Source organism: Coptis chinensis, chromosome 5, assembly GCF_015680905.1.
Source record: "Coptis chinensis isolate HL-2020 chromosome 5, ASM1568090v1, whole genome shotgun sequence".
Taxonomy (NCBI): Eukaryota; Viridiplantae; Streptophyta; class Magnoliopsida; order Ranunculales; family Ranunculaceae; genus Coptis; species Coptis chinensis.
The window spans coordinates 46,957,373-47,018,320 of NC_141460.1; the positions used below are offsets into that span (position 1 = coordinate 46,957,373).

Here is a 60,948-nt window from a genome sequence, read left to right on the forward strand (position 1 = left end):
CAAGATTTATGAAGAAAAAACCCTCAAAAAGCCCAAGTCAAAGGAGTTAAGTGAAAGTCAACCTAGAATCGAAAACTACTTAAAAGTTAACAGAACTTCAAAAGGACATATCTTTATACTTAGAGCTCTGATTGAGGCATATTTTATATCAACACGACCGGCTTGGAAATAGATTTCCAATGGTCTAGCCCTCAACCCATTCGAACTGTTGCAGGTCAACAAAAAAGGGCAAAATAGTAAAATGCTACAAATTTAGCTTAAGTTATGTATTAGACTCTAATGTGATTTTGAAGCCCATGAGCCTATAGAGAAATAGAATTTGAACCACAACATGTAAAACCCTACTTGTTCTCTATAAAAATAAAGGTTGACTTCAAGTCGAAGTATCCATTAATTAGTTTAGATTTTAGGGTTAGAATTAGAGTTTGTAGCCTCCATTAGATTAAAACACATTCAAGTTATTATTCAATTCAATTTATTCTTTATATTATATCTTCTTCTTATTCTTTTATTCATGATAGTCCCATGAATAAAAGTTGAACCTCCATTATAGGGGGTTTGAATAAAACTTTGATGAGGATTTGATTTGTTAGTATAGAGTAGTTGTTTAGAGTTTCAAGTCTAGCTTTTTCTCTACTTAGAAATAAAGAGAGTTAACCTATACTAGAGAATAGGGAGTTTGCCAAGAGAATGGGAGCAAACTTTATCTCATGCTAATTAGTTATGACTAGAAATAACATAAGTGATTAGGGACCATTAAAGGCATAACCTTTATGTTTGAACTTTGATTGAAAACGTAAAGATTAGGGTTTTGCAACAACTCTATACTAGCATGTTAGAAAATGATTAAGATAGATTCGAACTCTCTTTAACTTTCTCTATTTGATTCACATATTTTATTTCTTACATAAATTAGTTTAAGTTTCAATCAGTAGCATAATCATAGTATAATTCATCTCTCAACATATTATTACTATCTCACCTTGTTTCTTTGTAATTTAAACAATGAATTCTATTTAGTCTTGGTAGTTTAAGAGTGGATTCGAACCTTTACTAGATCTATATTACTTGATAGTATAAAGAGAGAGTAAAGTATTGATTTAATAATTGCCCAAAATTGTAGTTTAAACCCCTTAATAGTATTCTATTTAGGCAAATTATGTTATTAATAACGTGAGTTTATCATTATTTACTTGTTTTTATGTATTTCAGGTTTTGGAGTTGAATAAGTATTGAAATGATGTCAATTGTGCATGAAACGAAGCTAAATTGATTGCTGAGTGAGAATCATAGAGAAAGACCAAAATTTATGAAGAAAATGCCCTAAAAAAGCCCAAGTCAAATGACTCAAGTGAAAGTCAACCAGGAATAGAAAACTGTTGTAAAGTTAACAGAACTTCGAATGGACATATCTTTGGACTCAGAGCTCTGATTGAGGCCCAATTTTTATCAACATGACCAACGCAAAAATAGCTTTCTAATGGTCCAGGACACAATCCCTTCGGATTATTACAAGTCAACAAAAAGGGCGCAATAGTACAATGCTACAGATTTAGCTTAAGTTAAATTCTATGTATTGGACATTAGTGTGATTTTGAAGCCTACGAGCCTATAGAGAAATAGAATTTAGACCATAACATGTAAAATTGTACTTGTTCTCTATAAAAGTAGAGGTTAACTTCCAATCTAAGTATCCATTAATTATTTTAGTTTTTAGGGTTAGAATTAGGATTTGTAACCTCCATTAAAATACCTTTAAGTTACTATTAAATTCAATTTCTTGTTTATATTATGTCTTCTTCTTATTTTTTTATTCATGATAGTTCCATGAATCAAAGTTAAACCTCCATTAGAGGGGGTTTGAATGAAATTTTGATGAGGATTTGATTTGTTAGTATAAAGTAGTTGTTTAAAGCTTCAAGTCCAGGTTTTTCTCTACTTAGAAATAACGAGAGTTAACCTAGACTAGAGAATAGTGAGTTTGCCATGAGAATGGGAGCAAGCTTTCTCTCATGCTAATTCATTATGACTAGAAATACCATAAGTGATTAGGGACCATTAAAGGTCTAGTCTTTATGTTACCTTGTGTGAAAATATAAATACTAGGGTTTTCTCAACAAATCTATGCTAGCATATTAATGAATCGAAAAGTTGATTTTAAACCCTCTCTAACTTTCTCTATATCTTTTTATTCCTCATATCATATTTTAATTGCTTAATTAAATTAGATTAAGAATATAAGAATTAGGATAATCGTACAATAGAAATCTCTCAACATATTATTATTCTCTCACCTTGTTCCTCTTGATTTAAATAGTTGAATTATATTTAGTCTTGGTAGTTTAAGAGTGGATACAAGCCTTTACTTGATTTATATTACTTGATAGTATAGAGAGAGAGAGTAGAGTATTGATCATAAACACGTGTTTATTTGATTAGTTGTTTATGTTTATGCATAGATAATTAATTATGTAAATTCGTAGTATCAAATGGCATCGCTGCCATCTTAAATATATCAAGACAAGGATTTTATTGTTTGAATCAAAGGGACAATCCCCCATTCTCAACCCACCCACCCTTTTAATTTTTCTTTCTTGTTTCTCGTGTTTTCGTTACGTTTTTAACTTGTTATTCTTATTGTTGATTTTTTTTAGACGGTCGGTTGGGGAAAATGACAAAAGAAAAGTTGTCTAGACATTTGTGAAAGTCATCCGTGAAAGTTTCATTTTGATTAGTAAACCTAATGGGGCAAACAACCTCCAACAAGGGGCCACCCGCCCTCCCTTCACATTGCGGAGTAACATTGAAGAACACTACGGTAAACATATTTGTAAATTTCAAAAATTCTGAAATTTTGCATGCACATTCTGTAAGGTGTTATTGATTTACTGGAATGTTTTCATATTTTTCCTAGTTGTGTTACATAGTGAAATAATACCATCTTTAAAGTGTTGCATTTTAGCTTTCAATCCGTAAGTTTCTGGAAAATATAGATGAGTAGGGTTACTTAGGCAGTTCCAAAAATTCTAAATTTTTTACAGAGGTTTCTTTGAAAAGTTAGTAGGTTACTGTACAAATTGGAATGCATTTTGACCTATTTTGACTACCTAACCAATTTATTGTTTCCAATGTGTTTTTGTAGTGTTTTGCTCTAATTTTTTTACAAAAACAACCAATTTTTTACAGTAACCAAAAACTATTTCACGAACTTTGCAGGGGAGTAGAAGGACTTTCCTAACTCCCGATTGTTCTGAAAGTTTACAGGATACTTGCTGGACATCTTAGCAAACTACTATAAAAATTTCAAATATTTTAGAGGGTGCACACCCCATGTTTGCACTCATATAGATGGCGCCCCTAGACCAATTTTCAGTCTGTCATAGTTTAGACTAAGGGTAAAACCCAATACTCATGTAAGCCCAATCACATTTAGGAATCCTAGTATACCAAGCCCATAAACATTTGAGTAAGCCCAGTTTCGCACAAAAGCCCATATCCAACACACGACCAAAGGCCCAGTCCACAGGGGCAACCAGAAGTCCACTAAAGAGAACATGTCTCTCCACTCCATAGTTAAGGGGTGCATGCCCCCGATTCGCACTTGATCTAGCGGCGCATGCCCTCAGCATATTTCTGATTGCTTTGCATCTTTACAAGTCATACACAGTCCACTTCTAGGATCCAGAACTGTGTTGGCATGGTGCTCTAGTCATCTATAAGAAGTTGTAATTCATACTTGAAGGCATTAGTAAGTGTAGCGGGAAGACAATACAGGTTACATATTTCTTAACAATCCTTGAAACCCCTGCCAGAGGAGTATTTGGGTGTTGTTTTCTCCTAAATTTTATAGTTAGAGTTTTTATATACTAATTAATTAACATATAATCTATCTTTAAAACCAATATGGCCTATCAATATGTAAACCAACAATCAGATGATTATTATGTAAACCCTTCACCATGTTCATGTTGTGGTTGTCCTTACTATTAGGTTTCTTATTGCCCATTATATCAAAAGTTTGAGATTACTATAGGAAATAATTATAATTATGAGCCTCAATTTTTAAACTTTCATAGTCACACATATAATCAAGAGTTTTCTAGTCATCCAAATTATTCATTGAGTTCCACCCCAAATTATCAACAAACCATTCAGCCTCAACCTAGTCTATCATAATACAAGATCATCTAGAGTCACTCATAAGCCCAATCCCAAGTTCTGGCCACAGAGGGATTCATATCGAGTCCATTTGCCAATAACAATGACTATCAATTGCCATACCAATGAGAACCACTATCACACAGTATGCCTGCTTAGTGGCAAGAACCATACGACCAACCATCCACTTCGCCACCCTTCCCAGACCAATTTTCTAAACAAATAGCCAACTCAACAAATGCATTTATGGAACAAATGGCCAAAAATACAAAAATACTTCATAACATAACACAGACGATTTTGATGCTCTCCTCACCTAATACAGAGCTTTCAACCTTACTAGAGATCAACCAACAAATGGAAAACAATGTCACAGTAACCAAACCAATTGACCAAGTTGAGACCTACCCTAAATTTCATGAACTAATACCTTCTCATGGCCCTCTTATTAACCATTGTGTTGACTCCACACCCCACTTGGATGAAGAAATTCTTGAAGACGACTCTTTAGGACTTGTTTTGGATGACCACTCAAATTTGAACGATGCCTCTAAGGAACTTCCCATTTATCCATCTGATGATGAATATAATGATGACACATTAGAAGCTATTTATAAAGATGTGATAGAGGAAGAATTTGATAACTACTGGAATTCTCTTAATGTGGACCCTCATGTTGAGCATGTCCAGGCCTTTGTGAATCCTAACTGCACTTGGCTGGAAAATTCTTCGACACATTCGAATGATGCCATTAAGGAACCTTATACTAGTTTAGAGGATGAGAGTAAGGAAATAGATATCACCAATTCTAATCTAAGGCATGAATAAGTTAATATGCAAGAAAATGATGATGTAGCATCTTCGGAGTGTTGTGCTTCTCACTTTAGTTTGGCAGCTAAAAACATAATGATGGAAGACATAGATGACTTTTTTAAAGATGAAGCCAATGCCCACAACCTTGTGGATTCAGCCAAGCTAGATGTAGAGTTCTTAACAGCGTGTGAGGATCCACCACTAACCGACCACTATCCATCTGAGTTACAACCTCCTATAATCCAACCATCTACAGCCACCAATGCTCCACTCCATCGTTTATTTCAAAGGAACCACAAATTTACACTTAAGCATTCTGCCTCAGAGATCCTCTATAATTTTTTGAACCCTCACGGTGAGGAGTTTTTGCGTAGTTGAGAGCCAAGCTTTGACTGAGTGTTGTGCGAAATCTAGTTTTTCCTATTTTTCATCATCTGAGCCTACTGACGGACATAGACAACCACACTTCATTCCTTTCTCACCTAAAGTATCACTAGTTTATCTTTTGGGACACTCTAACTCTTTACAATAGCTACAACATGATTGTTTGCATATGTTTTTTGATGGGCTGCATAAGTTTTCATTCATTCTTCTACATGCTTACTTCAAATTATACCATTTCATTCTGTTTGGGGGTGCATTTAGTATCATGTTTTTATAGCTACATCCCCAACTCTTTCGACTATTAGTTTATAGTTGACCAAGCATCATCTGTCTAGTGCCACCCCAGTTTCTTGCTTGCTTTAGGGTGTGCACAGTCTTGGGGAATCTGACTTAAAACAACCCTACATTAAGTCTAGGGAATCTGACTTTAAAAAACCCAAGTTTTTGTATGATACCACCTGATAAGTATGAATTTATGTAAACTAACTATCTATGCCTAAACACAAATAATCAATCAACTAAACAAGTGTTTGATCAATTTCATATACTCTCAAAAAAATTCAATGTAATATATGAGTACGGATTCGTTCCACTCCTAAACTACCAAGACATATGTAGTGGGTGAAGAATGGAAAGTGGGCTGGGTCAGCGGTGAATTATTTGGAATATAACGTAATAAGGAAACTCGAGGAGTATAGGATCATTGCCGCGGAAACCTAAACCGCGGACGTGGCATGTATACGAAAAGAAGGGGGACTGAGGGATGGGAAGACAAATGGACGTCCAAGATGAAGGTTGGAAGGGGTATAAAGAGAAAGAGATAGGAAGAAATAAAGGGGACCGCATTTGAGAGATTGGGGGAGAGAGAGAACTGTATTTGACTGTGATACTACATTTGGCGCCGTCTGTGGGGAGAGATCTAAGCAACTCAAAGATGGCAACAGGAGCGAAGAGAGGGGGTGGGTAGACCAAAAAAGGCAGTAGTGCAGGAGCCGGCGCCGAAAGTGGTGAGTGATGAAGAGGGAGATCTAGCAGAGAAGTCAGCAGTAGAAAAGACATGACTTATACAAGAAGATATTATGAGTTTGAGAGAGGAGAATGATGCACTGAGAAGAGAAAAAAAAATGGCAGAGGAAGAAGCAGGGGAGAAAGTAAGTGAGGAGTCTGACAATAAAGAAGGTGTGCCAGATCTTGTCGAAAACCCGGTGACCGGCTTGACGATGGAGCAAGTTCAGGAGATGATAAACAGTAATTGGGAGGTGAATCTTCAGCATGCAAAAAGTCGCGTAGGAATAGCTAGCCAGGTGGTAGATGGTCTGAACCGTAATCCGTTAGCGGACTCCATCTGGGCTTCAGAGGTTCCGAAGTGTTTCAACCAGCCCCGGTTTGAGAGATATGATGGCAAAGGAGACCCTGCGGATCACATTCACCATTTTCGACAGCAGATCCCTCTTTGGCAAGAGGCTAGGTACGATGGGCTGCGGTGTATGATGTTCCCAGATAGGCTTAAAGGAAGGACATTAGACTGCTATTATAGATTGCAGACTAGAAGCATAAATAATTTCCAGGAGTTCGAACGGGCATTCATAAACCATTTCATACATCAGAAAAGGCGAGTGGTGGATATCACGACTTTATTCAATGTTAGGCAAAGATCCTCAGAGTTAGTTAGGGATTATCTATGCAGATTCAAAGCTGAGACCTTGAAGGTGGAAAACTTGGATGAGTGAACCACGGTAATAGCCTTTGAAAGAGGTCTATGACCTGTAACAGGAGTATATCAGTCCGTGGCTAAGAATGAGATCGCGACCTTGCACGAGATGTATCCTCGAGTGGAGAAATATATAAGATATGAGGAAACCATGCATAAAGATTCCAAGAGGTTAGGGAAGGTAGTGTTATCTTTAGAGAAAGGCGGGGAGCACCGGAGATCAGAGACGTCCGAGAAAGGGAGTGGTGGGTATCGCGGATACTCCTCACTACCTGAAAGAAGTTGGGAGGGGATCAGGAGGGAGAATAGGGAATGAAAGTCATACCGCGAGATGGATCAGACACTGTTGAATAGGCCGCTGAGTAAGATCTTGCCTTTGATTAAGAACCTTCAGAGATATGAAGGATTGCGGAGCACACCGATAGAGATACCAAACAAGCCATACTGCGCATATCACCAGGTACAAAATCATGAGAGTAATGACTGTTACGCATTGAAATGGTTGGTTCTGAGGCTGGTAGAGAAAGGGATGATGAGAGAGTTTGAAAGGGGCGCACAAGATGAGGAACAAGTGCCGCCCTAGGGACAGGATATTGGGAACTATTAATGTGATTTTTAGCAAGGAGGTTCTGAGTCACAATGCTCATAGAGAAAAGATAAGGAGAACCCCTAGTATCCAGCAGATCAATGAGGCAACAGACAATCCGTGACCAAATTCATGGTCAGCAGAGGGAGGAGATATGATTGTATTAAGAAGTGCAGATCTCATAGCTGTTGATTCCCCCACAAAGATGCATTGTTCATTACGGTAGCGATGGGAAATTACATGGTTAAGAGGGTGTTAATTGATTATGGTAGTGTCGTGGACTTATTGTTTAAAGGAGCTTTGGAGGAAATGAGAATTGATCTGAGGCAGCTGAGACCTCCACGAAGCAACCTATATGGATTCAATGGGAGTATGACGGAGCCATTGGGGGAACTCATATTACCCGTTACAACGGGTCCAATGACGGTCTTTGCCCGATTTATGGTAGTCGATTCAAATTCATAATAGAATGTGATTCTAGGGAGGCACTAGATCCACGAGATGAAGGAGGTACTATCAACATACTACCAGGTGATACTATTTCCCACCACAATTAGGATGTATGAAGTCTGCGGAGATCAGGTGACGGCCAAGAATAGTTATTAGGGTACAATGAAGAGATTGGTCCGCAGGATAGACGTCAAACCCTAGGAAGAGGAAAGCATAGCAATTATAGTGTGCCTCCGTAGAGGGGGAGGCGGAGTCATCAGTGGGTCCGAAAACCCTCGATGAGATCGAAATAGTGAATTTAGGGGACGGAGAGAAAGAGAAATTCACATCAGTAGGGTTCAGTTTGCCTGAAGAGTGGAAGAGTAAGTTGGTACAATTCTTGTTTGAAAATAAGGATGTCTTTGCCTGGGTAATTAAGGATGTCACTGGACCAAATCAGGAGAAGATGGCCTTTGTGGTGGAAGACGGTACATATTGTTATACAAGGATGCCCTTTGGGTTGAAGAATGCTGGGGCTACCTTCTAGCGGTTTGGAGAGAAATGTTTGAAAGCAAGATCCGAAAAGGAATTGAAATATGCATAGATGACATGGTGGAAAAGAGTATGTCGGAGGAAAAACATTTAGAGGGTTTAAGAGAGACATTCAGAATACTGCGGATGCACAATTTGAAGCTAAATCTAGAGAAGTGCACGTTCGGGGTGACCATGGGGAAGTTTCTGGGTTACATTGTTACTCACCGGGGAAAAAAGGCTAACCCCAAGCAGATAAGAGCCTTGGTGAAGATGCCATCACCGTAGAACGTTAAGGAAGTACAACAGCTAGCGGGAAGGGTCGCGGCCTTAAATAGATTCATTTCAAAATCCTCAGACAAGTGCAGGCCGCTGTATCGATTATTAAGAAGTACACCAGATTTCTTGTGGACGATAGAGTGCAAGGAGGTGTTTCAAGAGTTAAAAAAATATTTGGGCAAGGCTCCTTTGTTTTCGTGGTTGGAACAGGGAGAGAAATTGTATTTGTACCTGGGGGCCACAGAGTACGCAGTTAGCTCAGTCCTTGTCAAGGTCATTGACAAGGTGGAGAAGCCGGTATATTTCCAAAGCAAAACATTATTGGATGCCAAGAAGCAATATAGTAGAAATGAGAAGTATGCTTTGACGTTGATATTCTCGGCCCTAAAATTGAAACCCTACTTTGAATCACACTCGGTGGTGGCGGTGACGAACCTACCCCTAAAACAAGAATTAAGGGCAGTAAAGTCCAAAAGAATGTTAAAATGGGTAGTGATGTTGAGTTCTTATGAGATAAAATATCAAATAAATTGCAGAGATGGCACAGGTGATGGCAGAGTTTATGGCATAATTCCCAGCAGAGGACCCCACTTGGGGGGAAGAGATGGTCGTGGAGCCTGAAAAGGATATGGAGGATATGGGATAAGTGAAATAGGTGGAGGGTGTTCGCAGATGGATCTGCCATGGATGCATGTAGCAACATAGGGGTTGTATTGGTTATGCCTGATACCAATAGAATAAAGCAAACCATAAAGCTGGGGTTCGCGGCCTCTAGTAATGAATTAGAGTATAAGACGGTGATAGCAGGTTTGAGAATGGCCGAGGATTTCGGGGTAAAGGGGCTGACGGTCTATTCCTACTCAAACTTAGTGGTGTGTGTCAAGCAAATGGAGGGTTCGATGCATGGTGGCCACAAATGGAGAGGTATTTAGAGGTGTTGCACAAAAGGTTAGCTAAGTTTATGAAGATCAGGTTTGTGCACTTGGGTCGCAGTGAAAATAGACATGTGGACTCCCTTGCTTACGTAGCCGCAATAATACCTGGATTCGAGAAAAGAACGATAAAAGTAGGGAGGTTGGAGAAACAGAGCACAGAGGAGGCGATAGAGGCATGTCAGACCACGGAAGAAAATGGGGGTTGGATGGATCCAATCAAGTGTTTTTTGTCTGGGAAGGAGGTGGCTAATAAGAAAGAGAGAAGAAGGTTGGAACAGAATTCTTAGAGATACATTCTACTAGAAGGGAAGTTGTATCGAAAGAACTTCAATGGGCCGCTGTTAAAATGTCTCGGGCCAAGGTTGGCACTAGAGGTGCTAGCTTAACTACATGAGGGAGATTGCGGGAGCCATTAAGCGGGAAAAACTACAGCACACCGACTGTTAACACAGGGTTACTTTTGGCCCCATATGAAAAGAGGCGCGGTGGAGTTTGCTAAGAAGTGTCGCAAGTGTCAGAGATTCTCCTAATCGATCTTCGCTCCCGCTGAACTAATGCATAAGATATCTAGTCCATGGTCATTCTCCATGTAGGCGATGGATATAGTAGGTCCGCTGCCCATGGCCAACGGGAAGAGGAGATTTATGCTAGCAGCTACCGATTATTTTACCAAGTGGATAGAGGTCATACCCTTGCAGCAGGTGAAGGAAGTGTAGGTGATTCAGTTTTTATGGGAAAATATCAAATGTAGGTTTGGGCTGCCATATGTTATCATCGCGGATAATGGGACTCAATTCATAGGAGCAAAGGTGTAGGAGTTCTTGCAAGCGTACAAGGTGAAATAGGGGTCCTCGACCCCAAACAATCTTGAGGGTAATGGACAGGCTAAGTCTTCTAATAAAACCATAATGAACAACCTCAAGAGGAAGTTGGAAGATAAGAAAGAGGCGTGGGCTGATGAGTTGAATCAGGTTCTCTGGGCTTATCAAACCACACCTCGGACGACCACCAGGGAGACCCCGTTCTCCCTAGCTTACAGCGTTGAGGCCGTGATTCCATAGGAGATGGTGGCATCTACAACACGAATAAAGGCTGTGGAGGAAGGTTTGAACTGGAGCATACTAGCAGGGGATTTGAATTGGGTAATGACATTATATGTAAGGTGTGCTGTTGATTATAGAAGGAATTTGCGACCCGCAGGAAGTCGTGTTGATGATGTCCCCTTGAGGAGCTCAAAAAGATTGTCATGTAAACCCTGCAAGTGGATTTATTCCGACATGATAATGAAGTTGCGTGGTACTACTCAAGGACATAAGAAGTTGATTAAAGTAGTTGTTAGTAACTTGACTCAATCAATGGACATTCGATATCTTAAACACGGGAGATCAACGAGCATATAATATGGAGCCCATAAACGCTGACACGTAATTTGGGATTAGGGTGGTAATATAACAATGGCCTTTAGTGGAATAAGCCATTTGTTGACGGACTTGGGCTGTGTGTTCTGGGCGAACATGGGAAGCCCAATCCCGTCAGGAGGCCCAACCCTAATTTCTCCTCATGGTCCCTGTTGTAGCCTATAAATAGAATCTCTTTCTCTTGGCTGAAATTAACTATTTGATAAACATAAAAAGATAAAGTTTACCTACGAAATGAATGATGAAACTCAAAACGTAAGTAAACTAAAACTTAATTACGTGGCTAAGTTTATCAAGTTTTCTACTCTCAATTCTATCGAAATAGAGTGGAGTAACAAATTCGTTCCACTCCTAGTTCTTTAGCATGCGATGGTTTCGTGTCAACTAATCAATCATAAGTCTAGTGAGAGATTTACGAGGGGAATTCTATACTACGGGGTGGATTCAATTGACAAGTTACGAATAACGGAATGCTACGGAATACTGAAATGTGAATCTAGATAAAGAATTAGAGGGGAAGTGAATCCACCTCGAATCCAACTTAATCACCTAGCATAGACTGTTGTAATCCAATTCTTACGTTCTTACGGTAAGAATTGCTCGTTCTAATCCCTAATTAGCATGGCATTTCTGCCAATTATAACTAGCATGTGAGGTCGTCCACCCATTCTCATGGCGAAACACGACATTCTAAAATGGAATAGACTCTACAACGACTCTACACTATACAACTAAGTTTTCATCAAGGCTTCATCAACCCCTCTAATGGAGGTTTTAGCCTTGATTCATCAAACCATTATTTCTCATTGAATTATAACTAAACATCATACCAAAATTCTAACTTGGCTAATTTAACTAACAATACTTCAATCTAATTTAACCACTCAGAAATGATACTCAACAAAAATTAAAATTAGATCTATAAATCCCACGGTTTCCATGTTAATTAAGGATAAATCCCATGGTCTCCATTACTGGTTTGTTGTATAAATCAAGTTCTAATTTAACCACGGGAATTTGTTTCGTATAAATCCCACGGTCTCCATTACTGGTTTGTTGTATAAATCAAGTTCTAATTTAACCACGGGAATTTGTTTCGTATAAATCCCACGGTCTCCATTACTGGTTTGTTGTATAAATCAAGTTCTAATTTAACCACGGGAATTTGTTTCGTATAAATCCCACGGTCTCCATTACTGGTTTGTTGGTAATGTAATTATACTTGTGCGTCGGTTTTAGTGCCTTCCTCCATACCGGATGAGTCTAATTACGGATTACCATAACAAACTTCTAAATGACAACTATATGAAGTTATTTATGTATGGATTCACTTCTCCATCTGAAGGGATTCATTACAAATAATGGACTAAGAAGTTGAGTAATGGTATACATTTAGATACAAGTAATGGTATTCTCCCCATCGGAGTCACTGCTATTATTTGTAGGACCAAAGGAGGTCAACATTTTAGTTTTACTTGTCTAGATTACATGTGTCCACTTTAAAGAGTGGTGTGCTGTTAAGTTGATGAGAAGTAGAACTAATAGGAAAAACCTCTCTACACGAATGTAGATATGGTAAATGTCCACACTATCATGGCTTACTATATCTCGGTATGTAGGGTGCTGACGGGTTAATTAATTAATTTTTTAAGTTAACTCCAAAAGTATTTCCACGAATGTAGAATGGTAAACGTCCACACTATCGTGGCTTACTACTTCTCGGTGTGGAGGGTACAAGTGATGGGTTGATTAATTAATTAAATTTTGTTATTAACTCAAGAAGTTTTTGCCCTACATAATAGTTATTTTATGTGATTCTCAGGTTTTCAAAATGGTTACTTTCAATCCACTAGCAACTATTCTTAAGGAAAACAAACTTCTTGGCCCTAATTACATAGACTGGAAACGCAACTTGAATATCGTGTTGACTGCTGAAGAGTACAAATATGTACTCAATGAGGAATGCCCACCTAAGTCTGACGATATTGTTGGAGAAGAGGAGAAAGGAACATATAAGAAGTGGATCAAGGCAGATGAGATGTCGCGGTGTTACATTCTAGCATCTATGTCAGGGTGCTGCAACATCAGCATCAGGGCATGGCCATGACTTATGATATGATGGCCAATCTCACGGAACTCTTCGGACACCAGAATAGGGCTGCTAGGCAAACTTCCATGAAAAACTTGATGACCACAACTATGACTGAAGGGACTCCTGTAAGGGATCATATACTCAGGATGATAGCTTATCTGAATGAGTTGGACATCCTTGGAGCTGATATCAATGCGGAAACGCAGGTCGATATCATTCTCATGACGCCGTAAGAGGTTTGAACTATTACGCCTTAACTACAACATGAACAAAAGGTTGTATTCTTTGGCGGAGCTTATGACTGAACTTCAGTCCGCTGAGACTCTCTTTAAGCATAGTTATGTTCAGGTTTATGCTACTAAAAAGGTTTCTACTTTTACTCCAAATGGCGGTAAGAAGAAGAATAATGTTCAGAAGCAGAGGAACATGGAAAAGAAGGGCATGGGACCTCAAGGAGCTGTGAAAAAGCATAAGGGTAAATGCTACAAGTTCAAGCAGTCAGGACACTAGAAGCCAGATTGTCCTCTTCTTAACAAAGAGAATAATGGAGGTATGTCTCATGTACTAGTCATTTAACATGTTTAGCGGTTTTATCTACCAGTACCTGGTATGTAGATACGGAAGCCACTAACCATGTTTGCATTTCATTGTAGAGGTTCCAGGAAACCAGAAAACTTAGTGCTGGAGAGATTGCCTTATCTTTGAGGATGCTACCATAGTAGTAGCTATTGCAGCGGGAGATGTTCGTTTATCTTTTGGTAGAAATAAGACTATGGTGTTAAAGAATTGTCTTTATGTGCCTAATTTTAGAAAGAACTTGATTTCAATTTCTATGTTAATTAGGGATGGATATTCTGTTTCTTTTAAATGACAAGATCGTAATTAAGAAAAATAAACCTTTTATCTATTCTGCTGCATTAGAAGGCAATTTATACATCATTAATCTTATTCCACCCACAGTGCATTAAATTTTACCCCATGTAGTATTATTCTATAAGTACTGAGAGGAGAGACATTAAACTACTTCAGTATCAATTGTACAAGAATAGGAACCACAACGTGTCACCAATGACGTCAAGAACAAGAGGTGCTTCGTCGTAGTGGGAGGGTTGCTAAACAACCTGACAGGTGGATTGGTTTGGGAATATCTACAAACATAACCACTGATAACCAAGATCCTGATCCCTGGACCTACAATGAAACACTCCAAGATAGCGATGTAATATCTTGGCAAAAGGCAATGAATTCTGAGATGGAATCTATGAATTCTAATCAGATCTAGGAACTTGTAGAGCCACCCAATGGTATAAAAATGATTGGATGCAAGTGGGTCTATAAAATGGATGTCAAGATAGCTTTCCTTAATGGAAGTCTTGAGGAAACCATCTATATGGAGCAACCAGAAGGATTCATTGAAAAAGGTCAAGAGCATCTTGTTTTGTACAAGAAATTTGATGGAAACGTAGTGGTATTTCTTGTGCTTTATGTAGATGACATCTTACTCATTGGAAATAATGTGAAAGTGTTGTCAGACATAAGGGTATGGTTATCAAAGCAATTTGATATGAAGGACATGGGAGAAGTGGGTCACATCCTTGGGATCAAAATTATAAGAGATCGCAAGAAAATGATGTTGTGCTTATCTCAGGCTACCTATATTGATACTGTGTTGACTCGTTCTAACATGCAAAACTACAAGAAAGGTTTCTTGCCTTCCAGGCATGGAGTTACTCTATTAAAGGATATGTGTCCCAAGACACCAAAATAGATAGAGGACATGAAAGCGGTTCCTTATGTTTCGGCTGTAGGAAGCTTAATGTACGCCATGTTATGCACGAGGCTAGACATCTGCTTTACCGTTGGCATGGTTAGCAAATATCAGAAGAACCCAGGACAAGGGCACTGGACTGCGATAAAACATATACTGAAGTACCTAAAAAGGACTAAGGATTATATGTTAGTATACCATGCAGATAGTTTGGTTCCTTTAGGGTATACAGTCTACACTATCGTGAACTCCAAAAGTATTTCCATGAATGTAGAATGGTAAACGTCCACACTGTAGTGGCTTACTATTTCTCGGTGTGGAGGGTGCTGATGGGTCAGATAGGGACAAGAGTAAGTCTACCTTAGGTTATGTGTTTACCTTGTGAGGTGGAGCCATAGTATGGAGGAGTATCAAGTAGAAATGCGTGTCTGACTCCACCATGGAAGCTGAATATATGGCAGCCACTGAGACAGCAAAAGAATCAGTTTTGGGTCCAGAACTTCTTGTAAGCAAGTAAACACATTGAGCGGAAGTACCACCTAGAAAAGAATGATGTTTATGTTACCAAGATAGCATCAGAAGATAACCTAGCTGACCCCTTGACAGGCATGTTGAGGGGATGGGAATCAAATGCTTGGCAGCATAGCTTTAAGTATAAGTGGGAGATTTTTTAGTAGTATACTAAAAAGCAATGCTTTGAGTATAAGTGGGAGATTGATAGGGTTATATACTAAAAGCATTACTTTTGTATTAACTCCAATTCTTTATATTTTGAATGAGAATCATATGGGCAAATGTTATGCATATTATATATGTTATTAGTTATATGCATGTGTCTAATACTTTATGTTGTAGATGATATGGTGTGAACACACAGAAGATCATATCATCAGTACCTTATAAAGTATAAGTAATCGTTCACAACCTAGATGGATTTGGACAAACCATTGGTACGGTTATAGTATAATCTGGTATTAGTCTATCTTGACTATAGGATTACACTAGTATACTTTGTGTGTAATTAACATGACCAAGTGAAGTTGTTTCTCTTTATACTGACTATATAAGAGAACAAACGCCTCTGTTATTATGGATGCTTGTCCTCTTAATCCGGATATAATAACGGGCACTTACGTGCATTGTACATTACTTTAAATCATCAATGAGTGAGATTCATTTATGAATCAACAAACTCGATGGATTGGGTAATGACATTGTATGTAAGGTATGTTATTGATTATAGAAGAAATTTGTGACCCACAGGAAGTCGGGTTGATGATGTCCCCTTGAGGAGCTCAAAAAGATTGTCATGTAAACCCTGCAAGTGGATTTATTCTGACACGACAATGAGGTTGAGTGGTACTACTCAAGGACATAAGAAGTTGATTAAAGTAGTTGTCAGTAACTTGACTTAATCAACGGACATTCGATATCTTAAACACGGGGAGATCAACGAGCATATAATATGGAGCCCATAAACACTGACACGTAATTTGGGATTAGGGCGATAGTACAACAATGGCCTTTAGTGGAATAAGCCATTTGTTGACGGACTTGGGCCGTGTGTTCTGTGCGAACATGGGAAGCCCAAGCCTATCAGGAGGCCCAACCCTAATTTCTCCTACAAATTGGGAAGGGCTGGCACCTACAAGCTACAAATAGTAGGGCAAAAATTTATAGAGAAGTCGTGGAATGTGAGAATGTTGAAAAAAATTTACACTTGAATGTAATGGAGATCCAGAGCAAGAGACTGGAGCTGTTTGTAAATATATAATACAATGACACTTTTCATAAGGGAATATCACCTGTAACGAAAGGTTTCCAAATCAAACTTGAGACAGCCGGGGGTGGGGGGGGGGGGAGGATGAGCCCTTCGCGGATAAGAGGTCAGAATCAAACTTGGGGTAGGATGAGGTACCCCAACAGGCGTCATGGCATAATAGAGCCCGCGAAGTGGGAGGAGCCCTTCGCAGATGGGAGATACAAACTACACATGGGGCAAAGAGAGTTGTCCCCATCAGGCTACACAGCCCATAGAGAGGCAGCGGAGGGGATGAGCCTTTTGCTGACACAAGGTCCAAATTGAACCTGGGGCAAAATGAGTTACCTTAATCGGCTTCATAGACTAATATATCCCGCAGAGTAGAATTATCCCTTCGCGGATGGGAGATACAAACTACACATGGGGCAAAGAGAGTTGTCCCCATCAAGTTGCGTAGCTCATCAAAGAGATAGGTAGCAGAGGGGATGAACCTTTCGCTGACACAATGTCCAAATCAAACTTGGGGCAAAATGAGTTGCCCCAACCGGATTCATGGACTAATAAATCATACGGAATGGGATGACCACTTTGTGGATGGGAGATACAAACTACACGTGGGGCAAAGAGAGTTGTCCCCGACAGGTGGTACAACCAACCAAAAAGAGTGGGGAGGTGTAGGAAGGCTTCAGGAACTTAGGGCCAAAAAAGACATTAAGGCATAAGAAAAATATGATAGAACACCATGTAAGTACAATGAGAACGTGTGTGCTAAGTTGTTAATCAAGAACGTATCCAAACTTACATGATCAGAAGGGATCTAAGAGGATGAATAGTGGCATAGAAATCACTATGCAAAGGCAATTTGTAATTGCAAGGGCTAGAAAAGATCAAAGGATAAAAGAACAAACACAATAAGCGAAGTAAATTTAAGCACAATTAAAAGCAAAGCATCCGTTGGATAAAGTTCGAAATAGACAATGGATCATGAGTTTTCACAAAAGTACAATAGCAACAGAGAACAACTGGAAAGAGCCACAAAAAATACAAGGCTCAATGCCGAGAGAAGGGTTCCTAGACTATCTTAGGTGCAGGTTCAACAACATCTGTCGCCTCCTTGTCTGCTGACCTCTCTATCATGGTGGGCTCATCTTCCACCTCCTTATCCATTGAATTTTCTATCATGGTGGCTCATCTGTCGCCTCCTTGTCTTACACATCTTCCACAGCGGTATCAGGGTCTTCAGTTGCATGTGTGGCTGGCTACTCGGGAAGAAGGCGCCCTTCTTGGAGGAGTCGTGCATGTTCTTCTTGGATCTTCTTTGCCACCCTCTTATCAGCTAGGAGTTCGAAGCATTCATGAAGCTTGCCCATGTCCACCTAGTGCTGCTATAGAAGATTTGTGAAAGCAACCTGATGCCGCTGAGTGAGGGCATCCTGATTTTCTTGGTGCTGCTGGAGGAGCATATCTTGTTGGCAGCTCAAGTAGTCGTTGACCCCATCCATGTATTGTTGGTGGGAGGACTCCACGGACTTCAGTTCATCCTGAGCATTGAGCTTGTCTAGATTGGTAGCTTCCAGTTCTTGTTGGAGGCGGGCACAGACAGCTCGTAGTCCGATAGGGCCGTTGAGTTCCTTCTCCAAGGACTCTCATAATAGCCCAAAATTGTAGTTTTAACCCCTTAACAATAATAATTTTAGACCAATTATGCGAGTAATAAATAAGAGTTAATGTTAATTACGTGTTTTTATGTATTTCAGGCATTGAAGTCAATTTATGTGCAGAAATATGCCACTTTGTCGAGATAAATGAGCAAGGGTTGGTTGCTAAGAAGTTCTGTGATTAAAGGACAAGATTCAAGGATAAAAAGCCTTTGTAAAGCTTGGTCAAAAGATGAAAAGTCAAAGTCAACGCGGGCAGAAACAGCATACAAAGTCAGCAGAACTTCCAAAGACCATATCTTTGGACTCAGGCCTTGGAATTGGGCGTACCTTATGTCAAAAGGACCGGCTCGGAAAGATATTTCCAATGGTCCAAACGTTAACCTAATCAGAGGAGTAGAAATGGATGAAAAGCTTATTGAAGTCAAACTCAGCTGAAAAAGGGCCCTGTGGACTGAAGAAATTGGGCTTTGGGCTCGATTTTCCTGCCAAAACATGGATCCTCAGCCTATGCACAAAAATATGGATCTTGTCTCCTCCATTTCCACACGCAAGACTTAGCTCTTAAATATCATTTAGCTTTGGATAGAAAGTAGCCATTAGAGAATAATCTAAATCTAGTTTTGAGTTTTTGAAATAGTTAATTAATTAGTTTTTCATACCTTGTTTTAGATTAGTTATTTGAATCATTGTTTATCATTTATTAGATAAATAAAATAGTTAGTTATTGATAATTTCAATTTTGTTATTTAAAATTGCTTAGATTTAATTTCAATTCTTGTTTGTTAATGATTTCTTAGTCGTTAATTTAGATTTCAATTATTGTTTACTTGAATTCAATAAAGTTAGAATCATTATATTATGTCTTATTCAATTTCGATTGAAAATGAGAGCATAATGATTCTAGGCTAAACCTCCATTAGAGGGGGTTAAAGAAGCCTTGATGAAGCTTGATCGTTGTTAACTTAGAAACCGTCGTGATAATCTATTTAATTCTGGAAAGTGGTTAGTTCACCATGAGAATGGGTTTGGTTGCTTCACATGCTAGTTATTAATTGGTAGAGATTGCCATGTATAATTAGGGATTAGAAATACCATTTTGATATGCAAAAGCATGGAAATTTGGATCAGAACGAATCTTTGTTAGTTGATTAAGTTGAGTTAAGGTGGAATCAATCCCCCCTAATTCCTTATCATATAGTATCAATTTAGCATTTTCCGTAGTTGAATTAGCATATCTTGTTTTTTGAATTTGCATCGTAGTATAATCCCACTATTACTCTCACTAACTTTGGATAAATTGATAATTATAGAAAACTTTGAATGCTAAAGAACTAGGAGTGGAACGAATCTTTTATTCTAACTCTATTTCAATAGTATCGAGAGTAGAAATCTTTGATAAACAACTGTCTTCTTATAAGTTTTAGTTTTACTTCCGTTTGATATTCATTATTTATTCAGAATAGAATTATTAATTTTTACGTTTATCAAACTCCACCTTGGCCTTGGCACCGAAAAGACCGTGGATCATGTAAGAGATGTCCAGGCTCACCTAAGATCAAAGGGGAGGTTAGGTCAAGAATGGGATTAGGTAAAAAAAAAGTAGAAAGAAAGAATTGTACCTTCTCCCAATTGGTGTGCAAAGAAGTCCGGTGCTGTTCAAACAACCCCCGTTTTGCATAAGCCAGATCTTTAGGCAGATTGGCGCCATAAAATAAGGAAGAGGCCATAGCTGGGTTTTCCAGAGTTGAGTCCACGGTACTTACCTTGCGATTGCGCACCTTAAATGTGGGGCAGAATTCCTCGGGGATTACAATCGCGGACTCAGGGCCGGCAGGCAAAACCGGATCTTTACCTTCCCAGCATGTGCGGGGGGAAGAGACCGCAGAATGGACTGCCAGAGTAGTAGAGGTTGGTTCCTCGCACACTGAGGTTCACTACCTCTTGGATGGGGGCCCATCAGTAGTAGCCCGCACCTCAGTGGAAGGCACCTCCATCATGTCATCTTCTTCATCAGTATCACTATCAAACAGTTTCACCTTGTTGACATCCATGTTGTCGGTAGGAGAGTGTGGGGAGGTGTATTGGTCTTCCCAGGTGGAGATGGAATGGTAGGAGGGGACGTCTTCTGGTGCTGAGGAAGTAGGAGGGTTGTTGAATTCAAGGGAGGTAGGGGAATGAGATGAGGTCCGAGGATGATTGCAGCGGTAGGATTTAGTGCAGTTCTTTTCTTGGGGGGAAGCAAAGCTCGGGGTTTTCTTTCCTTGGGCGGTGGAGGCCGATAAAAAGGGGCATAATATCCGCCGATAGAATGTAGTGCCATGACTTGCAGTAGTGGAGTACCTTGGGTGGGGAGGATACCCAGGTGATTAGCTTGAGTGGGGCCTAGGTTGTGGAGTCTTTCAAAAATAGGACAAGAGATGCCGGGATAGATTCTGGACTTGGAATCCGACCGCCAACCTGCAAGGGAAAATAGCCACTAGTCAGTTGGTAATGGGGAGAGTATATCAGGAAAGAAGGAAAGGACTAGAAGACTCACCACGGGTTTGGAAGGCAAGATGATTAAGAGTTAAATCGAAAGGAAGGTCCGCGGATAGAAAATTCCCAGATACGTATAACGGATAGTGATGCCACACTTTGTCTGAGGTGGTGATACGGAGGACAAAAGATTGCTTCTTAAGGCGTACACAAAAGGACTGATACCCTACACTGATATCTTTGGTACTTGTCTTTATATAGTAGTGAGAGAAGATATCGCGACTCGAAATCTTGGGTTCTCCGGTCCTATTATAAGAGTTATCAGCATACATAATTCTCCAAAAGTTTCTTATGCGTTGATAAGGAGGGATGTTGAAATGGTTGCACACCTCGACGTCTAATAGAGTTAGGGGAAGCCGTAGACCGGCAACAATTTGACCTACCGTGACAACAAGATACCCTGGTTGGCGGGGAACCAGATGAGGGTAGTAGGTGATGGAGGGCACATGTTCTAGTATTATATCATCCGAAACCCCATAGGCAGCTCTAATTGCATCCAAATTAGGTCTTTGGCACCGAGAAAGAGGTGGCAATAAAGGGGTAAGAGGCCCAGAGGTGGAGGGGATTGCAGCCGGGGCTAGAGGAGGTGGGGATGCTATCCTAGTAGACCAGGAAGATGATGAGTCACTAGATTCGGAGTCCGACATCAGAAAGAAAAGATAAACAGACTCAAGGGATGGGAAAAACTCAAGAACAGTTACCGAACAAAAGAAAGTGGAGAAAAGAAAACGTACCTGATAAGCACATAAATGCTACACATGTATGCCTATATTTATGTTATATTGTCTAGTTAATTAATATAAATTCCTTTTATTAGTTTATTTCCTTGGTTTTACAGAAATCAAAGCAAATATGAATAAACGAGCTGAGACTGAGGACTTTACGGAGTTGTGAGATTCTCACCTCTTGATTACAAAGAGACTACACAAAACAAGATATGAAATAACATGTGTATGACATTATAAAGCTACTGTAAAAAGTTGAGGTACTATTGTCAGGAAGCCAGAGCGCGCCCGCGTTCCAAGAAGCCTAAGTTAGAGCGAGACGTGCACCCCTTTCTAAAATCACTGAATTACAGTGTTTTTCCAAACCCTTCATAGTGCGCAACTCACTGCTCATAACTCAATTTAGACAATTCTAATTTGGATAAAACATGGAAGGAAAGGTTTCCAAAGTGGATTCTAACTCATGCATGCCCTAATCAATCCCGATATATATACGAAGCAAAACCAAGAGGTGAGGAAGCTATCGAGAACACCAAAACAAAGAACATGAAGAAAGAAAGAAAGAAGAACATGAGAGAGATCGAGAGAGAAGAAGAAAGAGAACATGAGAGGAGTCTCACAAAGCCGAAACAGGTTACATATTTTGAGGCCAAGACTTGGAGCTAGGTGCACAACTGTTAAAACTTTGGGATAGGAGAGTTGAAGAAGAAGAAACCAAAGCAACCTCATGGTTTTGTTAAGGGATTCTTTTTCATCTATTTTTACTATTCTAGTTAATATGTCTAGCTAAATAATAAGCTAGGGCATACATGAAGCCCTAGACTTTCTTAGGTTTTATTGTTTAATGAGTTTATTGTTCTCCAACTTAATGAATAACTTATTGATTTCTCTGATATTAGTAGAATACTTTCATTGATTATATCTTGCATGTTAAAAGTTCATGGCTTAAGTAGTTAATCATTAGATAAATATTCCGTTCTTATCAAAGCATTGATTTTATCATTTACGTAAACTTGATAGAAGTCGTGCTGTAAGAAGACGATTTTTGCTAGGAGTTTATATTCTCGTTTGCTGAAATTCAATCAAACCAATATATAGATTTATATAAGAGCTCAACGTTCACATCTTCGAGCAAGCTAGGGTTACTTTTCCCTCATGTTACTCGTAATTAAAAGAGAACTTTAAATTAGTTGAACTAAGATAATCTACAGTTTAGGGTGGATTCGAATGCCTTTGTATTCTCTCCATTACTAGTTTTATTATTTTCATAGCTTAACTAGCTTTAGCTAACAATTATTTTTCCTACAAAGCAATATAGTTCGGATTATGTTAAGTAGTATTTTAATAGTCAATTGTACCCAACACGCATTCTCTATGGGATCGACATCGTATTTGCACACCTACTACAATAAACCTCGTGCACATGCGAGTATTAGTATATGTAAAATAGGATTTAATTAGCCTGTTAATTTAGGTAGGTTAAATCTCTACCAAGTTTTTGGCATCGCTGCTTGGGATTGCATTGGTACAATTGAGTTTTAGAGTCTTACTTTACGTAATTCGTTATATTTTGTTTTAGTTTAGCCATAGTTTTTGTTAATTTATAGTTTAAGTTCCTAATTAGATTTTTCTGCATACGACCACATTAATATGTTCCTGACATCTGTAAAAACCTCTCTGAAAAATTGCAGGTCTACATTGAGAAACTCGAGCGCCCGCTCCTAGTTTTACCTTGTAGAGAACGCGCTGCTCTTACTTTGTTTCCCAACAAATTAAATTAGAGAGGCGCGACGCTCTACTATAGTGTTTTCTCGAGCGCCCGTGCCTTCACTTCTATATTGAGGCATCTAATTTTTATAGGCTACTTCCAATTCTTTGTGTAGGATCGAACTTTGCTTATACAAGTGTTCCGATCTTCTGGGACACGATTAAAAAACGCATACATTTCGGACTTGTGAGGATTGAATTGGTTTGCATCATGTGTGTTTGTTTTCATTTTGTTTTTCTTATATTTAGGAAGGATAATTCACCTTGACCAGCCCTAGGCATTTTGCATTAGGAAAGGTTAAGCCCACTCATTAGGATAAGCTTTTTGACACGTGGATCGAGTTACAGTGCTTTTGCACAAGAACTGGGAATCGTGTTATTTGGATTTAGGAGCAACAATATTAAACATATTATTTTTAAATTGGAATTGATATATTTTTTTGATATTGTTTGTGTGGATTGTCGTATTTACTTTCATTAAAAAAATGTAGATTTTATAACACATACAATCCTTCTACACTTTCATCTTCTATAGCACACACTCTTGCTAAAATGGAGCAAAATACATTGACCATGAAAAATACATTTAACATACAATAGATCAGGAGAGAAGCACTAGCTACCTATGGGGCAACCCTACTATGTGAAACTCGTGTTAGTTAGTTAGTCAATCCTGTTAAGGAAAATAATGAGAGAGAACTCCAAAACTAGGTAGAACCCAATGTTTTGAATATAAGTAACCAACTTGGGGAGCCGGACAATATACATGTGCTTAATTTGGTTGAGACTAATGATCAACTCTTAGGTAATACTGATGACGCAGATGATGGTTTTTGGTCTGATTCTACTATGTATTTAAATGTTCATCCAAACCACTTTAGTGATAATGATGATGAGGAACCAAGAGAGATAGTGAATCATATATCTCAGGACTATTATTTTTGTAATCCTCTTAATGATAATTCTTCATGTCCTATTTCTAATCATTGTCTAAGTATTAGCCGTGATAGTTTGTTGAGTGATTCAAATGAAAATTTTCATGAGATGTATGTTATTTTTTTAATGAAAAATCATGAATTGCTTAATGATAATGAGAGGTTAGCTAAGAGGGTAATATCTTGAAAGTGAAAACACTATTTTGAGTTCCAAACTTAATGAAAATATGTGTGTTGCTAATCAGTTACAGGCAGAGAATGAATCTCTTAGGTATAAGAATGATTCTCTGATAAATAAGCTTAGCATAATTAAGGAAACTCATAAGGAAACTATGCTTGATCTTTTAAAGAAGAATTTGGACCCCAACATGACACATCCTAGTCATTGTAGTGGTGATATAAATTTGAATGTTGAAGAGTGTCTAAGTGCATGTTGTGCTAATCTGGCTATATGTTCTAAGTCAGTTTCATCTTTTTTATAACCAGGGTGTATACCAATTAATGTCCCTTCCACCTCTTCTGTTAACCGCCCTAGACAACCTATTATTTGTTATTATTGTAGTGGTGTAAGGCATATTAAGTATCATTATCATGTTAGGAAAAACAATTTTCAGGTTTGGCGTAAATCTACTAGTCATGACCACCCGATATCATTCTTAAACCAGGTTCCACAATCATGTGCTCCATCTCATAACCATGCTAATGATGTTGTTATATCTAGTCTATCTAATGGACCTATGAGATGTGATTATAATTTTCCTAGGAATCATGGTAAGAAAATGGGAGTGAAATATAAACACACACAATGTAGACACCATTTAGCTAAGGTGCGTGCTATTTGGGTAAGAAAAGATGATTTGAAAGTGTTATCTGATTTGAGAAGATCTTATGAAATTTTTACTATTTGTTAGATGCATTGTCTCATGTTCACTTACTGTTTATTGCTTTTCCATATCTTATTAGGTGATACATGGTATGTTTAAATGTTGTTTTGCATAAGTTTGGGGGTGGCATTTGTTTGATTAAGCTTTGCATGACCTTCTGCTTAAAGCTTGGACTATTTGATTATCTGCATGACATTGCATGCAGTCGTCTGCTAGGGTTGTAAAATGTATCACTCATGGGAGGCAACCCATGTTTTTATTTTTGTTGTTGAGTCTTATGTGAACATATCTCATGCATTCCACTTTAGAAACTTTTCTCCGCCTTTTTGGAGACGTGTAACTCTATGGAATGAGATATGTGACATATTTTAGTCGTTGTAGTAATTTGGTTCCTTTTCTATATTATCAATGTTATATCTTTTGTGAGGTACTAATTTCTACAGGTGAGTCGAGCTTTATTTTTCATTCATGGAGCTATTGATAACTTCTTTATTTATTCTTTGACTTATTCATGTTATTAATTTTTGGACTTGAGCATATATGTCAACATTGAGGACAATGTCTAAAATAAGTTTGGGGGTGGGAACAAAATGTTTTGTTTAGCGAAAAATAAAAATTACTTATACTATGCACTTAGGGATAGTGGTATTGTTTCCTTCTCTATGATGATTATAGTCTAGAAATCTCATTTAGCATTAGAATTAAGAGTAGTTATTAGAAACTTAGGTTAATATGTAGGTAATAGTTATTACATCTTTTCATAAATGTCTTGCATTAACCTCATGATTGTACTTGGCAGCATTTTTCTGAGACCTAGGTTAGAGTGCTTAATTTACATATCCTATGAGGATCTAGCCTAAAAGCCTCATATGAGTTGATATTTGAGTGATGACAAAAGGGAGAAGTTAATTCCGAATAGATAAATTACACGTCCACTTGCTTGATCACCATAGCATACCCTAAGCGAGAATTTAGGCCCTCTTCAGATCGATATAGCCAAAAATTCAAACCTAAAGAATATTTTTCTGCTAGTCACCCCACTAAGCCTTTCATTAGCCTTTTCATAAACTGCAAATTCCTTGCCCTATATAAAAGAAAAATAAAAGAATAAAAGTAGCCTACCCATTTGATAAGTTTGAGAAATAGGATGACATAAAGAAAAGAAAAGAGAAAGACCTATGGAAAACAAATATTTGTTAGTTGCTTCAATAGAAAAATAAGGAAAAGAAAAGAAAGTTTCCATCCAAAGAAAAGAAAAAATGAATAGAAATAAAATAAAAAGTTAGAACTCCAAAAACAAAATCAAAAGAGTCAAAAGCCAAAACAAAAGGGCTAAGGATGGAAACAAAGTGTAGAAGCAAAATAAGAACAATGCTTTCTCTAGTTACATAATTTGAAGACCTTATTTTCTTAAACTTGTCTATTTTGTTATCGATTCCATTTATTCTTAAACAATCACCTAAACCATCCATAACACCTAATAAAGACCTTTAGCTCAATTAGGAATAGATTGGTGTGATAGTAAGTGGCAGATGTGTTTGATCGACCTTGGCTCCTTTGGATGTCATCGACATTGAGAGGAAAAGTGTGCCCACTGCACACTGGAGTGAGCGAAACCTGAGTGGAAAAATCAGAGTATTTTTGTCTTGACATATTTGTGAGGACTTACTTAGGGACGCTATTCTAAAAGTTTCATAAACGGACCTGCCACTACATTTCATAGTATTGTTCATTGCATGTGTGTATATTGTTAGATGATTTGATTATTATGCATGTATTAACTTAGGTTTTAAAATTAGTATTCTTTATTCCTTGCCAGTGAGATGTATAGACACTTGAGATTGAATTAAGGAAACATTGCTCTTACTTCTTAGTCACCGATAAATCGTTATTATCACGTTTTGGTTTTATACTTAAGTCTGAGGTCCACAGTCCGAAGTCCCAAAGTCCAAAGTCCAAAGTCCGTATAGTCGTCCGTTTAATCAAGTTACCTTACTCATGTGGGTTTGGTAGGATAGGTCGAGTAAGGGATCGTCCAAACCTTAGGGCTCAGCAAGGTTTACAACTGGATTTACAACTTTTGGTGAGTAGGATTTTAGGTTATTTAGTTGGTTTAAGTAATTTAACGTTAATGCAAATAACGTAAAATAATAACGGTGATTTCGATGTAAATAAACAAAGATAGAAAAACAGGAAGAGGGTTAATCGTACTCATGCAAGAATCATTTTCAACAGTTTATATTACCACATCACTATAGCTCTAATCTATCTCGAGTTCATAGACAAACCCAAGACGACGTTGAGTATTGATCCCTAGCGAAATACACGCATCTCTGAGCGCATCTTACTAGCATAAGGAGTTGAACTAATATTTCATCTCTGGAATATCATTTCAGCTCCTGGTTTGATTCTACATCAGCTGGACAAATTGGAGAGCTGTCTAACACCATAGAGTCGCGTGCGAGACATTTTAGGTCTCTCGCGAGACTGTTATGGAGCATCAGCACTCCAAACTTGTACAATCTCAATTATTTTGGGACCGGATGTATAATATACACCTAATTCCTAAGTAGTGATTCTAGAATATTAAAGTGTCAATCCGGATTATCACACGAGGGGGGGATTAGCTCATGGTCATTGGAGGAATAATTAAACTTGTTGTATAAAATAAATAAGTAAATGAAGAACAGGAATTAAACTTGAAAAGAAATGACTTTTATTAAGAAGAAAGACTTACAATATTGAAGCTGCTGGAAGGAAAATTGACGGAATGTAAACTACCTACTGGAATGAAGCTACAGACGATAAACTAAAACTAACTAACTAATGAGCAAAAGCTTGAGCGTAAAAGCTAAAGGAGAAATAATGAAGACCCCCTCACATATATATAGGCTGGTCCCTCTCGTGAAGCCTTTTAATTTGGTTTTGTCCTTTTCTCAAATTGAATCCTTCAAAACTTTGAAATACAAAGTTTTGTCTTCACATGATTTAAATTGGTTTTTGTCTTTTTCTTGTTTGTATTCTAACCAAAGTTTTGTTTACGAAACAAAACTTGCAATTAATGTTTTGTCTTTAGCCAATTCAATTCAAACATTGAATTGATACATGTCTTTTCCTTTTGCAAGGTGGCACAAAATTATGACCATCACTTGCCACCAACCTATGCTGACTCATCATGCTTTTTGGGCCCGCAGAGTGGGTCCACGTGGTGTGTCCAATCGGGCCGCCGATTTTTTGGCCTTTTTACAACTTTCTGTCTTTGCGTAGAGTTCGTCGCCCTGGTTGCTCTGGCAGTTCACTAGCCAAAGTCGGCGTCCAGGTTTGAAAGATGTGAGCTATGGAAGTTTGCTGCTTCTTTTTATGTGGACCCATTCTGCACTGGTTTTGTTCATTTGGAAACTTCGGCTCTAATCAGGCTTTGTTGGGCTTCACTGGGGCTTAGTGGGGAAGACTTCAAGAATTCGAGTATTCCCGTACTTCGATGCATGTTTTATTATCATAATCACGTTAACTGTGGAAACCTGCAAAAATACGAAAATATAATTATTGCATGTTTATTAAACACATAATTGACCGAAATGATGTCTCTCGGGGTTTAATATTACAGTTTTGGGTGCTTATCACACCACCCCCAAACAACACTTTGATTGTCCTCAATCAAAGAAGAGACTTTAAAATGATAAGTGGCCAAAAATGTGTGGTCCTAAGCTAAGTCTTATTCCGCAGAGTACGGTTGCATTGATCGTATGCAACAAGGCCTTAAACCATTAGGAATTCCCTACTGGACAAGTTATAGCCTCGTGAGAGTTTTCCAGAAAAGATACTCACAAACTTCATTTATACTACAACGACTCACTAACAAAGGTCTGTTTCTTTAATTAATCTCAGATATCTATACATCTCACTAGCGGGGGAAAAAATGATTTAATTCTTTCGAAATTCAAGTTAATATACATACAATAATCAAAACATCTACATATGAGCATGCATGCAGTGATCTTTACGATGAAATGTACGAGCAGGGCCGTTTTTGGATCCTTTAGATAGCGTCCTTCAGTAGGTTCTCACACGTATGTGTCGAAACACAATTTCTCTCTTATTTTTCCACTCAAGTTTTGCTAAAGTGTGCAGTGGGCACATGTTTCCTCACATACTCAATGACAGACAGAGGAGTCGAGATCGAGAATTCACATCTACTACTTATTATCACATTATCCTACTCCTAATTGAGCTAGAGGTCTTTATTAGGTTTTATGGGGTTTAGGTGGTAGTGTAGAAGAAATTGGAATGGAAAATTCAAAAATGATAAGTATGAGAGAATAAGGTCTTCGAGATATTTATACTAGAGAAATCCTTATTTTCTTTCCTGCTTCTAACATGGGTTTCCATACTTGGCTTTTTTAAGCTTTTGTATTCCATTTTGATTTGATTTTGGGGGAAATTCTAACCTTGATAATTCTTTTGATTTTTAGAAATATATTTATATTTTTCTTTTCTTTTTTCTTACCAAGTAGGTAACTAATTTTAATTTGTGACAAGTTTTTCTCTTTATTTTTCCGCACTTCATCCTATTTCTTATACTCATCATCTAGGTAGGCTTATTTATTTGTGGTTAATAGATGGGTAATGAATTTTTGGTGAAATAGAAAGGGTTAATGAAAGGTTCAATAGGGCGACTAGCGATAATTTTTTTTTACAGGTATGAATTTTTGGCTTTATCGATCCAAAGAAGGCCTAAATTCTCACCTAGGATTTGGGTAGTGATCAAGTAAGTAGTTGTGTGAACTTCTCTATTCGGAAAAACTACTCCTCTGTGTCATTACTCACATATCAAACATTTTGAGGCTTTTTGGTTAGATTCTTACAAGATATAGAAACTAAGTTATCTAACCATGGGTCCCTAAAACTTACTATTGTGTACATTTAATGAAAGTCAATGCATGAATGCTCATGAAAAGATGTAAAAACTATTGCATATGTATTAACTCAAGTTTCTATGAACAAGTCGTAATTCAAATGTTAGGGTGAGATTTCTAAATATTTTTCATCACAGAAAAGGAAACGAGAATGTCACTAAATACGTTTATTTAGACATAAAATAAACTATATACAACTATGAATGCTTAATTATTTTTTCTGCGATAAAATGTTCTCGCCACAAAAGCAATCGGATCTTTGTGTCTTCAAATTGTTAAGAGGAAGAAAGAATATACCTGAGAGGCTTTGAGCAAAAATATAGCTGACATCTTCCACATAAATTTATTGTAACACACTATATATTATACATCATAAAAGTGAAAGAACACTGTTAGGTTATTTATTTTTCATATCAAAGTGTAAAACAAATATGTACATCAACTCACATTGCCCCAATTACGAACTGGGGGATGGTCCATCCTTGCTTCGTCTCTGTAGAAATGTCATTGCTTTGCATCATGCCAATCTATCATAGCCTTCTAGACTTCGCTCCACTTCCTCTTCCTTGAAGTGTCTAGATGAGCTATCATTTTATCGTCATTAAGGAAGCAACGAACTTTCTTTAGATACCTTGCAGGGCGCCGCCATACCTGAAATTGCAAAGAACGAATTATCTTGTTTGTTGGACACATAGTCTACCTTTACCCAGTCCTGAAACGTGACCGCAAACTGTGGGAAGTACATCTTCATTATCCTGCATGCTGTAACTGGCAAAGTGATATAGTGCTACCGAAAAGACCGAGCCCTCTTAAGGTTCTCAATTACTATGTCTGTGATGTTGAAGGCGGTATGTTGCTAAGCCAGGGCATGGAGCATCTTACAAGCTAATTTTGAGGCAGTGGAAAAATGCAAATCCCCCTTGATGTTCAGAAGAATAAATAACATGGCAGTTCCAATATTCATGGTCATACTGGCTAGTGGAATAGTATTGTGTGGCCATCAGCTAGCTTCTACACGTTCAATAACTTGGGCAAGGCCATCGCCATAACGGGCGGCAAAATTTTCCCAAGAATAGTCATTAAAGTTGTTTTCTATCATGTATTAAATGGGGATGTCTAGCTGAAAAGGAGGAAGGTCCAAAACCATAGCTACTGCTGGCTCATAAAAATGGTGGCGGTTGTTACCAATACGGATTGCAAATCCGTTCGACTTGAAACCATTAGAAGGTAGATCCTCCATATGATTGTAAAAATAAGTTGCCAAACCTGGAGAATAGGTCTACTCAGGGTGTAATATCAAGGAGTTCCAACCAACTCGGGTGATGAAGTCTTTGAGAAGATGTCCATATGCAGGAGAATTAAGCAACAAATGGAAATATTATTCTGGAATAATCTTTGGAGATGCCATCATAGAAGAAGTGTGAAGAAAGATACCACTTGTTAACAAAGATAAACATAAATGAGAATAGGATGGAAATGACTAATTAAAACAAATTACATTTATTTATCATAGGAAAAATTAACTATATTTAAAAACTAAAAAGAAAATGACAAAGAATATAAAATTGCAAAATTTAAATTGTGTCATGGGCCCAAGTAACGGCGAGAGTCCTTTTGTGAGAGAAATCCATTTATAAGATTCTCGATGTCGTCAATCCGTGCAACAGCTCGTTGCAACATTTCGCTCTGTGTCTGGTAAATCTCGACGTGGTTCTCCATTAGGAGAGTGTGATTTGCCAAGAACTAGTTGTGGCTGTGCAAGAATTATGCTTGTTCCTTTTCTTGTATTGTTCGCAGGTCATGAAAATCAAGAAGACTGGTGATGATAATGTTTTGACGTTTGTATAATTTCATCAATCCTTGTTGAATTAAACGAAGGCCTTCCATAGGATTAAATACATTCCATAATGCATTTTCAATGAAGATGTTGTCAGCCGAACAAGCTTCGTCGGTTTCTGCACCGACATGGTTCCTTGCAACGTATGGATTCCAAAAACCATTCCTACAAACTGAGTGAATGGTGAGAATGTTAACTGTTCTGAGAGGTGTATTAGGAGCAGTAATAGAAAAACCCCAACGCATCATGATAAGTGTCACAATGGTTGGCAAAGGAACTGCCTTTTTCCTAGCACGTGCGATCGCATTCCAGAGAAATTTAATAATGCAAAAATCATTGCAATTAGTTTGCAAGACCCAAAGTAAATGGAGGAGGGATTTTGTTATCTAAGAAGTCTTCGATTTGCCGAGCACATTATGAGCTAGCCATTGGATCACAGATAATTGGTTTCTTTGCAAGGATCGATGATAAACAATATGGTTTTTCGGGTTGTATTCGCCGTAAAGTATAGTTGCAAACATCAGATGCTTGATATTGTCGAATGGTGAATCCTGAAGGTGTACCCCCTAGTTCGTAATGGGAATTTGAAGTACCTCATAGATGATATCCATAGTCAATTCACTTCATCTGTTTGCTTAACGACAAAAGAATTGCCCGTTTTGGAAATAACCATGTTTCTAGAACAGCAGGACCAATTCTCTGGAATAAAATGCCTACTTATGATGTAATAGAGAGTACCATCCTCGACGTAAAATTTCAGTGTCAAAAAATGGATGAAAAAGACCGTTTTGGAAATTTTCCATTAAATTTTGCTCGGGCACGAAAATTCGAGTGAGGGCGATTAAAGATGGAGTGGTGAAGAAAATTTAATGGAAAAGGGAAGTTGAATTTTAAAGGTGTCTATCCTTGCTATAAATAGGCACCAATCCGAAGATGCAGAAAATATGAATCGAGGTGTCACAGGGTAGTTAGACCACGTGTATCTTCTGAAACATGGCGCAAAAGAGGATGTAAGTAGAAGGACAAAGAAGATGTAAATATAATATCACAAAAAGATGTAACAACATACATAGATGTGAAAATACACCATAATGACACGGGAAATAAAATACAAACTTAAATATTAGATAGGACTATATGCCACATTAACAACAGTACTATAATAAAACAACTGAGCATGAAGACTTGAGTAGCATATTCAATCTACTGTTGCTCAAACTTTTCTAGTGCATCCATGAAGCTTGAAATTTGTAGTGAACTAAAAAATGATATTTAGAATAAGAAGTGTAGAGGGAAGAAGATTAAAGGAGTGAATGTGAAGGATGTGTTTGATAGGGTTATATACTAAAAGCATTACTTTTGTATTAACTCTAATTCTTTATATTTTGAATGAGAATCATATGGGCAAATGTTATGCATATTATATATGTTATTAGTTATATGCATGTGTCTAATAATTTATGTTGTAGATGATATGGTGTGAACACACAGAAGATCATATCATCAGTACCTTATAAAGTATAAGTAATCGTTCACAACCTAGATGGATTTGGACAAACTATTAGTACGGTTGTAGTATAATCTGGTATTAGTCTATCTTGACTATAGGATTACACTAGTACACTTTGTGTGTATTGAACAGGACCAAGTGAGGTTGTTTCTCCTTATACTGACTATATAAGAGAACAAACCCCTTTGTTATTATGGATGCTTGTCCTCCTAATCCGGATATAATAACGGGCACTTACATGCATTGTACATTGCTTTAAATCATCAATGAGTGAGATTCATTGGTGAATCAACAAACTCGATGGATTGGGTAATGACATTGTATGTAAGGTATGTTGTTGATTATAGAAGGAATCTGTGTCCCGCAAGAAGTCGGGTTGATGATGTCCTCTTGAGGAGCTCAAAAAGATTGTCATGTAAACCCTGTAGGTGGATTTCTTCTGACATGACAATGAGGTTGAGTGGTACTACTGATAAGAGCCCAAAACTGTAGTTTTAACCCCTTAATAATTATACTTTTAGACCAATTATGTGAGTAATAATTAAGAGTTAACACTGATTACGTGTTTTTATGCATTTCAGGCTTCAAAGTCCATTATGTGCAGAAATGTGCCACTTTAGCGAAATAAAGGAGCAAAGGTCGGTTACTAAGGAGTTCCGTGATTAAAGGCCAAGATTCAAGAAGATAAAGCATTTCTAAAGCCCGGTCAAAAGCTGAAAAGTCGACGCTGGGCGTAAGCTTGACACAAGTCGTGAGAACTTCCGGAAGGCGTATATTTGGACTCAGACCTCGGAATGGGGCCTACCTTATGTCAAAACGACTGGCTCGAAAAGAGCCTTCCAATGGTCCAAGACTTGACCCAATTAGAGGAGCAGAAGTGGACAAAAAGTCTGTTGAAGCCAACTGCAGCTGAAGAGGCCTTTTTGGACTGAAAGAATTGGGTTTTGGGCCTGATTCTCTGGCCCAAAACATGGCTCCAAGCCCATGCACGATTTTTGGATCTGAATGTATAAAAACCAAAGCTTCACTCTTTGTTAATGGTAGATAGTTAGACCTAGATTAAAGATTAGATTAGTAGCCTCCATTAATTAATTCTAAATCTAGTTTTCCTTAGATTTAATTAGTTTAATTTAATTAGTTTCATATCTTGTTTTTATTTAATTCCTTGAATGATTGTTCGTCATTTAATTAGATAAATAAAATAGTTATTATTATTCAATTTCGATTTTTGTCATTTGCATTTATAGATCTAGTTTAAATTCTTGTTCTTATTTCATTCTTAGTTAATTAATTAGATTTCAATTATTGTTTAATTTATATTAGTAAAGTTAGAATTTTGATATGATGTGTAGTTATAATTCAATGGGAAATGATGGGTTGATGATTCGAGGCTAAAACCTCCATTAGAGGGGTTGATGAAGCTTTGATGAAAACTTAGTGGTATAGTGTAGAAGCATTGTAGAATCTATTCCACTCTAGAAGGTCGTGATTCGCCATGAGAATGGGTGGGCGACCTCACATGCTAGTTAGTATTTGGTAGAAATGCCATGAACACTAGGGATTAGAACTTCGAAATTCTTGCCGTAAGAGCGTAAGAATCGAGATACAAGAACCTATGCTAGGTTATCAAGTTGGATTCGAGGTGGATTCAATTCCCCTCTAATCCTTTATCTAGATTAAAAAACAATCATATTTCCATAGCATTCGTAGTTTAAATTCAAATAATCAATTTCATATTGCATCGTAGTATAATTCCCCCTCGTAAAACTCTCATTAGACTTAAGACCGACTAATTAGACTAGAAAACATTCCATGCTAGAGAACTAGGAGTGGAACGAATTTGTTACTCTACTCTATTTCGATAGAATTGAGAGTAGAAACTTTGATAAATATAGACACGTAAATTATCGTTTAGTTTTACTTACGTTTAGAGTTTCATCGCTTTATTCATTAGTAAAATTAATCTTTTTATGTTTATCAAAGGGCGCCGCTGCCATCTTAGTTTCCCTTTAGCATTGTTTTCATAGTATAATTAGTCACTTTTAAGTCCCATTAAACCCACCCACCCTTGTTTGATTCATACGGTGGTTGTTCGTTTTAGCATTGAAAAGTTTCGCAAAAATATACGGAGCGACCGACCGCTATCTATCGAGCGACCAGCGTTAAGTTTCTTGGAACATAGAGTACGACCCTCCCCATACCGGCGACCACGCTAAGATTCTTTGGAACACGGGCTTGACAGCGCCCAAAAGCAAGCACCGCGACCCTAAGCTGAAATTTGCTAGATTTCCACAGGTTTGTTTCGAACTCCGATTTTTCAAGTTTTTCAGTGTTTTAACTTGTTATATACACTGAACACGATAAACAAGACGCTATTCATAAAGCGAAGCAGGGCCTTGCAAGGTATTCCTTTCTTCTACACCTCGCATCTCGGTTAAAGGTTTCTACTAGTATATCGAATTGTTTGGAATGTTGCATGTTTAGTTAAGTTTGACTTAGTCTTTCATGAGATTAAGGTGCGGGTGAAGAAAAACAACTAACATAATTACGCGGCTCGTCAACAAACAAGTCTATCTAGTTTCCACCCACTACACCTCTAGCTACTATTTCACATACACCACCGATATTATGGATGAAGAAGAGAGCTCCTCTCTCTCGACTTTTATAAAGCCTTGGCGATAGCCCTAAATCTTGCATCGTTCTAGCGGACCGATTGGGGATTTCGCATCCCCCAAATATATTTAATTTGTTACCCGTTTTTCATGGTTTAGACCATGAAAAACCTTATCGGCTACATCGTAGGATTGAACAAGTCCTTACAACATTCCACCATCCTACGGTTGGTGCGGAACAAATTAAATTGAGGGTATTCCCTTTCACCTTAGGCTGATAAAGGCGTCTTGGTTAAGCTGCCCAAAGCGCTAATTTCGTGGACTCGTGGGCCAAACTTGTTCAATTTGTTTATGGAACATTTTTACCCACCCCTAAAGGCGGATGAAATGATTTCCAAGATTCACTTCTTTTGAGAATCCTCATGAATTATTTTTGAGGCTTGGAATCGTTTCACCGATCTCCTTATAGAGTGTCCACACCATCACCTACCAAAAGACACGTTAGTTCGTTGCCTTTTCAAAGGACTTCTACACCACCATAAAGAAGTCCTAGACATAATGAATGGGGGTAGTTTCCTAAGTAAAGGAGCCTCGAGGCATATAAATTTTGGAAGATCGGACTAAAGCGTAATAATAATTTGGGGGTAGTGGCGATTACTCCGGCTCCGCTAGTTCTTCTTGATTAAAAGGCTACCGGTATGTTTGAGTTTAAATCAGATCCCGAGCTTAAAACTATAATTGAATCCCTCAAAAAAAATAGAGGCCTTTTACGTACAACAAAAGCCTATCCCCGTCATGAATGTAAATTCAAATCCATATAGTTTCATTTGGAGTCCACGAGCATCCCGACTCCCATCGGCGTCCTATAGCCTATGAACATTCTTGTTCCATTAATAGTGAACCTAATGCCCCTTGGAGACAAAATCCCAACCGGTTGGAGAAATAACCAACAAGTCACACCCTGAGGTACAATAATCAATATGTTTAGCTGGCCTTACCGGTTATAACCAAGCTCCACCACAACAAGGACATGATCGGGTAATTATAATAATTATAACAACCAAGTGCAACCTCGACAAAGTCAAGCACAAGGTCAATGTAGTTATAATAATTATAATGCTAATAGAGGTATCGTTAGGTAAATAATAACTATCACAATCCGCCCATAAATAATCAACGAGATAGTTCGGTCACACCACCCCGTGACTACTACACCCACACAACCGGATCGTCTTGACACCTTCATACAAGTGAGCCAACAACTTTTCCAAACCATGGCTCAATCTAACCAACACATTCTACAATCCGTTAATAATTTAAACCAACAGTTAGCCCAAGAGAAAGCCCAACCAAAAGGCGTGTTTCGGGCCAAGCGATACCCAACCCTAAAACAAAGCAAACCACGGCCTTTGAGGTAAACGGTAATACTAGTACGGAAACTACAACCGTAGGTGAGCTAAATGGCATCACCACTCTCCGTTCTGGAAGAGTGGTTGATAACAAAGTAACTATGCCTATAGTTACCCCATCAGTACTCCCTACACCGGATATTGAACTAGATGCGAAATAGAAGCTGAAGAACCTACCCTTTGTAGAAGTACCGGTTAAACCACAACCTAAAACAGAAAGCCAAGGTTATACATCAAGTCGAGCCATATGCTAAATATAGAAGCGAAACCACCGTTCCCTCGAGAAATTAGCCATGCTAACCGGGGATACTAACTTTGAGGAGATTAGGAGCGTTTTCAAAAATCTAACGATAAACCTTCCTTTTCTCAAGCTATAAAAAGCTACCTAACCACGCTAAGTTTCTTAAGGAGTTGTGCACTACTAGGCGTAAGACCAACATACCTAAAGCGCCTTTCTAACTGAGCGGTTCCCAACTTTATCCGAAAATAATGGAATTGTTAAGTACAAGGACCCACGGTAGATCCCTCTTTGTACAATGCACCTTAGGAGATTCTCACCACGATGACCGGCTACTAGACACGGGGGCTAGTGTTAACTTACTCTCCGTTTTATTTGTATAAACAAATAGGTCTAGAGGAGATGAAACCTACTAAAATGACATTGCAATTAGCTGATCGGTCTATTAAGTATCCTAAAGGGTGTGGTTGAAAAACGCTTGGTTAAAGTCAAAATTTTTTACTACTCGGCCGACCGTTATCCTCGACACGAAGTCACTAACGACTCTGTACCTATCATTTTTTAGGCGTCCCTTCTTGGCTACTACCAGCGGCTCATAAACTGCCGCGATGGTTCGTTGTCCTTGTCCTTTGGCCATCTTTACTGTTGAGGTAAATGTTTTCAAAATGAGGACCACGGTATCGATTCATCTACAAATGGAGAGGTTAGCATGATCGAGAGCTTAGCTCAAGATTACTTCAAAACATGTTTCGGAGAAACAGATTAACAAATTCCTTTCCGCCGAAATTCGACTTTAACAATGACTCCCTAGTAGTAGGCGAAATCGAAGAAGAATTCTGCAACTCTTTTGCACCGCTTCTTTACCACTTGGCGAGTCCCCTTGCCAACAACCATTCATCCCTTGATGCTGCTATGGACGGAAGATGAATTTTTCAATCTCTATCCCGGTGATCCTTTTGACCCACCTATTGAGGAATGTCTTGCATATATCAAGATTTACGATGATATGGACTTGAGAGCTCTAGCTGAGAATCATTCAACTTCCATCACCAATTTCCCCACCCTCCACCTTTTCAAAGGAACCTCGAGTTTGCACTCGATCGATCCTTTAGTTTCTCCTGTGCTTCATGATTTTTAAATCCACCTAGTAAACAAATACTTCCCAAGGATAAACCACTTGACACCTTCATTTTCAGACTTGAGGCAGGTCCCCTAACTACACCATGAATGAGTTTTGTGCTAAACCCACATCCTTATTTTTTCCATGCTTTCCCTCTAAAACTTATCCCAATCCACCATATTTTCCATAACCATTCACTTTTCCACACTTATTCACTAGGACACCCTCTCGTTCAAAGATGAAACATAAGGTGCATGCTCGGTTATGTTATAGGTCTATCCGACTTCGCTTTCATTCCACTAGGCTGCGTCATAGGAAATCTTGGTGCTTGATTGTGTTTGGATATGTTTTCTGCGATATTTATTTATGGAACGATCCACAACTATTTCGGTTGTTGATATATGATAAACTGCATATTCATACATATGTTTAGATAAGTCTAGGGAATCTGACTTTAAAAGACCCAAGTTTTCATACAATACCAACATTCTGGAGTCTAGGCCAAACAAAATTTTCAAACTTAAAAAGAGTTTTCCAATTTTGTTTGGGGGTGGCGTATTTTGGTATTTATTTCAAATCATGTTGCCACCCTAAGCCTGTAATGGTTACTCCAGTAGAGTTTGTGTTAGTTAGTACGTACCAGTTTAATTGTGCTTCATATTATCGTATCATCTTTACAATATTTTACATTCACAGTCGCGCCAATTTTTGCCACGTTTCTATGGTAAATTCTTTCCTTATCTCTTTACACTTTGAGGACAAAGCGTTCGATTGTTTGGGGGTGGGATAGAAACATTTGCAAAAAATTAGACACTTTTACGATGTAAATTACGCACTTTTATTTATAAAATGTTAAAAATTATAAAAATTAGTTAGTTACATAATTTAATTGTGCTATTGAATTGTTTCATGAACCCCCTTCTCCCAAATTGTTTGGGGGTGGTATAGAAACACGATGTAAATGTTAAGCACATATTAGGTTGTATATTACATATTATTTGTCTTAAAAATAATAAAAAAAAATAAAAAGTTTATGCTATACACTTAGGAATATTGGTATTGTTTCTTTCTCTATGCTCTTAATAATCTAGAAGTCTCACGTAGCTTTTGCATTAGAATAGTTTTTAGAAACTTAGGTTAATATGTAGGTAATAATCTTTGCATCTATCTATAAATATATTACATGAGTATCTATGATTGTTTGGCGGTAAGTTTAGAAATCTAGGCTAGAGTACTTATTCTACAAATCCTGTGAGAATATAGCCTAAAGCCTTATATGAGTGAAACATTTGAGAAATGACACAAGGGAGAAGTATATTCCGAATAGAGAAATCACACGTCCACTTGCTTGACCACTATACCATGTCCTAAGAGAGAATTTAGGCTCTTTTTGGACCGATATAGCTAGAAATTCCGACCTAAGTATATTTTCCGCTAGTCTCCCCACTGAGCCTTTCATTAGCCCTTTCATAAACCACAAATCCTTTATCCTGTTACAAACAAAAAAAAAAAAAAAAAAAAAAAAATCAACCTACCCAATTTAGATAAGTTTGAGAATAGAATAAGGAAGAAAAAAGAAGAGAAAAACCTGTGTAAACAAAAGTTAGTTAATTGCTTCAAAAAAAAATAAAGAAAAGAAGTTTCCATCCAAAGAAAAGAAAAAGAAAAATAGAAATAAAATAAAAACTCCAAAAAAAATAGAATAAAAGGAGTCAAATGCCAAAGAAAAAGAAAAAGAAAATATGGCTAAGGATGGAAACAAAGTGTAGAAGCAAAAGTAAATAACAAGGTTTTCTCTAGTTACATAATATGAAGACTCTATTATCTCAGACTTGTCCCTTTTGAATATCCATTTCCTTCCTTATTAGACCATCTCCTAATCTCCGCAACACCTAATAAAGACCTCTAGCTCAATTAGGAATAGGTTAGTGGGATAGTAAGTGGCAGATGTGTTTGATCAACTTCGGCTTCCTTGTGTGTCATTGAGATTGTAAGGTAAAGTATGCCCTTTGCACACTTTGGAGTAGCAAAACTTGAGTGGAAAAATCAGAGTGATTTTTGTCTTGACTTTTATGTGATAACCTACTTAAGGGCGTTATTCCAAAGTTTCGAGAAAGCGGACACATTCTTGCATTTCATAGCATTACTCATTGTATATATGTTTATTCGTAGATGATTGATTATTATGCATATATTAGCTTAGGTTTCGACATGATTATTCTGTATTCATTGCTAGTGAGATGTATAGATAATTGAGATATAAATAAGGAAACAATAGTTTTATTTCTTAGTCGTTGTAGTATAGATGAAGTTTGTGAGTACCTTCACTGGAAAACTCTCACGAGACTATAACTCGTCCACTAGGGAATTCCTAGTGGTTTAAGGCCTTGTTGCATATGGTCAATGCAAATCGCAAGTAAAGCGAGTAGATAGAACTCCATTTTTGGTCACTTATTCTAATTTCTCATATTTGCTTGAGGACAAGCAAAATACTGTTTGGGGGTGGTTTGATAAGAGCCCAAAACTATAGCTTTAACCCCTTAATAATCATACTTTTAGACCAACTATGTGAGTAATAATTAAGAGTTAACACTGATTACGTGTTTTTATGCATTTCAGGCTTCAAAGTCCATTATGTGCAGAAATGTGCCACTTTAGCGAGATAAAGGAGAAAAGGTCGGTTACTAAGGAGTTCCGTGATTAAAGGCCAAGATTCAAGAAGATAAAGCCCTTCTAAAGCCCGGTCAAAAGCTGAAAAGTCGACGCGGGCAGAAACAACACACAAGTCAGTAGAACTTCCGAAGGCCGTATCTTTGGACTCAGACCTCGGAATGGGGCCTACCTTATTTCAAAACGACCGGCTCGGAAAGAGCTTTCCAATGGTTCAAGACTTGACCCAATTAGAGGAGCAAAAGTGGACAAAAAGTCTGTTGAAGCCAACGTACTGCAGCTGAAGAGGCCTTTTTGGACTGAAAGAATTGGGTTTTGGGCCTGATTCTCTGGCCCAAAACATGGTTCCAAGCCCATGCACGATTTTTGGATCTGAATGTATAAAAACGAAAGCTTCACTCTTTGTTAATGGTAGATAGTTAGACCTAGATTAAAGATTAGATTAGTAGCCTCCATTAATTAATTCTAGATCTAGTTTTCCTTAGATTTAATTAGTTTAATTTAATTAGTTTCATATCTTGTTTTTATTTAATTCCTTGAATGATTGTTCGTCATTTAATTAGATAAATAAAATAGGTATTATTATTCAATTTCGATTTTTGTCATTTGCATTAATAGATATAGTTTAAATTCTTGTTCTTATTTCATTCTTAGTTAATTAATTAGATTTCAATTATTGTTTAATTTAGATTAGTAAAGTTAGAATTTTGATATGATGTGTAGTTATAATTCAATGGGAAATGATGGGTTGATGATTCGAGGCTAAAACCTCCATTAGAGGGGTTGATGAAGCTTTGATGAAAACTTAGTGGTATAGTGTAGAAGCATTGTAGAATCTATTCCACTTTAGAAGGTCGTGATTCGCCATGAGAATGGGTGGACGACCTCACATGCTAGTTAGTATTTGGTAGAAATGCCATGAACACTAGGGATTAGAACTCAAAATTCTTGTCGTAAGAACGTAAGAATCGAGATACAAGAACCTATGCTAGGTTATCAAGTTGGATTCGAGGTGGATTCAATTCCCCTCTAATCCTTTATCTAGATTAAAAAACAGATAAGTGGTTGGGGTCGTTTTTCAAAAATGGGGACCAAAAAATGGGCGAACGTATGTGAGATAACTTAAGTCTCGCTTATGATCCAGTGCTCAAATATTTTGCCGCTTATAGTAAAAACAAAGTCAGGAGGAAAACATCTTATCGTCTCAACCTTCTCTTCCCTTCCTTTTCAGGTAAAATCCTTTGCTGCCTCACAGTGTAAGTTCTGAAAAGGTAAAGGAACTCTTCTCTTCCGGTGAAATCCTCCATCGAGAAAAGGTGTTGAGTCGAATAGAAGTTCTTATATATTTCTCCATTCTCCTTGTCTTTGTTTCTTCGGGTAAAATCCTCTATCGCCAACAGTTTGAGTTCAAAGAAGAAACATCAAAGAATGGACCTTTATGAATTTGAGTGTCCCCCAGGGTAACACGATAGGCCAAGATAATCCACACTCTATTGAGGAGCGAATTGGGAAATGGAACCAAATGCTACAAACATAATAGCGACAAAAACTACAAAGAAGAAAATCTCTTACGCTGAAAAGACGTCAGCCCATACAACAACAAAGTTGGAAGTGCATGAGCTTCCAACCCCGTGAGAAAATGGGTGACTACCCTATTACAATACCGTAGAGAAAGCGATGAGAAAGGTTTGCACATCGTAAATTCTCATGCGGTGGGTATTGATTTGCAGAAAGTACCTATTGAGAAAGTGCGTGAGATCGCAAAGAGAATCTGGAAGCCTTCTGGGGAGTGGCTGATAACGCCCATTGGCAAAGGATATTTGTTCTTACGTTTCTCCAATGCTGACGATTTAAACAGGGTGTGGGCAAAAGGAGCTTGGGACTTTGACAAAAGTCCCATGAGAATTAGCCAGTGGACACCGAACTTTTGTCCGGATAGCCAGAGACAGTCTCATGCTCTAGTGTGGTTTCGATTTCCAGGACTGGGACAAGAATTCTGGGAACCAGAAACTCTCATGTCCATTGCACGAGGGATTGGATATCCAATGCAGATTGATGAAAATACGCTTAACCGGGAATACGGGTATTATGCCAAAATTCTGGTGGATGTGGATTTATCAGCTCCCATACCTGATCAGATATATGTCAAAACCAAGACGGTGAAATTTTGGCAATCGGTGGAAATTGGGAAGCTGCCAAAGATGTGCACACACTGCAAGATTATCGGACATCTGGTTACTGAATGTAGGAAACTCAAAGGAGATATGCAAACTACTAGAGGGAAGGAAAACAAAGAGAAGGAAGTCATGATAGATTTAACACGGTGGTTGATCATCGGGAGAGAAACCAAGAAGGAAAAGAGGTCGTGAAACGTAACCCAAGCCGGATCTAGTAAACAGGGGAGGCTTTGTGGCGCCAAAACCCAATCGAGCGAATGGCGGAGACTCTAACTCATAATAGATTTGAGAATCTAGAGGTGGAGGAAGTCCATATCTTGGAGGGCAGGAGCATGGTATAGAGAAGGGCTGGGAATCTCTTGGTGATACAAACAAAGATGGAGATCTCGCTTTCGGCAGCAGAGAAAGTCCAGAGAACTTCTTCTTCTGGTCCAGAGATATGTGAAACACCTGTGAGGGAGGAGGATAACTTGTCTTTGGAGAAAACCCAGGAGGGTAATTGTAAGGCTCCTACAATCACTATCGGGAAGCGTGGTTCACCCTCTCGAGGGAGTGATATATTTCCGAGACTACACCGCGAGGGAGGAAGAAATCATAACTTTGGAGATAATCCCGGAGGGTACTAGTGCGGTTCCTACCATCTCTATTGAAGGCAGTGGTTCACCTTTTCGAGGGATTGATATACCTCTAGAGAATAGTTCGGATGGGACTGCAGTCGAGCCAAGAGAGCATTTGAGTCCCACAGCCCACAATAGCAGCCTAAACACTTTGGAACTGGAAAATTCTCCGGGAAAGATGCTTGCAGACTCAGAAGCTGAAAAAATTCTAAAATACATAGGGGTTTTGAACTCCCAAGAGGAAGAGAAACCTCCGGACACAGAAACATCAACACCTTCCCGATGGGCAGATTTGATAGAGGAAGGGGAGATAGAGGAACCATTTCATATCGATGATAACTCAAGGTCGGATTCTCGGGAAGGACAAGGCCTCTTTACCAACAGTGGAGTGAAACCACAGTGGCAACTACAACATCTGACACCCCCCTCCACCAGGTCCAGGTCAAGGACTGGAAAGAGGATGAACTAAAAGGGATATCTCTAGTTAGTCAATAAAGCTCCAATTTTCGCGATGAGGTGCATCTTTTGGAATATTAGAGGAATCGGAAACGATAAATCACAGAATCGTTTAGCGAAGTTAATCAATAAATGGGAGCCAGATATTTTGGGCATAGCGAGAACCGAAGATCAATCCTCGGGGATATGCCTATGTTTTTTCTCCAATCATATGGGATGAGTACAACTTTTCATTATAACTCAGGACGAAGTCAGATTCCAAATCTTTGGCTGTTTTGGAAGTCATCTATCAACCCTCCTAATCTTCTGCACTGTTCACAGCAACATCTCACAGTGGAGGTGGAGGGGTCCATTATCACTATTATCCACGCTCATTGTATCAGTAAACAGAGGAGACAGCTCTGGGCTGAACTTCAGCACATCAGTACTACTAATCTACCATGGCTCTTAATGGGGGACTTCAATGCCTACTTGAGCTGCTCTGAAAAACAAGGAGGTAACAGACCATCAGCAGGGGCAATGCACGATTTCTGTGAATGTGTGAGTAATTCTCAGCTTATGGAAGTTCCGAGCAATGGGTTTCACCACACTTGGTGGAATAAGCAGTGGGCGATTTAAAAAATAGTGGGAAAGTCGACGTAATGTTTTGTAATGCTATATGGAGCTCCAAATTCCCGAGGATGGAACTATAAAGTGTGCAATAGAGTTTGTTAGGACCACTCTCCCTTAGTGGCAAAGATCGATCGATTCCGAGGCCCAAGAACGCGTCCCTTTCAAATTCTTTAATATGTGGTGCTCTCACCCATCCTTTAGAGAGGTGGTACAACAGAGTTGGGAAGTTCCTATCCTAGGACACTCGATTTTTGCTTTAACCCAAAAATTGAAGAGGCTAAAAGGAGTTTTGAAGCAGTGGAACAGGGAAGTCTATGGAAACATCAAAACTAAGGTGGAATTGGAGTCAAGGATTCTAGAGCGGATGCAGGAACAGTTTGACCAAGGAAGTATGTCCGAGAGTTTCACTATGCAAATGCTTGATCAAGAAAACAAAGTGGAGGGGCTGTTAGAGCAAGAACAAAGTTTTTGGAGGCAGAAATCGAGATTGAAATGGGATAATGACTTTGATAGAAGTACCAAATACTTTCATGCACAAGCCAATCTCAAAAGAAGCAAATCAGTGATCATTTAGGATGAGGAATAATGAAGGGATCAATATGGATTCTCAAGATGAGATTGGAGATTTCTTGATCGTGCACTATTCGAGAAATTCAAAAGAGTCGAGCATGACATTGATCGATCTTATTCACTCTATGCCCCATATTATCTCGAAGCAGATAATGTAGCTCGACAAGCACTACCAATGCCCAAGAAATAAAGGCAGCAGTTTTTCTTCTGAATGCGGATAGTTCTCCAGGGCCAGATGGTTTCACTGGGTTTTTCTTCCATCACTGCTGGGACATAGTGGAATATGATGTAGTAAGGGCTATAAGCTATTTCTTCAGGAGGTCTAGTTTGCCCTTTGGTTTTAATTCTAACTTCATAGTCTTAATTCCAAAGGAAAGAAATGCAAATCAGGTGAGCAAATACAGACCGATATGCCTCTCAAATTTCGTCTACAAGGTGATCACGAAGATTCTGGCTTCTCGATTAAGTCCTCTAGCTGAACGGATCATCAGCAAGGAGCAGTATGGATTCATCCCGAATAGAAACTCACAGCAAGCCATTGGTTTAGCCTCGGAGTTAATCAATGAGCTGAAAGCACCCAGACGTGGAGGAAGCATAGCCATAAAGATTGATATTTCTCAAGCTTTCGACACTATGGACTGGGAATTCTTATGGGGCTGTACTCCAGCAACTGGGATTCAGTGAGAAATGGATACAGTGGATTAAAGGTGCTTTCACAACCAATTCTCTATCTATCATGCTAAATGGAGGCCCCCAAGGTCACTTTACAGCACAACGAGGTCTCAAGCAAGGTGACCCCCTCTCTCCCTTGTTATTTGGCTTGTGGCCGAGGGACTGCCTCGAAAGCAGAAATATCAGCCATATGGTCAGGGAAAAGAAGATTCTACCGATGGTGGTGCATGCGAAATACTCTAGTCCGTCTCACCTTATGTTTGCGGATGATGTGTTCATTTTCAGCAATGCTAACTCAAGAAGCATCAAGAATCTCGTTCAGATTTTGAACAGGTATCAGGAGTCCTCGGGGCAGCTCGTAAACAAGGACAAATGCAAGATCTTTCAGTCCTATGAACAATAGAAGAAAGAACCTTATCAAGGGGAATCGAACATGAATGAAGGTACCCTTCCAGAAAAATATCTAGGGTTCCTCTCATCGGGTGGGAAAGTAACCAAGGCGGCTCTAACTCCTTTGATTGACAAAATCAGAACAAGAGCCTCGTGGTGGGAGGAAGATGCTATCATTCCAAGGAAGGGTAGTGCTAGCTAAGCATGTCATAACAGTATCCCCGTCACAACATGGCCATGTACAAATGGCCAAAAGCGTGGTAAAGGAATGTGAAACAATTATCGGGAACTTTATCCGAGTGGCAACCCGGATGGAGAGGAAGGCTATCACCGTATCTTGGGAGAAATCATGCAAACCAACAGAGGAAGGCGGACTAGGAATAAGGAGGCTCAAAGATATCAATCTTTCCATGCTTATGAAACAAGCTTGGATTTTATTGACTGAAGAAGGAGATTGGCCAGAATTCATGAGGGGTAAATACACTAACCGAACTGGAGGTTGGTCCAACTTCAAAACTTCAACAGTTTGGACGGGTATTAAATGGGCGCTCAATGAAATGGCACCTCTACATGGCTGGAATGTTGGGAATGGAGAGACAATAAATATCTGGAGGGAGAATTGGCTGCTGCAAAAACCCATATGCGATTTTTTTCAGGAGGAAAGAACAGAGATTCTAAAGTATCAGGCTAGACTTAGTGAATTCATTCAGGGGGATCGATGGGCTTTCTCCATTGAAATGTCACAAGTTCTTCATCACTTGGGAATTGATACTTCTAGGCTGCCACAGACCCGGATAGTTCAAAAAGAGGACTCAAGAGTTTGGATGGCTTCTACAACTCGGAAGTTTAGAGTGGCGTCGGCACATGAGGCTATCAGAACAAAGGCACCGCAGCCGGCATGGAGTGAATTTATTTGGAGATCCAAAGTACTTCCGAGAACACAAGGTATTGTGTGGAAACTAGCGCATGGGGCGGCAAGAACTGATGATCAGCTACAGAAAAGGAAGACCCACCTCGCATCTCGATGCTGTCTATGCAGAAATCAGGAGGAAACGCTAGATCATGTTCTCTTTCACTGCCCATTCGCCAAGAGGGTTTGGAGCTATGCACGGCAGATTTTTCACATTCAGCGAGAGGTGGAATCATTTTCAGATGTGCGACAGCAGAGCAAACATTACAGCTCACTCATCCTGGACATGTGGAAAGCGTGCTCATTGACGATCATGGTAAGTTTGTGGAAAAATAGAAACAAAGTCATGTAGGTTGCGATAACTGAGTTTCAAGCTATCCACAAGTGTGCTTCCTCGTCAGGAGAGCGATCATAAGAGCTCATCATAAGTCCTCGGGACATATGGAAAATTCAGTACATGATCTCCGAGATTCTCAGACATTTCAAGCTCCAGCACAAACTTCGAAGAGTCCCAAAAATCTTCGAATGCTTTTGGCTCTTACCCCCTCCGGGTATTCTCAAGATAAATACCGATGGGTGCTCGGGGAAACCTGTGACGATCGGGATGGGGGTTTGTGTTCCGAACTACAAAGGAGAATTCACGAGCAACCATTTGGAGGAATGGGTACGCCCACAAACTACATGGCGTAAAACAATGGCAATTGTGCAGCCGTAAAAGCAAGCCTTTCGAATTGGGATGGAGATATATTTGGGTGGAATGCGACTCCTCATCTGTTGTTCACGCTTTCCAGAATAACAAAATGCATTGGAGAGTGAAGGAAATATGGAAATCTCTTATGGGACAGGCAGAATGGATAAATGTCACTCCATCTTGGAGAGACTAATTTGGAGTTGACGGCATACCGTGCCAAACAGGGGGCTGCTCTATCTCAGGGAGATAGTATATGGTGGGCATCTAGACCCTCTTTCATGAAAAAATTGGAGAACCACTATACTACATATTATCGTTTTGTTAACTAGATAAACATAATCTAGTAATGACCTTGTATTCCTTTTTCTTTTTCTGTCTTGTCACTTTCGATTCCATGTAACCATTATTCTTTTATTAATCAATTACCTTTAGCAAAAAAATAGATTAAAAAACAATCATATTTCCATAGCATTCGTAGTTTAAATTCAAATAATCAATTTCATATTGCATCGTAGTATAATTCCCCCTCGTAAAACTCTCATTAGACTTAAGACCGACTAATTAGACTAGAAAACATTCCGTGATAGAGAACTAGGAGTGGAACGAATTTGTTACTCCACTCTATTTTGATAGAATTGAGAGTAGAAACTTTGATAAATATAGACACGTAAATTAGTTTTAGTTTACTTACGTTTTGAGTTCATCGTTCTTTCCGTAGGTAGACTAATTCAATTTTATGTTTATCAACTACTCAAGGACATAAGAAGTTGATTAATGTAGTTGTCAGTAACTTGACTTAATCAACGGACATTCGATATTTTAAACACGGGGAGATCAACGAGCATATAATATGGAGCCCATAAACACTGACACGTAATTTGGGATTAGGGCGGTAGTGCAACAATGGCTTTTAGTGGAATAAGCCATTTGTTGACGGACTTGGGTCGTGTGTTCGTGGCGAACATGGGAAGCCCAAGCCCGTCAGGAGGCCCAACCCTAATTTCTCCTCATGGTCTGATAAAATATAAAAATGATAGTTTAGTCTACGCTATGAGCGATGAACTCAAAACGTAAGTAAACTAAAACTAATTTACGTGTCTATATTTATCAAAGTTTCTACTCTCAATTCTATCGAAATAGAGTGGAGTAACAAATTCGTTCCACTCCTAGTGCTCTAGCATGGAGTGTTTTCTAATCTAATGAGATTAGAAATTAATCAGTCTTAAGTCTAATGAGAGCTTTACGAAGGGTGTTATACTACGATACCTATATGAAATTTATTATGTTGAATTTAACTACGAATGCTACGGAAATATGATTGTTTTTAAATCTAGATAAAGGATTAGAGGGGAATTGAATCCACCTCGAATCCAACTTAATAACCTAGCATAGATTCTTGTATCTCGATTCTTACTTTCTTACGGCAAGAAATTCGAGTTCTAATCCCTAGTATTCATGGCATTTCTACCGAATACTAACTAGCATGTGAGGTCGTTCACCCATTCTCATGGCGAATCACGACCTTCTAGATTGGAATAGATTCTACAATGCTTCTACACTATACCACTAAGTTTTCATCAAGGCTTCATCAACCCCTCTAATGGAGGTTTTAGCCTTGAGTCATCAAACCATCATTTCCCATTGAATTATAACTACACATCATATTAAAATTCTAACTTAACTAAATTAACTAACAATGTTTCAATCTTCAATCTACTTAAACTACGAAATGATAATCAACAAGAATTAAAATTAGATCTATAAATTGAGATGACAAAAATCAAAATTGACAAAATAACTATTTTATTTATCTAATCAATCAAGAACAATGATTCAAAGACTTAATCTAAAACAAGAATTGAAAATGGAACTAAAACTTAATTAATCTACTGAAAACTAGATCTAGAATTATCTATATTGTTTTAGGTCTAACTAGCTACCATTAACAAAGAGCTAAACTTTGGTTTTTATACTTTCAGATCCAAAAATCGTGCATGGGCTTGGAGCCATGTTTTGGGCCAGAGAATTAGGCCCAAAACCCAATTCTTTCAGTCCAAAAAGGCCTTTTCAGCTGTAGTTGGCTTCAACAGAATTTTTGTCCACTTCTGCTCCTCTAATTGGGTCAAGGCTTAGACCATTGGAAAGCTCTTTCCGAGCCGGTCGTTTTGAAATAAGGTAGGTCCCATTCCGAGGTCTGAGTCCAAAGATACGGCCCGGAAGTTCTAATCGACTTTGTGTCAATTTTCGCCCAAGGTCGACTTTTCAGCTTTTGACCGAGCTTTAGAAGGGCTTTATCTTCTTGAATCTTGGCCTTTAATCACGGAACTCCTTAGTAACCGACCTTTTCTCCTTTATCTCGCTAAAGTGGCACATTTCTGCACATAATGGACTTTGAAGCCTCGAAATGCATAAAAACACGTCGGTGTTAACTCTTTAATTATTACTCACATAATTGGTCTAAAAGTATGATTATTAAGGGTTAAAACTATAGTTTTGGGCTCTTATCAAATCACCCCTTAAACAGCATTTTGCTTGTCCTCAAGCAAAGATGAGAAATTAGAATAAGTGACTAAAAAAAAATAGAGTTCTATCTACTCTTTTATTTGAGTGTGATTGCATTGACCATATATGCAACAAGGCCTTAAACCACTAGGAATTCCCTAGTGGACGAAGTTATAGCCTCGTGGAGAGTTTTCCAGTGAAGGTACTCACAAACTTCATCTATACTACAACAACTAAGAAATAAAACTATTGTTTCCTCATTCATGTCTCAACTATCTATACATCTTACTAGCAATTGAATAAGAATAACCAAGTCAAAAACCTAAACTAATATATGCATAATAATCAATCATCTATGATACAAATATATATACTATGAGTAATACTATGAAATGCCTAGCGAGGTTCAAGCTTTGAAAACTCGAATAGCGTCCTTAAGTAGGTCCTCACATAAATGTCAAGACAAAAACCACTCTAATTTTTCCGCTCAAGTTTCGCTACTCCAGTGTGCAGTGGGCACACTTTACCTTACAATCTCAATGACAACAAGGAAGCCGGAGTCGATCAAACACATCTGCCACTTACTATCACACTAACTTATTCCTAATTGAGCTAAAGGTCTTTATTAGGTGTCATGGGATTAGGAGATGGTTTAAGAAGGAAGGAAATGGATATTCAAAAGGACAAGTCTGAGATAATAGAGTATTTATATTATATAACTTAGAAAACCTTGTTATTTTCTTTGCTTCTATACTTTGTTTCCATCCTTAGCCATATTTTTCTTTTCCTTTTCTTTGGCTTTTTGACTCCCTTTTTATTCTATTTTTGGAGTTTTTATTTATTTCTATTTTTTTTTTTTTCTTTTCCTTGGATGGAAACTTCTTTTCTTTTTATGAAGCAACTAACTAATTTTTGTTTACATGTGTTTTTTCTCTTCTTCTTTCTTCACTCATTCTATTCGGAATTTATTCTAGATTGGGTAAGTTGATTTTTTTATTTTGTTTTTTTTTTGTAATAGGGTAAAGGATTTGTGGGTTATGAAAGGCTAAAGAAAGGCTCGAGGGCTTAATTAACTAAAAATAATTCATAGGTTTGAATTTCTGGCTATATCGATCCAAAGAGGGCCTAAATTCTCGCTTTTAGGATATGGCATAGTGATCGAAAGCAAGTGGACGGTGATTTCTATCTGGATTTTACTTCTCCCCTTGTGTCATTTCAAGAAATGTTTCGCTTCATATAAGGCTTTAGGCTATATTCTCACAGATTTGTAGAATAAGTACTCTAGCCTAGATTTTAAACTTATCGCTAACAATCATAGATACTCATGTAATATATTTATAGATAGATGCAAAGATTATTACCTACATATTAACTTAAGTTCCTAACAATTATTCTGATGAAAAAGCTACGTGAGACTTCTAGATTGTTAAGAGCATAGAGAAAGAAAACAATACCAATATTCCTAAGTGTATAGCATAAACTTATTTATTTATATTTTTGAAAATTTTGAAACTTTAACTAGAAAACAAATGCATATTATACATATCTATATCCTAACAGATGTTTTAATTACACGTGTTTCTATGCCCCCAAACAAGAAGCATGCTTTGTCCTCAAAGCATTTAAATAAAGAGGGTAGAAAAATACCATGGAAACGCTGCGGAAATTCTGGGACATCTACAAAACAAGGTTAGAACATACTAATATAGGAAATAAAATATCGACGCGAACTCTATAAGAGTTCCACCCATTATGGGGTTAAGTAATTAAATTTGTTTTGGGCCATAAGTAGACAATAACAAAACTAAAACCTACCTTATCTCCCCCGCTTTAAGCATCCTCCTCCTCAAGAAAGAGATGAGGTTCCTTCAAGATCCCCGGTCCATTATAACTTGCCAAGCTTGCCGCCATTTATCATCTACTAATACTAACCTGTTAAGTGTTATTATGTCCGATGGGATGTACGGGCTAACCAATTGAGGCTTCACCGCCATCCCCGCCAAGTCATTATTCGCGAATGAGCTTAACCATCCAATTAGTGGGTCTCATGACTTCAACCCTTTTCCAATCTGTGAATTGTGCACGTAATACTGTGTCAACAACTACGATGATGCGGCTTTACCAACACAGGCATAAGAAGATACTTACGCCTCATGGTTTGGGCTCTCTTAAGACTAGCGACTAAAACTCGGGGAATGTCATATCGGGGACGTCCCTCACCTAAAGCGAGGAAAATGTTACCAGCAGTACTGTTTGCAGAAATGAACTGCCATTCCCCCAAAATATTCATCAGGATGAATAACATGGTGGTGCCTACGTTTAGGGAAAGGCTACCAAGGGCAATGCTATATCGCCCCTGGTCAATTACTCGAAATACCCCTCCCCCATAATACTCATGGAAATATGTATAATCATAAAGATATGCATTATCGGGTCATATATGCCCATGTGTGAACAGGATCAGGTATTGGTAATCCTCAAACTAAAGCGACCACATTTTTATTGAATTGATGTGTCGCGGTCATCGCACTCTGACGGAGAATTCTTGTTCTCCATCCCGATTATAATAGAATTTAACGTGGTCGAGAAATAAGCGAAGAAGTTGTGGTGAATATGAATCGCCATCACTTACGGTAGATGACGCCATCCTAATCAAGCAGGATCCCGTGGTCGGAACCAATGTCCATAGGTCTCGGTTCCCAACACATCTTCGAAAAGACCTGCTCGTGTATGGTTATAGGAGATGTCATCTCAACAACTCTTTGAACACTTCCAAAAAAATCCTGGAATGACCCTCTGAAAATTGGAATTTTCCGCTCCGTATATGAAGGGTGGGTGCTTCGTGGGTTTTGCAATTATAGTGTTTGGGCACGAGTCGCGCTCAAGGAGGGCGTGGGTCACATTCTGAGCAAAATTTCCGGAAGTGTAAAGGGCACAGGTGCGCTCTGACGAGGCGCAGATGCGCTCGTAAGTGCTGAAACAGAAATTTAGAGGAAAAAGAAGGAAAAGCTTGGAGTGAAAGGTGCGGGATGATGGTTTCATGATTTTCTAAAAATCTTGGTATCTTTCATACTCGATTTAGAATAGTAGCTTCTAAACTCCCCTAGATTTCATGCTACCACCACACAAATCATAGATATGCCGATATCGACCAAATTCTCAACCTTTCCTCCAAGACTACTTTACCGCGGATGATCATATAACGAATTATGCTCGGTATAAATATTACCACCCCCAAACAAGTCGGGAAGGTGGGATTAATGATAAAAACAAGCAGTACTCGAAATTAACCAATTATATTAAAAATAAAATTTAAATCCAAACAACATAAAACAAACACATTAATATTTAAATTTAACTACTTAATTAAAATCCAACGAATAAAACAAAATTATGAAATAACAGCGAACACAACCTGACGGTGAACACCTAGTTATGTGATGAAGATGGACCCTGAGATGGAGATTGGCTTGAACCATCTGTCCTTCGGCGATGACGCTCATGCCTGTCGGACTCGGCTGAAACAGAGTCCTCCACAAGTGGCATACGTCGTAGCATCTCTATTCGGAACAAGCGCTGTGCTTCCATCTCAGTCCTGAGTACTGCATATTGGGCTTGTTGATGCTGGTGGATAGTCTCCATGTTAGACAGGATATCGTCCTGAACCCCTTCGAGCATTTCAAGTCTCGTTTGAAGGTTCGTTTGCTTCTTTCGAATTACAATCTGTTTATCTCGGATATCTTCACAAATACCATAAACGCAACGCAAGGCAGTTTGCAATACTTGCATGCGTTCTAAATTAGAACTACATTTATCTAATGCATCGTCATCCATACATGTCATATCCTCCCTTTCATCCTCCGACTCAACCATTTTTTCTTCAGACAACGGCCAAGTCTCTTGGATGCAATCTGTATAGATACTTGCATTAGAATGCAATTTGATCTTAATAGGAACAGATCTTGCGACAAATTCTAAAGGAGACCATGATCTTAGTGATCAATACTGGGGAAGAGGCGCCAAGTTTTTCCCCTCCTCGAATCACATTAAACATTAAATCGAGGATGCAGAAATTATACTTATTTGTTTGCAAAATCCAGAGAACGTCGCGACATTGCGGGCCGATATCATCGACTTTTGTTTTTCCCTAGGGCGTTTCCTACCAATCCACCGAAGCTTCCAGCCTTGATTAGTTCTCGGGGTTGATCCCGGACGAATGAGATGTCGGATTGTATTCACCCTCCACGACGGTATCCTTCATCAAAGAAGGAACTCCAAAGATACCGATTCCTGAATTGTCGCTACTGTGTTGCTTTCTGCCGTAATTCCTAACATTCAACCAACAACCGCCTCGTTACTTCCTCCTCGTTCCTCGCTACCTTTATGAAAATCCTATCCCCCTCCAATTCTCACTTCTTATAAAATTGTTCTGCCAAATCATAATGATAGAACTCCTCAGTTGAGTACCACAGTCCGTTCCAATGCCTCCTAATCATCTCCGCATCGTAAAATGGCGCGAAGCTATCGAAAGCAAACGCGTGCTCCGGCAAAATTCTTCGTCGTAGTGCCATTGAAGTTTCTGAGACAACTAATGGTTTTGTAGACTGTGGGGGAGGCGAGTTTGAAGAAAAACAACTAAAACAACGGTGGTGGCGGTTTTTCGGAGTTAGGGTGGTGGTGGTAATGGTTTAAAGAAGATTTTAGTTGGATTTGATTATCTTGGTGTGGGTGTAGTTAGGTTTTTTTCTCTCTCTCTATTTTTTTTTTATTTTTTTATTTTGGTGTTTAAGGTTTGTTTTACCTTGATAACCGGCAGGATTGACTAAAAAGAAAGAAACCGTGTGTTTTTTGGGAAGGAAGGAGACGCATAGACGTGCGTGCGGTTTGGGCCCAAGCCCAGTTTGAATTCTGAAAATTTCCGATTTTTTGTGCAATTTCAAACTCAATTTGTCGCTTCGATTCATCGCCCGATTTTGGCTTAATGAGTTATGGAAATGATCAGTAGAGAATTTCCAATCCAATGATCCATAAAACACTCAATTCCAACCATGGTTGACGTATAAAAGGGTGGAAAACGCCTCAAAGTGTGTGTGTGTGACGTAAGTTATGCTTAACTAAGGAAATCTAAGTTTAGATTACGCCAACCCAATTGAACTACAAGTAATGGGCCTAAGCAACATAAATGGAAAGTTCGAGCAATCCAGATGGAGAGACCGATTGCCCACCCCCAAACAAAATTTTAAACACAAAATTTGTTCTAACGCTGGTCGCTTAAAAGTCGATTCCCAAGACTTGTTGGATTGCTATTTCTATGATTAAGAATTTTTTATTATTATTTATTTTATTTATTTATTTATTTATTAGTTTATTATAAGAAAAATGAAAAACAATAAATACATAATTCACCCCTTAGAGGAACATGACTCAAAACCGAGAAAAACATGCAAAAGTGGAAAAACGTGGAATTATGTTAACCGTGGACTTAGGATCCGTATTTATACCACACACTCCATAATGAGGGGGCCGGTTACTGAATGGTGCATGATAATGATAATAATGATAAGTCTACCTACGAAATGAATGATGAATTCACAACATAAGTAAACTAACAACTAAACTTTTACTAACAATTATCAAAGTTTCCACTCTCGATCAATAGTACGATATAGTGGAGTAGAGTGATTCGTTCCACTCTTAGTCCTTCCGTATGCTTGTTTTCTAGTCTCAATACTCTACTTAAAGTCAATGAGAGTTTTACGAAGGGAATTAGACTACGATGCAACTACCCACGAAATGCACTAGTCGGTTATCAGAATACTAAGGGAATGCTACGTTGATTCGATGATAAGGAGTTAGAGGGGGATTGATTCCACCTTAACTCAACTTAATCCACTAGCGACGAGTCGTCGTAATCCGAATTGAACTGCTACACAGAACAATCGGTTCTTCCTAATCCCTAATTACACATGGCATTTCTACCAATTTATAACTAGCATGTGAACAATTAAACCCATTCTCATGGTGAACTAATTATTTCTGGCGTGGAATAGAAATTACGACGACTCTACATTAAACGGAATCAAGCTTTCATCAAGGCTTCTCAACCCTCTAATGGAGGTTTAGCCTTGAATCATTCATAATCATTTCCATTTAAATTTAAACTAAACATAATATAAAGCATTGAAATTTACTTAATTAAACAATAATGGAATCTAATTAATAACTAAGAATTGAATGGTAACAAGAATTGAATTTAGATCTAATAAATTGTAAATGACAAAAACGAAATTGATAAAGGACACTACTTTATTGATCTAATCAAATGAAGAACAAGATCCAAGGTTTAATCTAATAAAGGATTTGAAACTAATAAAATAAAACAATTAAATCTAGATCTAGAAGCTATTTTAATGGCTACTTTCTATTCTAAGCTATCTACCTAACCTAACTGCCATTAACACTGAGTTAAGCTTTTGTTCTTATACATTCAGATCCAAAAATCGTGCATGGGCTTGGAGCCATGTTTTGGGCCAGAGAATCAGGCCCAAAACCCAATTCTTTCAGTCCAAAAAGGCCTCTTCAGCTGCAGTTGGCTTCCACAGACTTTTCATCCACTTCTTCTGCTTTGATTGGGTCAAGGTTTGGACCATTGCAAAGCTCTTTCCGAGCCGGTCGTTTTGACATAAGGTAGGCCTCATTCCGAGGTCTGAGTCCAAAGATATGGCATTCGAAGTTCTCACGACTTTTGCTCCTTTATCTCGCTTAAAGTGGCACATTTTCGCACATAATGGACTTTGAAGCCTGAAATGCATAAAAACGCGTAATCAGTATTAACTCTTACTTATTATTCACATAATTGGTCTAACAGTATGATTATTAAGGGGTTAAAACTACAGTTTTGGGCTCTTATCAAACCACCCCAAACAAAGATTTTGCTTGTCCTCAAGCAAAGATGAGAAATTAGAATAAGTGACCAAAAATGGAGTTCTAACTACTCGTTTTAGCTGAGTGCATTGCATTGACCATATGCAACAAGGCCTTAAACCACTAGGAATTCCCTAGTGGACGAAGTTATAGCCTCGCGGAGAGTTTTCCGATGAAGGTACTCACAAACTTCATCTATACTACAAACGACTAAGAAAATAAAACTATTGTTTCCTTATTCATGCTCAACTATCTATACATCTCTCTAGCAATTACATAAGAATAACCAGTCAAAACCCTAAGTTAATATATGCATAATAATCAATCATCTACAATAAACATATATACAATGAGTAGTACTATCAAATGTTTAGCAGGTTTGTTTATGAGAACTCGGAATAGCGTCCTTAAGTAGGTTCTCACAATAATAGTCAAGAAACAACACTCTGATTTTTCCACTCAAGTTTAGCTACTCTGTCAAAGTGGGCACACTTTACCTTACAATCTCAATGACAACAAGGAAGCCGGGGTCGATCAAACACATCTGCCACTTACTATCACACTAACCTATTCCTAATTGAGCTAGAGGTCTTTATTAGGTGTTACGGGGATTAGGAGATGGTTTAAGAAGGAAGGAAATGGATATTCTAAAGGACAAGTCTGAGATAATAGAGTCTTCATATTATGTAACTAGAGAAAACCTTGTTATTTACTTTTGCTTCTACAATTTGTTTCCATCCTTAGCCATATATATATATTTTTTCTTTTTCTTTGGCTTTTGACTCCCTTTTATTCTATTTTTGGAGTTTTTATTTTATTTTATTTTTTTCTTTTCCTTGGATGGAAACTTCTTTTCTTTTTCTGAAGCAACTAACTAATTTTTGTTTACACAGTGTTTTTCTTCTTCTTTCTTCACTCATTTTATTCTCGGACTTATATTCATTGGGTAGGTTGATTTATATATATATATATATATTTTTTTTTTTTTTTTTTTTTTTTTTTGTTTTTGTAACAGGGGTAAAGGAATTGTGGTTTATGGAAGGCTAATGAAAGGCTCGAGTGGCTTAACTAGCGAAAATAATTCATAGGTTTGAATTTCTGGCTATATCGATCCAAAGAGTGGCCTAAATTCTCACTTAGGATATGGTTTAGTGATCAAGCAAGTGGACGTGTGATTTCTCTATCCGGATTTTACTTCTCCCTTGTGTCATTTCTCAAATGTTTCATTTCATATAAGGCTTTAGGCTATATTCTCACAGGATTTGTAGAATAAGTACTCTAGCCTAGATTTTAAACCATTGCTAACAATCATAGATACTCATGTAATATATTTATAGATAGATGCAAAGATTATTACCTACGATAAACCTAAGTTTCTAACAATTATTCTCGATGCAAAAGCTATGTGAGACTTCTAGATTGTTAAGAGCATGGAGAAAGAAACAATACCAATATTCCTAAGTGTATAGCATGACTTATTTATTTATATTTTTAAATTTTGAAATTTTAACTAGAAAACTAATTCATATTATATATTTATATCCTAGCAGATGTCTTAATTACCCGTGTTTCTATGCCCCCCAAACAAAAAGCATGCTTTGTCCTCAAAGCATTGTAAATAAAGAGGGTAGGAAAAAATACCATTGAAGCGCCGCGGAAATTCGTAAAACATCTGCAAAACAAGGTTAGAACGCACTAATATAGGAAATAAAACCGACGCAAACTCTATAAGAGTTCCACCCATTATGGGGTTAACATAATTAAATTGCTTGGGACATAAGCAGACACTCAATGTAACTAAAACTTACCTCCACTCTTGTTATTGTTATTCATCATCTTCGCTCATCCTCTACTTCTATAAAGAAGTGAGGTTCCTTCGCGCCCCGCCATGCTATGATAATTTGCCGCTTCACGCCATTTATCATCTATGGTTGCTAACCTATTAAGTGCCACTTGGTCTGATGGGGTGTAGGGTGCAACCTCGGTGAGGTTGTATCCGCCACCCATGCCAAGTCATTGCACGGAAAGATCGAATAATACTATTGGTGGGTCGCGATCGTGTCTACCTTAATCCAATCCGTGAAACGGTACAAAAAACAGGAAAGAAACATAGCATAATACGTGAAATTAGAACAGGCATAAGAAGGTACTTATGCCTCATGGTATGGGCTCGTGCTAAACTAGACATCAAAGTCCGGGAAGGTCATAGAACCGGCCCATTGGCTAAAGCAAGGAAAATTTTGCAAGTGGCGCCATTCACGTAAGAAAAACGCCATTCCCTAAAATGTTTAGCATAATCCAAAACATAACACTTCCTATGTTCATGGACAAGCTACCAAGGGCAACGTTATAGTCCCCTTGGTCCTCAAACACGGAAAATGCCTGCCCCATAAGCCTCGCGGCAAAGACTCATAAGTATAGACATACATATTATCAATCTAATAGCACCATGGGTCTTGTATCTCAGCCGGCATAGCAAGTCCAAGAACAAATGCTAGCAAGAACCCCGGTAATTTCCATTGGTTCATTATCAATGGTGATGGAGAACACTTGTTCTCCATCCGGTCTTTCAAAGAAAATGCAGTTATTATAAAAATAAGATGCAAGCTTTGGAGAATAAAGTTCAGCCGTCTTACCATAAGAGGTTCCTAAACCAACGATGTGATCACTCATAAAACCAAGCACCGTAAGTAGTGCTTTGGAACAAATCTTCAAAAGACTGTTCGATTATTATGGAGATGT

The 60,948-nt window shown here is 38.3% G+C and overlaps 1 protein-coding gene across 1 annotated transcript; it reads left to right on the top strand.

Moving 5' to 3' along the window:
* Window positions 1-43,362: 43,362 nt before the first annotated feature.
* On the top strand, window positions 43,363-44,054 carry LOC147497696 (uncharacterized). The gene is made up of 2 exons (XM_086562979.1): window positions 43,363-43,371; window positions 43,416-44,054. Exons 1-2 carry the CDS (start codon window positions 43,363-43,365, stop codon window positions 44,052-44,054), a joined length of 648 nt encoding a protein of 215 aa, XP_086419105.1.
* The last annotated feature ends 16,894 nt before the right edge of the window (window positions 44,055-60,948 follow it).